At 31.8% G+C, this 72089-nt stretch overlaps 1 protein-coding gene and 1 pseudogene across 6 annotated transcripts; both read right to left on the reverse strand.

The window, feature by feature from the left end:
* Positions 1-13050: 13050 nt before the first annotated feature.
* On the reverse strand, positions 13051-47169 carry LOC132714978 (5-aminolevulinate synthase, erythroid-specific, mitochondrial-like). Of its 6 annotated transcripts, XM_060697933.1 has the most exons (12): positions 47103-47169; positions 37215-37300; positions 24649-24809; positions 24088-24189; positions 23337-23558; positions 22236-22455; positions 21512-21696; positions 20679-20858; positions 19963-20127; positions 18617-18756; positions 17158-17286; positions 13051-16713 (listed from the first exon to the last, which is right to left on the reverse strand). In XM_060697933.1, exons 3-12 carry the CDS (start codon positions 24800-24802, stop codon positions 16372-16374), a joined length of 1839 nt encoding a protein of 612 aa, XP_060553916.1. In that variant the 5' UTR covers positions 24803-24809; positions 37215-37300; positions 47103-47169; the 3' UTR covers positions 13051-16371. The 6 variants fall into 6 exon arrangements, with proteins under 6 accessions (XP_060553916.1, XP_060553914.1, XP_060553912.1 ...); XM_060697931.1 differs by lacking the exons at positions 37215-37300; positions 47103-47169 and adding an exon at positions 36398-36472; XM_060697929.1 differs by lacking the exons at positions 37215-37300; positions 47103-47169 and adding an exon at positions 25608-25733 and having other exon boundaries at positions 23337-23555.
* Positions 47170-63179: 16010 nt separating this feature from the next.
* The window catches only part of LOC132714990 (ras-related protein Rab-7a-like), an 11286-nt pseudogene continuing 2376 nt past the window's right edge, over positions 63180-72089 (reverse strand).

A 72089-nucleotide genomic window follows, 5' to 3' on the forward strand; every position in this document is an offset into this window, starting at 1 on the left:
CTTGAATGTCATGATTTTTCACAGGCCCGTGATAGATTTTATTCTTTGAGTTCACTCAAAGAACTCTTTGGTACAATTCCATCAAAAAAACATAATTGATTATTTGAAAGAGATCAACTTGTATTCTAGGATCTAATTGGTTCATTTTTATTGTCATTTACAAAGTTACATAACATTTTAAGCCTTTTATATTATAGCATTCGGCACGATATGGCCCGTTATGTGTTGACGTGCCGTAAAAATCCAAACAAGCAAGCAAACAGATTAATAGATTTCATACGGACCGGGTAATGCAAAACCCTTTTCGTATGCGTTTTATTTATGTTATGCGAAATATTAACTGGCATTGCGTTAATCCAAGACCCGCCTGAATTATTGTAAAGTACGACTCTCGCGTGGTCAAACTTATGTGAACTTATATGTTTGTGTGATTGTAAAGATTGAAAACATATTGCAGCAATAAACTTTGTTTCCTTTAATTTATAAGAAAACTTAATGTTTTTATTTATTAGAATATTAGATATTTTGCAGCATTTTTATAATATAATGTAGAACGTCATTATACTCATAACATATAGGAAAACATCATTGATTATTTGAAAGAGATAAACTTGTACTTTAGGATCTAATTGACTCATTTTTATTGTCATTTACAAAGCATTACATAACATTTTAAGCCTATTATAGCATTCGGCACTTTATGGCCAGTTTTGTGTTGACGTGCCGTAAAAATCCAAACAAACATACAAGGTTCACGGAAGGGCACCTGAGGTCTTCATCTACCTGTAAAGCTGGAACGTCGCCATACGACATATAGTGTGTCTGTGTTACGTAAAGCCCAATCAAACAAACATTCATTTTCACAAATTACGTAATTTAAGTTCTTAATGTTTTTTCTGAAGACATAATATAACTGTTTTTATTTTTCTGATTTGTGTAAATACATGTGTAATTGTTTGCTTATTTTTGCCTCTTTGTGATTCTTTTCTTCTTAACTTTACTTGGCACTTTTGCCGTTAACGAAGAAAATATGTACATATACATAGTATTAGAACAACATGAATCATCTCTCTTGTTTTCTTATGCTCATTATCACCAGGTCAACCATAATAATTTCCTTGCTTTGTTGTTGTTGGGGTTTTTTGTTGTTGTTGTGTTGGTGTTTATTTTTGTTTTGTTTTTTCTTAGTGATGTATGTTTGTTTAACAAAACCACAAACACGGGTATATAAATATAAGTAATGAAAAAATCGACGCTGGTGATAAATTTACTTAATTTCTATTTTCAATATGTAATAGAATTAGATAAATGCCATGCCAGAAAAGTAAGTAATTCATAATGTTTTGTTGATTGAAATAGTTTCTTTGGATATGTTTTCATCTGTTTGCCAGAAATTGGCACTAAAGTCATAATCTTTTGTTATAAAACAAATTGCATAGAAGTTTAAATCGATTTCTTTGAATAATCAGAACATTTGATATCAGTAGCTTGTTTATTTTCTTCAATCTTTTATATCCGTTTGAGAATGTGATTATTTAAATAAGACATTCTTGCAATTATCAAATTTATTTTACTCAGATGTATTAGAATGAAATGTATTATTAATTCATAAATACTTTGCATAACTTTGTTTCAGAGATATAAATTGCAATTTCAAATCTATCATATTCTTACAAAGTGATCGTTAATATGAATTTATATTTTAATTAACATGAATAAAGTCATATTAGCCCAGCTTTATGAGCATTTATTTGTGATTGTTTGCCTAATATGATATTATCTTGGAATATCTTGTAAATCAGATTAAAGCATTATTTTCAGACTGGAACAAAAATTAAATTGTGAGAGTTCCATTAATGTTGTTTCAATTTATCGAAAAAAATGAAAATGGTTTCTTTGTATGCTCATTATATTTCTTGATTTCAAAGTTGCTTATAGAGATGGTTATTTCCTCTTTTTAGAAAATAGAAATTTGAAACCTGATGTTAATATATCAATGTTATGAAGGATTTATAAATGTATTTAAATCAATATGTTTAAAGCTAGTGCTAAGACTTTCATCACAAAATCGTCGTTTTAAAAATAGACTCCAAGGCTGTTTGGTCGAAAATAATTATCTTACGTTCCGTTGACTTTACTTAAATGTTATGATAAAGTACTGAAAAACAAATATATGTAAAATATTGAAGTTTATCATGAAAGATGTTTATTTTAACATAAAATAATATTTACTAAGCAATGAGTGTTATAACATTCATAGCCATACTAAATCGCATATTGTTAAAGTTTTTTTACTTCCGTAACATAAAATACTCAATAACTTATCTTAATTTCATTTCATCACTAATTGGTTGAAAATGTTTCTATTTCTAGTCTACAACTAATAATTCAATTGACAGAGTTTTTCATTCTCACATATCGTTAATTAGTCACTGAGAATTAGCTCTCAAAAATCCCTATACTGACTCTTGAATCACATTCTTCAATCTCATTCTTCAATCTTCAATCTAGAATGCCCTTAGAAAGTACTGTACCAGTACTTGTGTATTTATATGAAATACCTTATCTCTCCATATTTGGAGGTTACCCTAGTGTTAATTGACATATATTTATGACAAGTGTTGTCCAAGTAACTGTACCAATAACAAACAGACTGATTCCTGGTATATTTATGATGGTTATCGATGATTGAGTTTCCTAAACACAACAATTGCAGGCCTCTTGTCCATAATTTATGCAAGTAACCGTTGACAGGCTTACCATACTTAAATCTCCCAGACTGATACATAATCTAGCCCTAACAGATTTAAAGTTATAAATAATGACAACAAATGAGGTCTCAATTCTCATACAAAGTCAATCATTAAATCAAACCTTAACCAAGTGTATTGCTAAAACTACAACAATATTATACAAACACATAGAAAGCAAATACGTGGTTAACAAAGAATTGTATGTATTTTGTAAAAATATCTTAACATTTCTGTAATACGGTGAACATTAATATTATATCACTTAGATTTACATTATTCGAGTCTGGTATTTATTTCAAATGAGAGGCTTTATAAATGCTAATTTAAACAGAGTCTAGAGTCATGAATCTAATAAGCTTTTGTTGTGTACATCAATGACAAAAATTAGGACTAAAATAGGTTTTTCGTAATTCCTTATATTTTGGACACACTAGGAGAAAATGATACTCGTTTTCTGTAACATTCATATTACATTTGGAACATATTCGTTCGTTTCTTGGGATATTTAGGTGTCTCCCCTTTTCAATCATTAAATCATGAGATGATGGACGAAATCTTGTTCTTGTTATTTATAAATTTGTTATGTTATATTCAATCTAGGTATGGTTCTTATGATAATTTATTCTTGTACCAGCTATAAGACTGTAATCTGTTTGATGTTCTTATTTTACAAAAGTAACGGTGGTTATATTATGTACATAAATATGTGTTATTTAGATTTCAGCTGTCGTTTTTATTTGTTTATTTTTGACTTACAAATGTAATCACCTTTAAAAATGGTCAGTGTCAATAAATATTGTTTAGTTAGTATCACGAATTTAAGTAATATATGGTGACAGGAAACAAAATAATTTGGTCAAGGAAAAATGCTTACCATCATGTTTTACATATTGTTAGGTTAATTTCGAAAATAAATGAAAGTGGGAAACATGAAAGAATAACGAACAAGGCAAAATGAAAATTTTGCGGGTTCGGTTTGAATTACCTTTATCCATATCTCTTATATTATTGTTGATTTCTATGTGCAAATATGTATGATTTTACGTCAATTTTGATAACTTCTCTTCATGCAATGACAACAAAATTAGTAAATGAAAGTTGAAGACTTGGGTTGATTAATTATTCCATAGAGGCAATGAAAAGATGCAATATACACGCATTTCACTTTCTTTAACATTGACTTATGCTGTTTCCCATCATTTACACTAAAGCAGTCATTCTCTGAGATAATATAAAATACAGAGACTTTTTACAGTCTACAAAAAGCATTTGACATTCAGTGTTATGTAAGAATCAATATTCCTTAATTTCAATAAAAGCTATTGTCAGTCTTTTCAGTCAAAAATAACAAAGAGCGGTGGCAATATGATTGTATAAAATAAGACATATTGTAGTGGGATAATAAACTTCATAAGCTTAAGGGAAATATTAGAAAGTGTAGAGGTATATAAAGAAAGAAGAAACTGTCATTGTCACCATAGTGAGGTGGACCTTTAAATGTTTAATTTGATTGTAGTTCTAATTTTCTGACAGTATATGTTCTTGTATAGGCTACAATTAGCCCTTTATGATTTTGTTATGGTCTATGCTAGTTCGGCAACCTCTAGTAAAAGTAATGGCTTTTGGCGTGTTAATTCGTATTATAATTAATGGACCCGATAATGACCACACTTATATGTATTGAGGAGAACTGAACAATTCCATGTACCAATGAGATATAAATTTATGATTTATTACCGGCCTTCGCAAATATTTAATACGGGTCTAATCAATCATGTGAAACGTTTAATTTGTCAAATGGTTAAATCAAAGTATTTTGGAATTAAAGATATCGTAAATTTGAAATACCATTTCCTATATTGACTATGAGAAATGTTTCGATAAAATAGACCGATCTTTCCTATGACGGACACTACTTCAAGTTTGGGATTTACACGATGCACCAGATATCGAGCTAATTCATACATTTTTTTGCGTAGAATCCTGGGGGTAAAGAAGTCTACGAATCTTGCAGCCCTTTATGGAGAATTAGGCCGAGTTCCGATACAAATCTTTCGTAAAGTTAATATATACACCGATATTGGAAAAAGATACTTAAACAGAATGAATCCTCAAAGGCTCAATTGTAAAACAATCATACCTTCCCCTCAAATCCAATACGGACTACTCCGGTCGCAATTACGGTGGAAAAAATTGGGCCTCTTATGTTAAAGATATTCTATCAAGTAACGGATTTGGGTATGTCTGGGATAACCAATTTGATATTGAAATTCCGATTAACTCTATGAAACAAAGATTATTGGACGCATTTATGCAAAAATGGTATGCCGAAATTAATAATTCTTCAAGATTACAAACTTATTGTTTATTTAAACACAGTTTTGTTAGGGAATTATATTTAGACTCCGTACATGAAAATAAATATAGAATAGCACTTACTAGGTTTAGAACCTCTTCACACAATCTTTTTATTGAGATAATACCCAACGTGAAGACCGAATATGTAAATCATGTAATATGAGAAAAATTGAAAATGAATACCACTTTCTGCTTGTGTGTCCACACTATAGATAGCCTAGAATGAAAAAATTTAAATCTATATATTGTTATTGGCCAAACATGTATGAATTTGATTATCTTTTATCCTCTAGATCAAAGAAAACATTGTTGGCATTGTCTAAATTTTTGTATTGTGCAAATCAGAAACGTATTTCTTGATCACACATAATCATATAACAATATGGACGACACATAGAAACTTAGGTTGTATGAAAATCTAGAATTGTTTATTTTTCTGGTATATTTTTAAACTCTCCGGAAAAATTTTCTGTTTCTCATTGTATGTATATGTTTATTTGTATTTGTATTTCTGTGGCTATAAACAGTGTACTATGTTTTATGCTGAATAAAGTTCGTATTCGTATTCGTATATAATAGTAAGCTTTTCATCTGTTAGTGATTTGAACAATCATTAATCAAAATTTCGTTACATTATGTGGAATGCAATAAAATCAACTTACAAAGTACAACAGTTTGAGGAGACGGTTGAATTTAAATTGCAACAAACACAGAGCAGGTTTCTTTGATATTCTTGAAAAACCACAACTAATTAAATCGTAACATTAAGTAAGTACTTCATGTCTAGATATTACCTGTCCATTATTGTTCTTTTAGTTAATCTACAAATAAGAAATGTATTCTCACAGAATAATTCTCTCGACTGATTGGTTCTATAGCGTAACGTAACTAAGGTCTAATGCAACAATTAAATTAGGGCTATATTATAATGACACGAAGCCGTGCCATATGTGACACGCCGGCAAAATCTGCAGAGAACTTAAGAGATTCAAACAGAGTGCTGTCAATTTTGTTGTCTGTGCGTAATTAAAGCGGTAAGACAAGAGTAGAATTAGACAGGAACTTCATTTATGTTAATTTATATGGCGTAAAAGCTAAATAGGAAGTGACACACGCAAACATACCTTATACATAAAGGTAATTAAAGTTAATCTAAATATAGAGATATCGATGATCTATTTAGATGTTAGATTGTTACATTTTAACTTCTAATTGAACGATAAAATAATTTCACTTTTCCTACTTTTTAAAACTTAGTATCGAAATAAGATTCATTTAAAGGCTAAAATTAAAAAAAAAGGTGTACAATGTCTGTATACCGATTAATCGATTTTGTCCGTTTTTTATTACTGTCACTAGTCAAAAAAGGTAACATCACGGCAAGCTCAGTTTGTATAAACCTGATTATGACGGCAGTGGTAAATGCAATCCACCGTCCACGCCCCCTGGCACTGGCTTAAGCAGATTTCGACATCTAAAAAGGTTGTTTAAATTAAACTTACACTATTATACCCTTATTTATTGATTTTCGATCACGAGTAACGATAAAGAGTAATGCATAACATAAGAAAACAACTTATATTGCCAGAAACACAATCTGCCGAAAGGCATAAAGCACACGTGTAAAGGTAACTTAATGATTTGCAATTATATTGCGGATTACATTTTACCGTAACAAAAAACGACTTTGCATTAGTGGAACAGCAAATAACATACACTTTATTCTCTCAGGTCAGAAGTTCAGTATGAGGAAAATAAAATAAATATAAACAAATTAAAGTTTGACAAAGTTGTATTTATTAAGTTATGCATCGGAGGAGACCGTAACAATTTCATAATGTTCGTTTGAAACTATTACAACTACCTATATAAATATAGGTAGTTACTGTATGAAAATACATGTAAAACGTAATGTTAGATAAGTGTATATTTACCTTAAGTTATTAAATGGCATCTAGGTTACAAAATGTGCACTTTCTGTCGTTGAATAGTGTCACTATGCGGTAATAGTTCAAAATTCTAATGTGGATTAAAATGAATTATAAACGTTGCCTTTATTAAAAGATTCCATTGCTGTTTGTACTGATCTGTTAGCGTGAGTTTTACTAGCGCACGTGTATTTAAAGGTACGTTTGTAATATATTGATTTAACCATTTAACCAGGTATGAACGGCCAGAAAACCAAGTATTCCCGTTATACATGACGTCCATTTAAAATTTTTGATTTGTCGATTCACGATATATGTATAAAGTTTAAACGATGATTTTTTATAGTAAGCGTGTCCAAAGTCCTATTATCCTGCTTTTAACTATAACTGAGATAGTGTACCTTCCCGATTCACCGTATAATATGTAAATAGGTTCTAATAATTTGCGCAAAAATCGTTATAAGTTGATTCTATCATAGCTAAAACTTTCAGAGCCATATGTTAGAATCGGTAAGACAGTGTGGTCGAATAATTTTATGCTCAGAGAAAAGTAAACACATTGCTTTTTTGCCTGCTCAACAGCGTAAAAATGACCCGGAACTTGGAACTTTAACGCCTAAATAATGATATGTATTAGAAAAATCAAGAATGGTATCTCCAAGTTTGAATTCGTAGTTACGAATAGACCGACAACCAAACACAATAACTTTGTTTTGTTCAAGTTCACTGTAAGATCCCATTGTCTACAATAAGAATTAAAAGCATTAGGACATATTTTGAATGACCTTTAGAACCTTACCATTACTTTAAACAGTAATTTATTCACAAAATTATACATGGTAGTGCATTACAGATAGTACTCGCATTAAGTATATCATACCTATGAAAAAAACTAGCACAATAAATTTCTTATACTTATGTTGATTCATCTCCTAAGCTGTTGGAAGGAGAACGGCTGTATCTCGATATGTAATGTAATGTTTAAGGATATATAGATGTGATAATAATTATTATTAGGTTTTGATGTTACAATGCTGGGAATTTGGACTTAGGAAATTACTAGGGTTAACATTAATATTGGGCCGCTACGACGAGGCTACGTCTTGTATACGTTTAAAAACAGCTGCTTGATCAACAGTATTAAAGTTTTCAGTTACATATAGAAGATTTTGAAGCGTCGTTAAGCAAGGTAAGTTGCTTGTTTGATAGTGTCAAAGATATGACAGTAGAGAGGATAATGGCTAGTTGTCTCTATTTTGTCGCATGTGCAGTTTGGTGAATTAGTAGTACACTTTATAAAAAGGTCATGATTTAGTCAGCTACATCCTAAACGCAATAGAGTACCTTCACATTGATGTTAGAATTCAACAATTTGAGCCAAAGACTAATCCTAGTTACTTTGTCAAATGCCGGAGAAAAAACCTATATATGAACATTGTTTTTCTTCTTATGTTTTAAGATGTTGATTATTGAATGAAGGGTAAAAATATGATCCTGACAAGAAAATCCTTTTCGAAAACTGGCATGATATGCATTAAGAATTTATAATCTAAATATTTAGTTAATCTATGGTTAAGTATTGAGTTACAGTTTATAAAATACACATTATATTTAAATATTTTATCTTATGAAATTCTTGAAAGATTTGTAATGTTATTGTCAAAATATAGAGTAATGAACAAAATGCCCAAGTAGTAGAAATAAACATGCAACATTTTGCCGCAATTCTCATTTTAGCATATTGATAGAATAATTCATAGATATCTCCATTTGGCACCGCATGTAACATTTTAACAGAAAGCTAATTTTATCTATTACGATGTCAATGAGCTGATGCTATTTCTGCAATATTACAAGTTAAACTGATTTTCATTTGGCTATTTTACCATAGGCCTATTTCTGTTATCTTTAATTGCACGCAATTAGATAAAGTCTGCCAAAAATAGCATTGACCATTAATATAAGATCACGTGGACTGAATACAACAAATGTCTTGTATTGTTAGGTAATATCTGTTAAATTAACAGTGTACCACCGTAATTATTCTAATAAACAATCCTACAACTTGCGTTTAAATTTTCATCTTCTAGTAAACTTACAGACGAGTTCATACGACTGTAACAATGTGAATTTTGGTATTACCAGGGACAGTGCGTTATATAACGGATACAGACATCTATTTCATATACATTTTGTAAATGCATGGTCTTTCGAAATTTCTTCATAATTATTCTTTGACTTAGTTTGTTGAACTATTATTTCAACATTGAATGTGAGTAACTTTACAGTCAATATTTTTTTCAACTCCTTTAGTACAGTAAATAGCAAGAAGCAGTCGCAGACTGTTAAATCCAAGGACGAACAGAAGTTAGATACAAATATGACCATTTGTACACGCTGGTATTTAAATACACATCAAAGGGCACTAACCCAAAAAGTACAAAGCTGGTCTACCAGAGCTATTTATAAAGATAGAGAAAATCAATATATAAAATTGCATATGAAGCATAAACAAGGGGACATTGGTCCGAAATCGCTTACCTGAGGACATACTTTTATTTGTGTAAAAGCAGCGACAGTTAGTGTTTATTGCAAGAATTGAACGATGTTGGTCACTAGACGATATTTCATGCAAAATGTATTTTTAATTAAACTATATACATGGGCCTTTATTTCATTGCTGTACATCAAAAAGGAAAAGAAGGTCATTAAGTCAATATTTACGTCATTTGATATCAAATTTCAGTTCGACACCTGAAATTGTGCACATGGTCAAAATATGATAGCTGTATTTAAAAACCCAAAGGAGGTCAGGTCAGTTCATAATAATCCATGTAAGCTAATACCAAGGTTCAATTTAACATCTAAAACAGCGCACATGGCCCATATTTTATGGCTGTACATCAAAGGACACAAAAATATGCCATTTGTCAACTCAGATGCTACAGAAGTTTAATTTACATAATCTGTTCACATGGTCCAAATATCATAGTTGTACATCAAAGCCAAGAAAGTAGGTTTTATCATCAAAATCTAGGTAAGCTGATAATCAAAGTTCAATTTTACATCTGTAAATGTGTACATAGTCAACATATCAGGACTGTACAATAAAGGACAAGAAAGTAGATCACTAGTCAAAATCTATGTCAGCTGATATTAAAATTCAATTAAACAACTCAAACTGTTTCCATGGTTCAAATTTCATGGATGTACAGCATATGACAAGAAAGTAGGTAACAACATCAAAATCTAGGTAAGCTGATATCAAAGTTCAATTTTACATCTAAAACTGTGCGCACGGTTCAACTTTCATAGCTATACATCAAAAGAAAGAATGTCATTTGTCAAAAACTAGGTCAGCTGATATAAAACATTCAATTTTACATTTTAAACAGTTCACATTGTTTAAATTTCATGGCTGTACATGAAAGGACTAGAAAGTAGGTCACATCATCAAAATCTAGGTAAGTTATCTAAGTTCAATTTCACATCTAAAACTGTGTACATGGTCCAAATTTCATAGCTGTACATCTAGGGACAAAAAAGTGGGTCACTTGTCAAAATCTACGTCAGCTGATATTAAGATTAATTTTACATTTCAATTTGTCTGGTCCTAATTTCATGGTTGTACGTCAAAGGCCAAGAAAGTAGGTCACTGTGTCCCCTAGGGCATGGCAAAATGTTAACACTATGGGCAAACTTTGGTAGCTGACCTATAGATGATATTATAACACCAAATATCAAAGCTCTAAGCCTTGTACCTTCAGAAAAGAATTTTTTAAGTTAATACTATATGTACATAATGAAAATCAAATACCTCAGGACGGGGCCAATTTTGACCCCAGGGCTGTATATGGACAATTTTGGTAGACGTCCACAACTCAATGAATTCTATTTAACTATGAAGTTTCAGGTTGGTACCTGGTCCTGTGTTATCAAAAATCAAGATCAGGATCAAATTAGAAAAAACCTCAATAATTCTCCATTATCTATCCTCATAGATGTTATTATTTAGCATTAACTTAATAAAATTGGACTTAAAGTAGCATAATTATGAAATTTTATAATAACAAGATATGTTTGTAAAACATGTATGCCCCCTGTCGGCAGCCAATAAGTCATGTGATCAGGTTATTATGCATATCTTCTGACCCAGTGAACAAACAATTAATAAGGGTTATCTAGTATCTACTGGTCATGACTAGTCACAAGGTAATAATTATTGTGACCCTCCCTATAGGTTGTGTGCAGCAATTTAAGTTATTACAAATCTTACCAAATAATATATGCATAAATTTTATGAATCATGTAGGCCTCATTAATGACAGCCAAGTTGTTATATTACACAAGACCTTCAAATGTGTATACCAAAAGCATTTTTAGTTTAATATAAAAATATCAGCCAAGGCAACTTGAGTTGTTGAGTTATTGGTCTGAAACCGTCATTAAGTACAAGGTCAATATGACATTGACCCCTTGACCCCAAAATCAATAGGGGTCATCTACAGGTCATGACCAATCATCATACAAAGTTTGAAGTTCCTAGGCCTAAGCATTCTTTAGTTATTGATCGGAAACCGTTTTTACCTACAAGGTCAATGTGACCTTGACCTTTGACCCATTGACCCCAAAATCAATAGGGGTCATCTGCTGACAATGACCAATCATCATACCAAGTATGAAGTTTCTAGGCCTAAGCGTTCTTTAGTTATTGATTGGAAACCGTTTTTACCTACAAGGTCAATGTGACCTTGACCTTTGACCCCTTGACCCAAAAATCAATAGGAGTCATCTGCTGGTCATGACCAATCATCATACCAAGTTTGAAGTTTCTAGGCCTAAGAGTTCTTTAGTTCTTGATCGGAAACCGTTTTTACCTACAAGGTCAATGTGACCTTGAACTTTGACCCCTTGATCCCAAAATCAATAGGGGTCATCTGCTGGTCACGACCAATCATCATACAAAGTTTGAAGTTCCTAGGCCTAAGCGTTTTTAGTTAATTGATCGGAAACCGTTTTTACCTACAAGGTCAATGTGACCTTGACCTTTGACCCTTGACCCCAAAATCAATAGGGGTCATCTGCTGGTCATGACCAATCACCATACCAAGTTTGAAGTTCCTAGGCCTAAGGGTTTTTAAGTTATTGATCGCAAACCGTTTTTCCCTACAAGGTCAATGTGACCTTGACCTTTGACCCCTTGACCCCAAAATCAATAGGGGTCATCTACTGATCATGACCAATCACCATACCAAGTTTGAAGTTCCTAGACCTAAGGGTTCTTTAGTTATTGATCGGAAACCGTTTTTGCTTACAAGGTCAATGTGACCTTGACCTTTGACCCCAAAATCAATAGGGGTCATCTACTGATCTTGACCAATCACCATACCAAGTTTGAAGTTCCTAGGCCTAAGGGTTCTTTAGTTATCACTCGGAAACCATTTGGTCTACGGACCAACGGACCGACAAGTGCAAAGCAAAATACCCCCTCTTCTTCGAAGTGGGGGCATAATAAATTGTTATTTTAAAAGATATGAGCACTTTACAGTTCACCCAAATATTGATCTTGATCCTAACATTGAATCCTATTTTGACCAGATTTTTTTGTTTTGTTTCCATATTTGTCGGATTTTATCCTAAAATATGATTGTTTCTTTGCTAATCAGCAATACCTTATATTATGGTTATGTACCATTTCATTTTAGCAAATACGAATAAAATCACGATCATTTCATCCTTTTCTTAGTAAACACGGGGCCTGAATTATACGAATAAAATCACGATCATACCATCCTTTTATCAAGAAACACGGGGCCTGAATTACATTTCGAGTTGTTCAAGTTGAGAGGCTCTTACCATATCCCAGAGGGGATTAACACACAAATGAAGTCATAAGGCACATGAGTAGTCAGTGAAGTAAAGATGAAATATGTTCCAGGCCCACAAACTAGTATTTCTACCAGAAACCTGAAATATTTATTAACAACTTATCAAACATAATCAACACTGAATAGGTTTAACATTTTATTTTATTTTTGTACATAGATGTAACCGTACAAAACAAGGATGTTGACAAATAATTTCCAAAAACTTTAAAGAAATCATCTACAGGAGTGATAGTGTAAACATTTTGTGTTTAGATAAAACCACAGTTACAAATGACTACCACCAAAATTACGAGAAGTCTCAATGTTTATCAATTATTATTTGGTAATATTTAAATTAAATTTATATTATATTTAAAATTGAAAATTTTCAATTTTTTATAATAAAATCTTTTGATTTCGTGTCTGTAGCTCTGCACAGAAATCGTTTTCTCCCAACTTCTCACAACCTTATTTCAACTGTCTCCTATTAGCTCTGAACTCACATTCCCCACATCAATTCCCCTACCATCTCATTTTCTCTGCATCAATTCCCCCCTCCCCTTCACCTTCTTTCTCATACTCTCTCACTTGATGTTTCCTGATGTATTATGTTTTTACTTTATAACAACATTAACATTTCATACTCTCAACCCATTATACCCTTCTTTCACCCTACATGTTAATCATGAATGGACAGCCTTATCACATATATTCAAACATGAATATTAAACATAACATATTGTTTATTGCAAAAATAAAAATTAAACCATAATTTCCATACAAGCATGCCTCTAAGCTGAAGATAAAGCAAAAGAAGAGGACAAGTCTATATCTAATTTACAAAAAGGAACAGGTGAATAGAAGACTAAATCAAATAGAACTTTAAATAAATAATACAGAAATCATAGAAAACAAGTCAACCATGGTAAAATCTGACATGCATGTCTACATGTTAATACAATAAAACTACATTATCCAAAGTTCAAACCTAAACCACTCAGTTACTAGTATCAGTTTTGATTGTTGAGATATTCATTTTTTTTATATTTCTTGTAGTTTAGATCTTTTCAATTTTTACAAATTTGTGCAGTTATATATCTTCTTTTATTGCTAAAGTGAGTCAATAATTTTCCATGACCTTGTACTTGTATGAACCTCCTAACTCAAAAGAGTCTATAAAAAAATATTAAAAAATATCTGGTACAGAAGTATAAGAACAACTAACTTCAATATAATAAAAGCTTAAAATGCTTAAATAATAATGATACACATGAAACACACCCTGTAAAAACATATCAATTACGAAAATCAACTCACATTAACTTATACTCATATTTTCTATTTTCATGTATACTTTATTTAAATGGTCAACATATCTGATCTTATCAACAGTTTTATTGCCAACATAATTCAAACTTTCATTCTGACATATCAACTTATATACACCACTCACTATATAGCTTCATACATAACTTCTTATTTCTAAAGATTGCCTTTTCAACCCATATTGCAAACCACCGTAAAACAATATACTTTTAAATATATCACATACAAACTTCCTGTCTCACATCCACTCCTTTCAATTGCAGGAACAAAATTCAATTTTTACAGTCATAACTACTATCAGGATATTTTGACAAAAGGTGAACAAAACTGAGAGAAATTCTTGGAAACATATAATGCAATGTAATTTGAAATAACTTGTCAAATATACTTTTTACATTGTTAAAGATGCTTTTATTGTTGTTTTTTAAGCAATTATGACATTAGTAAAAAATATATTTCTTATGCACTTAATATTCAATCTCTTTGAAGGAGAAAAATCTTGAAAAGGGAGACCACTCAAAAGTAAAAAATACAAATAAAAATTGTTGTTAGTCACAGTCTTAGTTTTATTTTTTGTTTAAAGAGACAATGAAAAGTGCAACATCTTTCATTCACATTATCACATAATTAAGATGAATTCAACTAGAAACAATTGTCCAAAATAGTTTCATTCTAAAACAGATGCTATCCATTACTGACCTCTTCACTTGTACAAAAGGAATTTTTTAAAGTGAAAAAAATAAATAGTTTTCACAAATACACTTACAATCAAAGATGTATGCAACATACCCTTTCATACTGTCTCATACAATTCTATATTTAATAAAAGAAGATTTCTACCCAATAATTATAAAATATTCTTAAAAATAATCAACAAATAAACTTAATATTTCTATTTAACAAGTAACACATTATAACAAACAGAAGTGCTCATTTGAAAGGCACATATAGGGCAATTTCTATTGTTAAAATTAAAACCATTTAAAATCAACCCACAAATCCAATTCTTAAGGAATTTAATTAAGAAATATCACTTCAAAATTACGTTTATTCTCAAAGTGGGAAATATAAATGCTAAATCTTCCTTGCAGTCAAAATAAAAACCCAGAGAAAAATAATGAAAATTAACACTCAAATCATTACTTGATTGCATTTGCAAATAAAATCATCTGCATTTAAAATTTGACCTAGTCTGCAACGGGGATGTGCACAATGAAATAGAGACTGTGCAAGCTTACATTAAATGTTGATAGCTGATATATTACATTTTATTTCCAATTTAAGTTGATTTCTATTACTGAAATAAATGTACTGTAAATGATTTAAAGAGCCAATAAAATGTCTGTCTCCTGATCACAATGGATGGTTTCCTACCATGTGCATTTTTTATTACAGCGCTGCTGTAATAATAATTAATTGGATAAAAATTAATCAATAAATGTGATATATATAAAAAAATAAATAAAAAATAAAAGATTTCCAACACCTGTATAAATGAAAGCAAAGGCAGTGAAATAATTTAAACCTAATTTCAACATTTATCAGAGTTATCCTGAATTTTTTAGTGTTGAATAAAAAGACAAACATACATGAATATTGTAACATCTTTATGTTCATTCTCTAATATATTCTTATATAGGATGTTTTGCTTTTAAATAATAAATGTGTATTTTGTTCATAATAACATTTTAAAATAACCTATAAAATGTCAACACAATAATTTAAGTGAAGATGGTAAGTATGAAAAATGTCACATTATCGATATTTAAAAAATAGTCATCTATTGTCAAACCATGCCTTAATAAAAACATTGCATTATACTTAGAAACAATAATTTCATAACTTGAAGTTTCTTTCAAATATATAAAATAATGCATCATATTATCTTGTGTTAAAAGATCAAAAGAGAAAAAGAAAAATAGCTTTCCGTTTAAATACAGCCTATATTTAATGAATATTTTTGTGCAACCTATCAACTTCCTCAATTTATATAAAATATGTATAATAATGGAAATTAAGCAAAGCTATATCAATACTTAAATATATGTATAAATTGCTATTAAAAATATATCATTTTGTCATATTTATTGTATCATGTCATGACATTGTGCCAGTTTTTGTTACATGTCTAAGATGTTTTCAAGCAGCAACGAGTGTCGACTGTAGCGAGGAGTAAGTGCAGTTTGACCGACCACAGATCGGTTCACGGCTGAAGAAACGCTCAAACTCCAGTGGCTTGTGGCAGAACTCACACGACTTGGGGCATACATTCTTGTGAAGCTCCAGATTATTTTTCTTCCAGACGTGGACAAGTTTCTCTACAAGGTCGTCCATCATTTCAATGGTATGATGTGGTGTTGGTGCTATACGGAGGCGTTCCTCACCCAGTGCTACAGTAGGGTAGTTTATAGCTTGTATATAGATACTGTGCTCCTGTATTAAATCATTACTCAATTTAGTCGCCAAGGCAGCATCTCCAACCTGCAAACACATTCAAATAAATATACAGGTAAGTTTCTGAAAATTTTAATTCATTTTCCAAATATGTTTTTTTCTTCATTGAGAATAGTATAATTCTCTTATGGATTCAAGTGTTGTACTCAAATACCTCATAACTGTGAACTGAAATAATGAAAACTACAGTAAATTCACAAAATTTGTATATCAAAAGTTTCAAATACTTTCATAACAGTGTCACTATCTGTATGATAATCATAAATTATAAAATAACACATATCACTTAACTAGCAGAAAAAGGCAGGTGGTTTCACAGCTGGTGGATTTCATTCCAATTTCAAAAGGTAAACTTCCCAGCTTTTACTAAGGTAGGAGAACTCAGAAATTCAGACACAGGCAAATACCCTGGTAGAACTTCTCACCTCTACATTAGTTTAGACTTTTTAGAGAAAAAATATAGGGACTTACATGAATAGGAATGATATGACTGGGGCAGTGTAACGCTGGTATCCCCTCCTGTACCAACCTATCTCTCAAATATCTCACAGATTCTTGATGACGGAACCGCAGTTGTCTCCCTTCATCACTTCTTAACACCTGAAATAACAGACACTTGATTTTCACAAATGTACTTTAAAGTGACATTATGCTCATATTTTCATATTTAAGTTGAGCTGAACTGACTAAATATTTCGAAAGATTGACTGTTTAAATGGTGCTTGACCAACAGTTTATATTGGAAAATGTTCAGGATAAAATTTAAATCTGCCTGAAATATAAAAGACTGCCCCCACTCTTTTTACAAAATGAACATTGCAGGTAAATTCTTATAGATATTTACAAAAATTCCGTTTGAATCCATGTGTTGATTATTGTTAATGTGAAATAAGTTTTTATATTAAAGGGAATTATGGCAAAATGAAAACTTATTTTGACATTCACTTGTGCATTCATTTATACCCTTTGCTGGGCATAATGTCATAATTTCAGATAAATTTTGACAAAAAGTAATGAAAGATACTTATATAATTATAATATGATAACATTTTAATGTTTAAAATGTTTGCAGTAAGTAAAACTTTACACTGAAATATTATGGTCTGTAAACTTTTGAAACAGGTTCCATATTTTAATACAATTCGCCTATTTCTTACAACAAGTAATAAAACATACTAATATTTTAACTAATATTTGAACACAAGTTCTTTTTCTTACTTATTATTGAATATTTGTTCTAACTGCAAATGTTTGTATATTAAAACTGTTATTTCATTTTCATCCAATTTTAAATTCTTTAATGTAATTTGTGATAATTCGGCCAACATTGCTTCAAAACAAAAAAATTTAAATTACAAATTTTCAGCTCTTGTAAACCCCATTTATCTTTATTAAAACTTGGTTAAACTTAAAAATATCTAATTATAACACATCCCACTAGTGTTAATGATCTGATCACACTCACTAAGGAATTAAATCTGGTATAATAAAACTGATAACTAAGTTATAAACTTTGATAAACAACATTTTCATCATTACAAATATGGCAATACATCATAACAATTCAATTTGTAGAACACAATTTACACACAATCAGCAAAAAATATTTAATCATGTAATCAACGAACACGGCTAAAAGAAATTTAATTTAGAAAAGAAAAAAATTTGGGTGCTTTATTTACATGAAAATAGATGATCAAAGAGCAGTTATATTGTGAGAAATGAAGTTTGGAATACAACTTCACCAATGTTAATATTTTATTTATGCTAAGGGTATGAATGATCCTCAATTTTTATTTTCTTTCTAGAATTTGATTTTTTTTTTTCTCAGAAAAAAAAATCTTGATAATCACAAAATGTAGTTTATGTCAGCAGACATAATTTAGCATGGGAACCAGCTTGTATTACAATGGAAACTTGATATTCATACCTTAATAGAAGCCAGGGAACCAGCTAAAGTTGTAGGTGGTAAAGATGTTGTAAATATAAATCCAGCAGCATAGCTTCTGATCATGTCTACAGTGCTGGCTGATCCAGCTATGTAACCACCTATATTACCAAATGCCTTCCCTGTAAAATACAATGTTAACATTATAGTATTTCAAAAGTTATACTACTTACTTACTGGGAGAAGGGACTGAACATTCAAAGGCATTTTACAATGATTACAAATCACATCATATATTACTGCAGAATCACTATTATTCGTGCGGCATAATTTTTGTGGGTTTTTGTGTTTGTTTTTTTTTGTGGAAAGGCCAATCCACGAATTTAAGGACCAAGGAAATAACGTCTCGTCAGCTGTAAGATTATTTTGCATCACATTATTTACCTTTACCTTTTGAAAAAAATAAACAGTCCACAAAATTAAGAACCAATGAAAATGTTCTTTGTAACAAAACAACAAAATTTCATGCCCACAAATTTAGTGAATTCACAGTATTAATGGTTATAAACATCTTGATTTGAAAAATCAGAAAAATGTACAATATAAACAATGGACAAATAATCAGACAGCCATGCATTCATATACACAACACAATTTTATCAATTACTACTTTATGCAGGGACTATAAAAGGGCTCTTTTAAATTACATAAGTCCATTATACTTCTTAACTTTTTAATAAATAAAGGGCCATAATTCTGTTAAATTTGGTCGCAGCGAAAATTCCTTCCTTTACTACCATCTACAAATTAAGGTTGTTCATCCCTGGAAGTTTAAGCAAAATCTGCCATCCGGTTTAAGAGGAGTTGCGTTCACAAAATTTCTACATAGTATATAGTGAAAAAATCAACAAAGGGCCATAATTCTGTTAAATTTGGTCGCAGCGAAATATTCCTTCCTTTACTACCATCTACACATTAAGGTTGTTCATCCCTGGAAGTTTAAGCAAAATCTGCCATCCGGTTTAAGAAGAGTTGCGTTCACAAAATTTCTACATAGTATATAGTGAAAAAATCAACAAAGGGCCATAATTCTGTTAAATATTGTCGCAGCGAAAATTCCTTCCTTTACTACCATCTACACATTAAGGTTGTTCATCCCTGGAAGTATAAGTAAAATCTGCCATCCGGTTTAAGAGGAGTTGCGTTCACAAGATTTTGGGACGTACGGACAGACATACGGACGGTCGGACAAGTGCAACGCTATATGCTCCCACTATGTGGGGGCATAAATAAACTTGTTAAACCTACAACAACAAAGCTGTTAAATTATTATCTTTACCCAAGCAAGTAATTATTTCAGCACAAAAACAAGAAGGAAATATTTAAACCTAGAGTTCCTGTGATGATATCAATCTGGTCCATACAACCGTCACGTTCTCCAACCCCAGCACCATTCCTACCATATAAACCTACAGCATGCACCTCATCAACAAATGTAAGAGCACCGTATTTGTGTGACACTTCACATAGCTCCTTCAGTGGACACACAGCACCTGATGTCAGAAATAAATTAACAAACTTTCAGATGTACATATAGATAAATGTATTCGAAACAAATTTTCTGATTACTAACGAACATGCTTATCATATTTGCTTAACCCTTTCTACACTTGAGTATTTTTCTTTCAAATTAAAATGTTTCATTCATGCACTCTTGGGTTAAATGGTTGACATTGTGCTTTATAAATAGTAGAAGTTTGATATTAATAACATTTCCACTAACAATGCACATGAATATTCAATGAACAACTTTAAAATAGCACAACTCCAGTGATATTTTGATGATTTTTATATGAATATTAAGATTTTAAGATGAGATCAAATGTTTTCATGAACTTTGGAACATACAATCTTCAATTTTATTCAAAAGATTCTGCAGTTAAAGTTTATGAAAACATTGGCCATCATTTCTCCAAAATTTCACAAAAATACTTTTATTACATTCAGTATTTTTATCATTAAAATATGAATGATGCAGTGAAACTATGTAATTAAGTGTAATTGTCTGTTGTTATCTAAATTCATAATAACATATGTAACATACCATCCATGGAATGCACAGTTTCAAATGCAACAATTTTGGGTATAGCCGGGTCAACCTGTTTCAACAGATGTTCAAGGTGATCTGGATCATTGTGTTGAAATATATGTTTTGGTGCCCCACTGGTGCGTATACCGTGTATCATAGAGGCATGGTTCCCAGCATCAGAGAATATGTGCACACCTGAAATATCAAACACTTATAATTAAATATCAAAACTTTGTGAACTTAATGACATACATATAAATAATGTTCAGGCAATTTGTTATCAATTAAGACTAACAGAACCTTCAATAGAAATATGCTGTAAAAATGTTCACATTAAATACATGGAAGTGTCAATAGTGAAAAAATAAAGGGGATAAAATCACAAAGAATCTTTTTTCTTGGAATTTCTAAAAATGTATAGAAATAATGGTTGATGGAGAGATGGACAAACAACAAAAAGATGAATTTATATATGAACAAAAAAATGGTGTAATAATAAACAGTATTTTACATTTTTGGTAATTACTAACATCCATTCTAATCTATATGTACTTAAAGGTAGATTAATCTAATAATTCAAAAGTTTAGAGTAGACAACAGAATAACTGCCCTTTGATTGCATAATTAAACTTAGCATGAACAAATTTACAAATAAGGTGTCTTTTTGCTTGTCTTAAATTACATATTAACTTCAAAGGAACGTTTAACATCTATTAAATACCTTTACAACATGTTGATGTAAAATATATCATGTTTCTCTTTCTTCAGATCTTTATTTATCATTTGTTTCTAAAAGGGAAATGCTGTATGAACATATGTAATTTGAGAGATGACAGAACAACATTTACCAGGTAAAGCTTTTCCAAGTGTATACAATGTTGAATCATTCGCCACAAAACATGAAGTAAAGATGAGAGCAGAATCTTTCTGATGTAGGGAGGCTAATTCTTTCTCTAGATCCTCATGAAGTGGAGAATTCCCGGATATATTCCGTGTCCCTCCAGCTCCTGCACCATGCTCTAGTAATGCATTCCTGTAACAATAGTATAACATTTCATTAAAATAATGATATGATATTAGAATATATAAAGAGCAAAATTTAATGACATCATTATCTTCCATATCTCACACATGAATTTGTTTATTCATTAATTATTATTAAATTTTCTGATATTGTATTAACTAATCATTATAAAAGCAAAAAACTTACAGTAATTTATTTTACTATTTGATACCCAAAGAAGTGTTAATCTCATCATGTTTCAATTTTTGATTTGTCATACAAGTTAATAGTATTATGATTAAGTCACCAACCCCTTGTTATATACTCCGCCATTATTGTCCACAGCAAATAAAGTGTTAAACGAAAGGAAGTGAATTACTTGACAGCAAAAGGAAGTATATTTACTTGACAGCATTCAGAGATAACAGAACGGAAGTATATTTACTCGACAGCATTTTGAATTAGTTGAAAGGAAGTACATTTACTTGACAGCATTTAGAATTAATTGAAAGGAACTATATTTACTTGACAGCATTATATTAGATTTAAATGAAAGGAAGTATATTTACTTGACAGCATCTGTTACTTTAGGATGCCAGCTCATTCCGAGATAATCATTACTACACCAGACACTGATCTTCTTCTTTGTGTTGGTGTGTTCCTCAGCTAGTGGGAACATTGGACCTTTACGTAACACTTTCTTAAATACACGATATGAATGATCACGCTTCTTCTTCTCTATCTGGCCATCAAAAAACTTCTCGTAGTTAAACAGGTTTGTATTTGGAGCTGTAAATGGACAGAAAGTAATATATATAATACATTGTGGTTAAATCAACTCTGATATAAAGTATATCAATATAATATGTTTCTGTTTCATTATAATAAAACTTCTATATAACTATGCATGTTAACAGTTGTTTTTCTATACAGGGGAAATACAAAGATAAAGTGTAAATTAAGCATTAAGTTGATTATCTAAACTTTCTTTCTCAAATATAGCTATGTGTAATGACCTTCCCTCATGGGTATTTCCTAAAACTGTACAGTTATACTGGAAAAGACCCAAGGTCACCCCCTTGAATTATTTCACATTAAAGCAGGTATTGAGTAAAACCACCAACATTCCATAAACAGACAGCATAGTTTCCTCACATGAAAGAATCCAATGTCCCTGGTGGATATGCAGCCATAGTAATGAGAGGCAGTTATCAAGGCAGTAATAAATGTAGTAATGGTGGGATGGGGGCAGTTCGTTCAAAGTCAAAGAAATCAACCCATATATTTATCATATAAAGGGGACAATGGGGGTATTAATTTTGTGAAGATGGAGAAAATTTCACCGATAATAAGAAACTGACAAAAACCTTCCCCCCCCCCCCCTAGAAAAAAAATGTCAGGTGACATTTAAGGATATAGTAGTTTTACAAAGTGCTTGTATTTATATTTGATTGGTTAGCTTTATATAAGCAATGTTTAGGTTTATTCAAGCCAATCCTGGCCTGTAACAGGACATATCATGCTATACAGGAAATGCATTGTAAGGAAAACAAATTCTGACCACAATGATAATGAGTGACTAAATTTATGTAAATAACAACAATTATTATGATTAATTAGAACAATAATGGTATGTTAGTGATATCAGTAAGGTGTGCAGAAATACACACAAGTAGGACCTCCACCTCTGTCTGAGGGACTCTTCTTCTTCAGTGGGATTTCTTCTCTCTCTGGAGTCAAGCCTGTCATCTCAACTTCAACATTAGCCAAGTTTTCTAGCACTGGAGAGACCTTTATGAACTCTGTCAATTTCTCCTTTGTCTTCAGAGAAATCTGGTTACCGTCTACTGTATTATCATCAATGTCACTCTCAGGTCTTCTGGTCTTACCTACTGAAATAACATATCTCAATTACCAGAAAATACTCTAAAATGATAATACTGTATGTGCAATATGAAATTTTTATGGTCAAAATTGTTCCAGGACAGATAAAACTCTTACATTCAGTGACATTAAAATATAACAGAGGTATATCACAGCCTTAAAGTTGTAATACATTTGAAATGTCTCCAATTAAAATCCGCAACAGATGTATTTAATGTGCTTATAACTATAACTAATAGCACAGTCCAGCATTTTATCGACTAAAATTGTTCTTTTCTTTTGAGTTTTCAATGAAAAATTTACATTTTAATACAAGATATATTGAATCAGAAGTATTTTGGGTTTGTCTTGTGGGATAAAAGTTGCAAACTTAAAGTATTGTACATAAAACCAAATCAATATATAACACAATGCACATCACTTTACTTACTGCTATAATTAATATTTGCAGATGTTACAAAATTAATATAATAAAGTTAAACTAACAATTTTCTAATGAATATGAACAAAAGTTTCTGATATGAAATTAAAACATACCTTGGACATGTATAACATCATCTTGAACCTCTTGACTCACTGGGGCAACTGTCTTTAACTCATTTGCCAGATATGGACACTTGCTTTTCTCAGGCTTATTCTCTATAATAGTAAAGGCAATAAAAATTATAGAATATATCTTTATCTCTATACAATAAAGTAACTATAAAACAGAAAAGCTCTATTTGAACAGTCCCTAAAATGTTTTGTTGTTGACAGGAGGCTATTTAGCAGACAGACTGGGTATATGGGACAAGACATTTTGGGCTATATCTGGGATAAGAACCCAGGTTCACAACCAGGGCTATATGCAGTAGACTTATTCTGTATTTGTAGGACATGTATAATAATTTATAAATTATAGACATAAGGGTCTATTCCAGGAGATTGTCGACAGTTGGAGAAGTTTGATTTTAAAGGCAGGAAATCAATATATTAACTTGACATTTATACCACACATAAATCTTATTATAAAAATTAATATTACTACAACACATGTTTACAATTATAATGAACAATTTTCCACTGTGTGTGTGTTTTATTCTACATGATTAAACTCACCTTGAGACTGGGTGACATTTTCTAGCTGTACAGAACTCATCATTCTTGTCATAATAGGACAACTTCCAACATGGTTCGTGAGCAGACTACGAGCATTCTGGGTAATCTGATTCACAGATACACGCGTAAGAAATGGGCAGCGTAGAGCCTTCATAGCTGATCTGAAAATAATAAATAATTTTATATAAAATAACAGCGAATCTTTCATCATTTAAATATCAGGAACATTTTTACTACAAAAAAATGAAACTACCATAAGATTGATATGTTTTTACTAAAAAAACATGCATTGAAAACTTGCTTGCCCCGGTTTCATGTAAGTTTAAAAGTTTAATAGCTATAATACCAAATCATTTCAACCAATTTTTTTTAGAATAAACTAAAGTACTTATATCTAGTATCACATAAACATAACAGATTACAAATATTTTGTTACATAGAATTAGAAAACACTTCTTTTCGTTACACTCATTCAATCACAAGTTAAAATTTCACTTTCCTAATAATCATTCATCTCCAAAAAATATTCAAACTAATTTTATATATTTTCATATTCATCTGTTTTACAAAAACAGCAATCACTTTCATTTATTAATTTTTCATTTACGTTCACAACTTCATATTACAAAGATAAATAGATTACCTACAGTCTATATTGGCTTGTGTCTACAGTGACTTTTTATAAAGTTGTGCAAAATTTGAAGAATGCTTTTTTCTTATATACTAAGTTGTATGGAAATGACATGTGGCTTTATATGAAATTGTTTTCCCTTCATGACATTTTGTTTTAATACCTGCATTAATACTGGCATGCATTGTGTAATTTTTTTTTCATAAGTTAAAAATAATTCAATTTTGCTTTTAAAAAAATGTGAACATGTTACATTTTACATCATGTTTTTTTATTATGTTTTTGTTCTTCAATATTTATAAATTTTGTATTTAAGATATTTCAGTACCTTATACTGTTTAACTTCCTCAACATTTTTGTGTGTCACTTTGACTTGTAAAAGACTAAAACTATTAACTAAATGATAATGTCAATAACAGGGTTTTATATAGTGTTTTCTTTTTTTACCAGAGTGACTATTTCATTCCAGGAAACTTGTTTTACTTTCATGATGTACACAATGAAGTCATTACAAAAAAACCAGGATTTGCAATTTGTAACTGTTTTCCTATGACCTTTTATACAAGGGTTGTTCAAAAAGTAATAGGACTGGGAGTCTTGCGTATTCAAGTTGCATTCAATTTAGAATATTTTCATATGTACAGCAATCGTAAAATGTTTTCTACAAATCAATTATAAGTTTTTTTTAATCTATTGTGCTAAACGCGCTTTTCCTTTGCTATTGAATAACCATGGTAACACGCACCCGGCGCAGCACATAATTATAGTTATTGGAGCCAAGTTCTACTTCTAATTTATAAATAAATAACTGTTTGTTTTCCCCTGTATTCCATCAATACGTTGAAATATAATAATGTGACATTATGTCCAAATTTGACGTCATTCGGACATAAAATGGCCTATTTATTATGTTTTGAACAGCAGCGGTCATAGCGATAGATGTAGAAATATGACATTTGTTAACAAACAGAAAATGTGTGCCATCGTTAAATTTTGCCAAGAGATTGACTATAATCATTCAGATGATTAAATAAACAAAGGACAATTATCCTGCCATCAGGACACTTGTTTTCAGCTGGCACAAGTAATTCAAAAACTGCAAATACAAGATCACTAACGAGAAAGGGCGAGGATGAAAGTTGAAAATTGACGGGACGTTAGTGACGTCAATTGCAAAAGCGCTACAAAAGAATCCACGGTAAACGGTACGCGAACTGTTTATCGTTGTTTGTATCTGCTTCGGGTCTACTTATTCAGTTTTAACCAAAGGATTATAAATAAGACATTTGTTATAAACACTATTTTATTGTATTTAACTAGATATACGTGTAATCAATAAATTAATGTAATAGTTAACGGTAATAATTAGTAGTGTTTCCCGAAAACTTGTTTTAATAAACGATAGACTGTGCTAAGTAGAAAATGATACTTTTCTATTGAGAAATATCTTTATTGTTCTGTATATAATCATATTGTTTTAAAACATACAATGACATGAGTAAATTAATAAAATAAATTGCTTTTGCTTTAACATTTTCAGTTCTATTGAGTTCCACGGTTACTTGAAAACACCAGAAAACCCGGAGAATGGCCGGCTATCGGGAATTTACTTTATTTATTTTTTTTTGAAACAGTGGAACGAGAATGTGATCGCTTTTTTTCTTGCTTCATCTCCACAAATGAGGCAAAGTAAAAGTTACATGACTCATACACCTAGAGACTAGGGAGACTACTTTCAGAAAGAATGACGCTTATTACAATTTCGATTTATTCTACGACGTCATGAACGTCAATTATTGTACTGTTAGCGTGCGCCGCGTTTCGTACCCCTTGTCATTTGAAAATTTCACAGAAAATTCATTTGTTTACATTTTGTTTTGATTTCTTCACTTTATATAGAGAACATGTTCCGATATTTGTCTCATGTAAAATTGTGTACGTAAATTTGACAAGAGGGCCATGATGGCCCTGAGGTCGCTCACCTGTATATAGGCCCCCAACCCCCACCCCCCAACGTTGCAGGGCCAATTTAACCCAAGGGCTTTTATTTGCACAAACTCGGTAGACACCCATAAGAAGATGTTTAATGCTAAACATCTAAGCTCTAGCTCATTGGGCTTTTTGAAAGAAGATTTTTTTAAAGTTTTTACTACACACATATAGTTAAAAACAATGACACCCCTGGGGCCGGACCAGTTTTGACCCCAGGGCTTTTATTTGAACAAACTTTGTAGACACTTACTAGAAGATGTTTCATGCTTAATATCTAAACTCTAGCTATTTGGGTTTTTTCAAAGAAGATTTTTAAGTTTTTGCTATACACATATAAAGAAAATCAATGACCCCCGGGGCGGGGCCAATTTTGACCCCAGGTCTTTTATTTGAACAAACTTTGTAAACACTCACTAAAAGATGTTTCATGCTTAATATCTTAACTCTAGCTATTTGGGTTTTTTCAAAGAAGATTTTTTAAGTTTTTGCTATACACATATAAGGAAAATCAATGACCCCCGGGGCGGTGCCAATTTTGACCCCAGGGCTTTTATTTGAACAAACTTGGTAGACACCTATTAGAACATGTTTGATGCTAAATATCTTAGCCATAGCTCTTGAGTTCTTTAAAAGAAGATTTTTTAAGTTTTTACTATATGCATATAGGGAAAATCAATGATCCCCCGGGGCGGGGCCAATTTTGACCCCAGGGCTTTTATTTGAACAAACTTGGTAGACATTTATTAGAACATGTTTCATGCTAAATATCTTAGCTTTAACTCTTTTGGTTCTTTAAAAGAAGATTTTTTAAGTTTTTACTATATGTATATAGGGAAAATCAATAACCCCCCGGGGCGGGGCAAATTTTGACCCCAAGGCTTTTATTTGAACAAACTTGGTAGACACCCATTAGAACATGTTTCATGCTAAATATCTTAGCTGTAGCTCTTTTGGTTCTTTAAAAGAAGATTTTTTAAGTTTTTACTATATGTATATAGGGAAAATCAATGACCCCCCGGGGCGGGGCCAATTTTGACCCCTGGGCTTTTATTTGAACAAACTTGGTAGACACTCACTAGAAGATGTTTCATGCCAAATATCTAAGCTCTAGCTCTTACGGTTTTTTAAAAGAAGATATTTAAAGTTTTTTCTTTCGGTTGCCATGGCAACCAGAGTTCTGCATGGAATTAAATTCTTTGAACAATTTTTAAAGGTGACCACCAAAGGAACATTCCTGTGAAGTTTGGATGAAATTGGCTTAGTGGTTTATGAGGAGATGTCATTTAAAGTAAAAGTTTACGGACGGACGGACGGACGGACGGACGACGGACGGACGCCGGACGAAAAGCGATCACAAAAGCTCACCCTGTCACTTTGTGACAGGTGAGCTAAAAATGTGAACAGTAGAGCTGCAGTCCTATTACTTTTTGAACAACCCTCGTAATACTAAATGATTTCAGCAAAAAAAGTCTGTTTTTGTTTTGTACTGACTACCAGTACAGTACTGTTCATTAAGAAAAATATCATTTTTATAATTAGCACATTTTCTCGAGGGATTGACAGACCTGATGTCCAAACAAAATCTCTGAACAATTATTTCAAAACTACAATATCATATAACCATAGTCAATAATGTCTAACCCCTTCTGTACAGGTCATCTATGAATGGCTAATAATAGATATATATAATTGTTTCCCAATAATCATGGTCATTCATTCATAGATCACAAGATATGTTGTTATACAGTGGTTCAGTAAAGTACAATAATACAACTACCATAAACTCTCTTTTTAATACCACTGTTCCAGAAAAAAAGATGGAACTAAAATTTTGATAAATATAGCATGTGCATTGAATCTTTAATAAAACAACATGCCATTTTAATTCAAACAAAATTGATTAAAAGTTTTACTTAATCTTCCATTTTTGGAACTATCTTTTATCAATATTTGAAACTACATGTATTCATTATCAATATTGTGGATATTGAGATGGAAGTTTTCATGTTGGTCAGTATATTATAATTATTATATACACACAAATTTAAAGTACATCTTACTGGCATTATCTTAAACCTATCAAAGCTAATATAACTAGAACTATCACTAAATGTGATTAATACCCCCACAAGTCTGCTTCGGAAATGAGGATGTTACTAGTAACAGAATACCTTGTAAAAGAATTGAAACATAGAGTTGTGGTTGTGGGCAATTAAAGATAATTGTGGTTCATGTATGTTGCATTTCCTTTCAATGTGATTGACCATTGATGAAGTTTAATTGAATTACTCTGTAATAAGTCAAGAAAGACAAAGAAAAAGAACAAAGGGCAATAACTCTATAAATACTGAAGATAGAGTTATAGTTCTTGTGAACAGCACTTCCCCTTATTGTGCTTGACCATTGTATGAAGTTGTTTTGAATTCCAACCAGTACGTTTTAAGTTATGCTCCGGACAAGGAAAAGTATCAAAGGGCAGTAACTCTGTATTTTGTCAAAATGGAGTTATGGCTCTTGTGCACTGCACTTCATTTTAATGTCCTTGACAACTGTATGAAGTTGTACTGAATTCCAAACAGTAGTTTTCAAGTTATGCTCTGGACAAGGAAAAGTGACAAAGGGCAATAACTCTGTAATTAGTCAAGCTGGAGTTATGGTTCTTGTGCACTGCACTTCCCCCTTATTGTGCTTGACCATTGTATGAAGTTGTTTTGAATTCCAACCAGTAGTTTTCAAGTCATGCTCTGGACAAGGAAAAGTAACAAAGGGCAGTAACTCTGTAATTAGTCAAGATGGAGTTATGATTCTTATGCACTGCACTTCCTCTCAATGTGCTTGACCATTGTATAAGTTAATTATAATAAATTCCAACAATAAGTCTTCAAGTTATGGTCCGGACAAAAAGAAAAGCAATGGAAAAGTAACAAAGGGCAATAACTCTGTAATTAGTCAAGATGGAGTTATGGTTCTTGTGCACTGCACTTCCCCTTATTGTGCTTGACCATTGTATGAAGTTGTTTTGAATTCCAACCAGTAGTTTTAAAGTCATGCTCTGGACAAGGAAAAGAAACAAAGGGCAGTAACTCTGTAATAAGTCAAAATGGAGTTATGGTTCTTGTGCACTGCACTTCCTCTCAATGTGCTAGACCATTGTATGAAGTTATAATGAATTCCAACAAGTAGTCTTCAAGTTATGGTCCGGACAAAAGAAAGCAATGGAAAAGTAATAAAGGGCAATAACTCTGTAATTACTTTAGATAGAGTTATGGTTCTTATGCACTGCACTTCCTCTCAATGTGCTTGACAATTGTATGTAGTTATATTGAATTCCAACCATTAGTCTTCAAGTAATGGCCTGGACAAAAAAAAGAAGGCAATGGAAAAGCAACAAAGGGCAATAACTCTGTAATTACTTTAGATAGAGTTATGGTTCTTGTGCACTGCACTTCCCCTTATTGTGTTTGACAATTGTATGAAGTTGTTTTGAATTCCAACCAGTAGTTTTCAAGTTATGCCACGGACAAGGAAAAGTAACAAAGGGCAATAACTCTGTAATTAGTTAAGATAGAGTTATGTTTCTTATGCACTGCACTTCCTCTCAATGTGCTTGACCATTGTATGTAGTTATATTGAATTCCAACCATTAGTCTTCAAGTTATGCTCCGGACAAAAAAAAAGCAATGGAAAAGCAACAAAGGGCAATAACTCTGTAATTACTTTAGATAGAGTTATGGTTCTTGTGCACTGCACTTCCCCTTATTGTGTTTGACAATTGTATGAAGTTGTTTTGAATTCCAACCAGTAGTTTTCAAGTTATGCCCCGGACAAGGAAAAGTAACAAAGGGCAATAACTCTGTAATTAGTTAAGATAGAGTTATGGTTCTTGTGCACTGCACTTCCTCTCAATGTGCTTGACCATTGTATGTAGTTATATTGAATTCCAACCATTAGTTTTCAAGTTATGCTCTGGACAAGGAAAATGCAACGGACGTCTGGACCGACCGACCGACCGCCCAACCGACCGACCGACCGACCGACCACTGGGTGACTCCTATATACCCCCCCAAACTTTGTTTTTGGGGGTATAATTACTATATCATGTGCATTAACTAAATGAGCCGTGCCATGACAAAACCAACATAGTGTGTTTGCGACAAGCATGGATCCAGACCAGCCTGCGCATCTGCGCAGTCTGATCAGGATCCATGCTGTTTGCTTACAAACCCTATAACAAGTAGAGAAACTGGTAGCAAACAGCATGAATCCTGATCAGACTGCGCGGATGAGAAGGCTGGCCTGGATCCATGCTGGTCCCAAACACACTATGTTGGTTTTGTCATGACGCGGCTCATTATTAATCTTTGTGTAATTGACAGGATAAGAAAATCAAACTATACAAACTTTTGCCATGTCTAGTTATTTATTAGAGTATTTACTTTTTGAGAAATTCTAAGTTATAATATTGTACTTTAGTCAGAAAATTCCAATAAAGTACACACTCCTTGAGAATTTTTGTACTTCTATTTGTTACTATATATATTTGTTACTATATATAATGTATAACCATTTTTTAATATAGAAAAACAATGAACTAACCATTTCTTCATGGAAAAAATATTACAAATGGAAAGCCAAGGCTTACTCAAAATATGACTTGTGTTTTTCAGAGAAATAAATGCAAAAGTCATAATCCTTCAAAGTTAAATTTAAACCAAAATAAAAAATTGAAATAAATATTTGAAAATTACAAACACATGAACCTTGCCGAATATCTCACAGTGCAGATTATGTTTTAATACACTTGTTACTATATATAGTAACAAAATTGCCTATGATTTCAACTGATTATGAGTGTCACGTGACCTATTATGAGTTTGCGGCCCGGGGCCGAGAACTAGTTATCAGCCCGCAGAACATGTGCACGTGCACAAACTGAAACAATGACGTCACATTTAACGTCATCAAACAGTTAACTGTAAAAGTGAAAGTAGGTTGTCAGCACGAATCGCTTTATTTTTATTATGAGACCTTAAGCGTATTTAGTACAAACACATTTTTGTTACTATTGAATTTGAAGAAATAATACGACAAATTCATTCCGAAAAAAAATGAAAATAAAACTTGCTTCTTGGTTCTACTGCTTTGAACACACAAACAGAAAACATCTCTGTACAGAACAGTAGAAGAGTAGACAAGAATTTCAACGAAAGAACTTCAAAGTCTATTTGTTTTGATTATATTTTTGTTATTCATTTATTTTTTTTGAAATGCTATTATTAGATCTACCAAGTGTATTAAAGACATTAATACACGTCAGCGTAGGGCCGGAAGGTGATAATCGGCCCTGAATGAATAATGCTAAAGCCCTCGGGTCCATTATTCATTTTGCGGGCCGATTATCACCTTCCGGCCCTCTCCTGCCGTGTATTAACCTCTTAATAAACTTACTGCAGGTGTGGCAGCTGATCTAGGTCTACATGCACGCAGGTCACATGGGCATATTACAGGCAAATTAGGGTTTAAAAACTAATTAAGATATACAGGCCACAACAATTTTACCCAAAAATTAATTAATGACATAGCTGGACTAAATTTAATTATTTACTTATCTAGTATTGACACCACTACTGCACTTCTACACGGATAATCATGCATAAATTTATTTAAGTTAAATTCAAGGCTTAGCAAACATTGTACTGTGCATAGTGTAATGCATTACTTAATACTGGTATATATATTGTTTGATTTTATTAACCTGTCACTTGCATACTGACATTATATGGTCAATGCACACATATATTAATCGTCGGCAGATTTTCAGCAAGGTTCAGTGCGCTGTACGCAGTAAGAATTTTGTGATCAAATTTATTTATTTCAATTATTGAAGTAATTATACTGACCATTATAGCACAAGTGCTGTAAATAGACCGCAAGGTCAATGTTTTTTCTTATTTATATTTTCAACATTTAAGAAGTTCTTTTTATGTTTTAAATTGTTTGGCTTTTATTTTAGTAAATTCTTTAATGCTATTTCAAGTTACATTGTTTGATAATTAATTCAGTCTGATTAAAAAAAATATCAGATTCCATTAAATAAAATAAATACAAAATAAAACAGTGTTGTTCACTTCCGTGTCTACATATTTGTAAACACTCAGTGGTTTTTCATTAAATTGTACTTCAAAAAATACAAGAGAAAAAACAATTACAACAGCATGCCTTTAACATCAGGCTTCTATTATCAGGTAGTCACTTATCCGACTGTGCTATTGCGGATGACAACTTCTACATTAATCTAATGTGACTTCAAAACTGTTTAATAATTTAAACATTATCATATTCCATATTAATTCTAGTAAATTACATGTACATGGGGGGGGGGGGGGGGGGGGCGTCAGTGGCCAAGCCGTTAAGGTTGTTGACGTCAAACCGTTTGCACCTCACTGCTGTGGGTTTGAATCCTGACAGGGACTTTGGATTCTTTCATGTGAGGAAGCTATACAGTGAGCTAGCTTACGGAACGTCGGTGGTTCTACACAGGTGCCCATTTGATCCTGAAATAATGCAAAGAAGGGCACCTGAGGTCTTCCTCCACCAGTAAAGCTTGAACGTCGCCAAATGGCCTACACTGTGTCAGTGTGACGTAAAACCCAAACAAACAAACATGTACATGGACAGAACAGAAGATGGATCACATATTCAATTTAATTTTTTGCAATGTATTTATTTTATAATTGACAGGTCAATAGAATTTAGACTATATATATAATACAAATCAGTCATTTTATTGATTTCTATTAAGTTATACAACTGGAGAAAAAATCAATATTTGATTTATATAAGTTCTCAACTTTTTAACTTACAGTTATTTTAGAAGTCAAAGGACGAAAAAAATGTTGTTTTTTTTTACCAAATAATCAGTATAATAATACACAAATGATTTCTGTTAAATCAACTATATGCTATATTAAATAAAATATATAGACTTCCATGATGTACACACAAGTTATGTTAATAAGCAACACAAATTTGAATCCTCTTCAGACAAACATTATATTAAAGCCTAAGTCTACAATCAGGAAACATAGATTATTTTGTGGCCTTAATGTTCTCATTTGATCACGACTAGAGTTTAAAAACGAGTACAGTCCATCAGCCAATCACAGCATTACACACATTATTATATTTTCTAACTAACCGGTTTGTATGTTTACATACACTTATCTTTAATAATATTCTTTCTAATATTTCCTTATAACCCCTATCCTGCTGGGATTGAAAAATATTATCCTGTTTCAACTGAAAATGACTTGCTTTTGTCACCAGTATAGAGCCAGGCCAGTGTGCACATCCTTGCAGTCTGACTAGCTTCTATACTGGTGGTTACTCAATTTTTGTATTTTGATATTGAAACAGACTGTTTGAAATTTAAAGCTGGACAAAGTCAACAAATTCAACAGGTTTATAGTTTAAATAAAACATCATTACAATTATAAAAAAATATTCATTTAATTTCCTTTATTTTAAAAAAATAATTTCACTTGTTTTTTGGGTAAAATCATTTAAAAATTTACGTCTTTTAGGGTTTTTGATTATCTTTTCCCCTTTAAGTCTGAACTCAAATATACCCCAAATTTTTTGTCCCCAATAAACAATTAATTAGATGACTTTAAAAAAAAGTTGGGTTGCCCTTTTAAACTTAGCGATATAAGATCAAAAATTTTCCCAAATTGTTTATTAAAATTATTTCCGGGGGGATCACTTTTTAAATTTTGATTTTAAAAACAAGCCCAAATTTCCTTCATTGTTTTAAATAATTAATAACATAGTTTGAAGGGAAGCACCCGGAAAAATTTTTTTCCGTGTCCAGATTATTTTTTATTTCGTCCCACCCTGACCGGGGACGATTTTAGGGGGCCCTTTAACTGGAAAAAACAGGATCTTACATTTTAATTTTTTTTTTTGTTTTTTTGGGTCAATTTATTTGTTTAGTTTTAAACATTTCAAAAAATATTCCCGTTTATAAAAAAAATTTTGCCTGTTGGGGGGTTATAATACATTACAACCAATTTCCCAAAAAAAAAATTTTGAGATATAATTTATTTAATCTGCCCCCCCAGAAAATTTACTGAAACCCCTATCCTTATAACAAAAAACCCTAAAACAATTTTTGATTTACAGGATTTCATTTTTTTTTTTTTCATTTTACCTTTTTTGGGACTTTTTTTTTAAAGGGGAAAGTCATTTTTTAATTAATGTATGTTTCTGATTTTAAAATTTTTAAAATCATTTCTATCTTTAAAGGGAATTTAATTCAAAAACTGCTTTAAAAATATAATTTAAATTTTTTCCTGGGAAAAGGGCACATGGGTTTTGGGTTTGGGTTTGGGTTTGTTTTTCCCCCCAGGTTTCAGCGTTAAACACCCCTTTTTAAAACCATCCCCGGAATTTTTCCTGGGCAAGCAAATTTTAAGTAGTTACCAATACTTGCCTTCACTAACAAAAATGGAAATTATAAATTCCCGTACATCCCTTTTAGCGAGGACAGTGTTGAATGAGTACGAATTAAAAGGGTTTCCCCCAAATCATCAAATGGGAAAAGGACCTTGCAATTTTTCCCGGGTAAATAAAGGTTTTAGGCCTGGAATTTAAAGTTCCCAAAGCTTTAAACCCAAAAGACTAAATTTGACAGTTTTCTCTTTTTAAATTTGCAAAAAATTTTTTACACCATGGATGAATGTTAATTAAAAAAAAATCCTTTTCATCCTTCAGTAACAAAAAAACTCCTGAAAGGGCTTTTCAATATATAAAAAATTGGGACAATTTTAAAAATTTATGCATTCCCCGTGCATGAAAATGTTCATATCTAATTACATATTGATTATGTCTCCTCATATATCTAAAATAATTTACTTAATATTCAGGTTACTTAAATAAAACATTATTTACTAATTAATATCTTAACTAACTAATTTCAAATTTTACACAAATTATATAATAAAGAAAATAATACCTGTTGAATTATGTAAAAAATTCACAAATGACAAGTTTCCTTACACAATATCCAATCTTATATGTAAATATATGGCTACAAATATTTAATCAAATATTAAATAATGTTCTTACTTTATATTTAACATGACCAATGATTCAACCAGCTATGAACCTAGATTATAACTTCACAAATCTTATCATGACAATTTACTATGTGACTGATAAGACAATGATGCTCATAAAACACTGTAAATTTACTTTATTAAAAGTTGATATATTACTAATACATGTACATCTATCAAACATCTTCAAAAAATGTCAATAATTTTGACAAATCGTCAGCCCTTGGGGTAGGGGGAGGGGGTTAAATTACACAGCTCTTGTTAAAATACATGGTTTTACCCTTGTCAAAAATGGTCCAAATATTTCTACAAATATACATATATATGTAATTGTTGTTATATCATTAAACCTTATCAAACTAAACATTTCAAATTGACTTCTCTATCTTTCAATCTGGATAAGACCATTTACCATTTTAAGGAATAAATTTTAAAATATAATTATACTGACAGAACAGTCAACAGTACAGACCATGTTCAGATGGTAAAGATGTGACAGCTGATCTAGTTAGCACTGGTCATATCTGGTACATACAGTATCCAGCCGGCTAAATATTAATTATACAGCCAAACTGATTCCAGTCTTTAACATACACTCTTTCTAAATTTACTTCAAAATCCATGATATTGGGTATCTATATACATCATAAATGTACATGTATTAAAAGTCTAGCTTTTAAAAAACAATAGTGCAATAAATTTTATCTCCTTACATAAATTTCCCTATATATCTGATCTACTTTATTAATTGGCTGTATGTTTTTAATGAATGTTAGCTGATTTCATTTGACTTCCATGCATTTTTGTATTAAAAAAAATCCACTTACCTTTCCTCTTGTTTTGTGCTATAATTTTCCTAGGTAATTGCTAGTGTAGGTGTTGTTGTTGATTCTAGCTGACTGATTGTTGTTGACTGAAATCAATAAGAGGAGATTAATGAAGCAATGATTCTAGATAAGACAAAGTCAACATAATAGCCTACCTAGACAACATTATACATGTATCATCTTATCAACTGTATGCTTCAATATATATACATCAGGGCCTTTTACCACTTTTATAACAAGGCCCCCCCCCCATTAGCTAGCTTCCCCCCCCCCTATAAATGCAGTTTTCCCTAAAATTCAATCAAAATTTTCACTTCCCTATTTGCAAAAATATTGTTGCATTTCTTTAAATATACATGTATATGACAAGGGTCACTTTCCCTATCTGTAAAAAACCCATTCAATAATAATGGTTAACTATTGTGATGTAAATACCAAATTAAATGTAAATGAAACTTTATACAAACAGATAAAAATTATATACTATATTTTTGCGAGTTTTAGTCAAACAGACACAGTTTATATAATATACTAAATGACATAAAAGTAAGTTTAGACTGTCATTTAAATTATTTAATATCTGAATTTTCCCTGTGATTTACCTCAACAGAAGATAGACAGATAAAATGTTGCATAAGAAGAGTGTAAAAATCAGTACATGAAATACATTAGCTAAAATAGCTTATAACTTACTGACATTTTTTTGGTATGTAAAATTTTGATGAGTTAGATTGAATAAAACTTATACTGAATCATGTCATACATGATATGTATCAAATACCTACACTGAAGTAGAGTATAACTTAACAAAATACTCAATGTATAGAATATATCATTGCTAATACATTAGTCTGTTCAGTGAGTAGACACACTGCACATTTCTATCATTGAATTATAAAGTGGGAAGATATGCAGCCTTGTCGCAAAAACACTAATTCAAATAACATTTTTATTTTCATTACAGATTATCACATCATTATTAAATTTTGCTAACAATATAACAGGAAGGTGATAAAGGACAGATTCTTTGCTGTCATTAGGAAAGCGACTTTATTATAGAAGCTCCACCGAGGTCAAAAATCTTAAAAACATAAAATTTGAAATTCTTACATACATTAGAAAAGTCTGCAATTTAGGGAAATAAAGAAATATGCTCAGTAATTAAATTGACATTTTTTTTGTGTAATTCTTAGAAAGCGTTGCAATGCTATTCATTTTTAGATTATTTTGCACAATGAAATTTAAATGATGATTCTGGAAAAACAGACAGAAGGAATGATCTGAAAAAATTTGCATAAAAATTATTCTTCTAGCCATACATCAAATGGTACACAAATACTGGAAAAATATCTTCAGTCCTGTCATGTCACAAAACCTCAGTGGAGTCTATTTAAATTAATGTTGGTGATCTAGTCAGATGCCCACTTAATGAAAATATTTATGTTGTTTCTTTTTATTTTCTTCAATCTAAAAGTGTATCCCATGTCTGAGACAATCAAAATTGAGATTTCCAGGATATATACAGATTAATACCAAAATATCACTTTATAAAATCAGTTAATTTATAGCAAGCCTGTGAGGTCCCCCATTAAACAGGTGTTGCAATGAAGGATCAATGTTTACAAAATACAGCGTTGCAACAGTTTAAAATAACAGTCAGATTAACATGCAAATAATAAAAACTACTTTGATGGTTTTTTTCGTCAAGAAAGGCTTACTTTCTATTAATCATCTTATTTCATATGAATGCATGAGCCTGTCATGAAATTTTATCTTTTGATGATATTTTAATCTCAAAAACACTCAAACCACAATATGTGAGATATTGGCTTTAAAGTACAACAACATCCTGGTCAATGCTGTTTTTCACATTTTTAAATTGTTTAATAGACCTTGTAAAAGTCACATTTTACACAATTACTTAAGTATGTCTGTAATTTATACATTATTTGTTAATTGATATTAAATTTTACTATTCAGAGGCTTATTGTTTGTAAACTTGTATTCTCATTCATTACTTGTTTTTTTGTAAGTCATTGTTGACATGTATCTTTTTAGTAAAAGTGAGGGAAAGATTAAAAGTGAAAACAATAAGTCAACTAATACTGTGTCTTAACCATCACCTGTTTGAATTGGTCAAGATCGGGCAGGGTGACAATATTCCTGGGAAGCTGGTTCCAAATGTGGTACAGTGGGGGCAAAATAATTAATTATGGTAGTCTGATGTAACTTGCATTTTCCTAAGAGAGAGGTGGTGCATATGTCTACTCATAAGCCTAGATGGAGTTTTAATTCAGGTAGGAAGGCTAAAGGCTACTAGGTTGTGATAGATTTTGAAAAATATAGTAAGTATACTGTATAATCAGCGATGCTCGATTTTGTACGCCAGTCAAAATCTACCTGCATGACTGTAACTGGAAAATAGTTGTGTTTCACTCAGATATCACAGCCTTTTTCCTTCTGTTGCAAGTGTGGTTTAAAATCATGCAGTTTTTCCCCAAAAAATTGAATTTACATAAAAAAAATTCTTCTCCTTAAAAGCAAAAAGCAAAAATAATGTTCAATTTTCGCAGGGCTGCTTCCCCAACCTGTGAAAAAAAGCGAATTAAATTGTTTTTTATTGCTCCAAATTATTAAGTTTTTATGATTGGTATATTAATAAGTATGTGTGTTGTGATTGATTAATATTAAGGCTGGGGCGAGAAGCCGAGTACTCGGATAATCACAAATCAAAATGAAAAATCAAAATATTCGTCAACCCAGAGATTGTGGATCGCGATCTTATTTGTTTATTATACATTCGCTGTTTCTCACACTTTAAAAGTAAAAAAAAATCAATTTAAGTATGAATTATACGCTGTGTTTACCTAAATACAAATCGCCAATTAAAGACATGAAGTAAACAAACATGTACCATGATGTTGAGCTAGGAAGTAATTACATATATATTCGAAAAAGGAATCACTTTATTTTTATTAAGCACTATGTTTTTACATGAAAATAAATCAATATTTTTAGTCGCTATGTATAGATTTATAATAACGACGGTTACGTGACATGTATCGAAGACGGTTTATTTTTAATAACCCAAAATTAGCGAAATTTTGAAATACTTATCATTTCATGTGACTAGACAAGTTCTTGTACAACCGTAATAAGTCAGTTTGCCGTGGCATGTTTTACAAACTGCTTTTTTTCTCATGTTAAATTGAAATACCTAAGTATTTCCAAACATTTAAAGAAAATTTGCTGGTGGAATTTTATATTGGCGCTTCTCGTTTCAACCTATAACCTAGTTTATATTTGCATATTATGTTTAATCAAATTAATCTTTATTATTATTTAAAGAAAAATAAACATGTTTTAAGAATTGATGTTCATGTTTTTATGGGTGTCTTGATAACAAAAGATTCGTGCTTCAATTTGTGAATCGCAAGTGCTGAATCGTGGGTCAGATCGGATCGTCACTTATCCAACGATCCATACCCTTAACAAATATACATTTTATTTAAATGTAAGGGCATTTTGAGCTCCACACCCCTAGTGTCTGTGAGTGACTAAATTGACTAATAGCGATCTCAAAGAGCTGCCCCAAAGGCCCTGCTCGTAAAGCAAACATTATGGTAATGTGAGTACCGGTTAAGTGATGGATTGAAACTTGAACTTCAGTTTTGAATTTATTCTACTATATATTAAACAGACCTGGGGTAATCACTAATCGTAATCATCGATTTTTTAATTGATTACATGATTACACTGTAATCATCATGTAATTGATTACCTTGCTCAAAATTGATTACATTAATTGCAATTAATCAATTACAGCTTAAATTCAGTCTGTAATTATGATTACAATTTGATTGATGTTGATTACTTTCAGATTTTACATGAAACTATTTAAATTAAAATAATTCATTTCACATGTTACAGTTTAACTAAGGTAGTAAAATATCAAGTGAGACATCTTAAGACATCACTCACAATGAAGAAATAAGTTTTAATCCATACAGTTAACCAAATTCTAACTGAAAGATAGACATCATTGTTTGGCTGGTATTCTAATTAAATTTGTCAAATCATTTGATTTATGATGTCTTTGAATGTCCTAAAGAAACATCTGGAAATGTGACAGCACAGTGCAAATTGTGCCCTAAGAAGATAAATGGAAACACTAAGGCACATTCAAATTTCATTACCCACATAAAGGTATGTTAAATTTTGTTTCACATATTTTGGATAAACCATGCTTTAAAAAGTTTCAAACGATGTAGATAACTTCTTTACTAAAAATTTGTATATTGTAGAGTTTATGTCAGATGCATATTACCATATTTTAATTATATGCAACAGTTATTTTGTAAGGTGATAGACAATGTGTCTATATTATACTGTAATAGATACTGTTGTACCATTGAAGTGTTTGTAAAGAAACTGATAATTTCTTTGTAAAGTCTATTGTCTCTTTGAATTCCCATATAAAAATTTATTGTTTTCACACCTGTTTTACACCTGTATACAGCATACTGTACAATTGACCACTTATAAAAATTTCTGTTGCAGAGACACTTTTAAAAATTTCTGTTGCAGAGAGTTCATTATGAAACCTACACCAAGAAGACTGAGGACCATTCCTGCATCATTGGCCCCAGTAGAGCGTTTGTTTAGTGTTGCGGGTAAAATTTCCGTCCTGATAGATGCAGTCTGACTGACAGACGGTTTCATGAACTTATGATGCTAAAGTGCAATGCTAAAATATGATAAAGTGATGTGACAGTAACTAAAAGTGTGTTAAAATGATGACAGTTGATGAGCTGGAAATCCTTTGTGTATATAATGTATATAATGTAAATATTAAATAGCATTAAGAAACTTTTGTTTATAGTTATACATGAAATGTAATCAATTATCAATCAATTACTTTCTCAAAGTAATTGTAATTTAATTGATTACAGAGGCAAGTCTGTGTAATCAATTGTAATCAATTACAATAAAATCTGAAAGTAATTGTAATTAAATCAATTACTGATCAATGTAATCATCTCCAGGTCTGATATTAAACTAAATTTTCTTAAAATTATCACTGGCCCGAACTAACTTTCACTGGCTATGGGCCACCGGGCCGTGCTAAATTTGATGACTGTATTGAGTAATGATAAATAAGTTTTCCTGTTCTTCAGAGGCGATTTTGGTTCCCTGTCCTATAATATTTAAAGCATGCCGGGAATCAGTATCAGCAGGTAACCTGCACTATTATTTATCGAAGCACGCCGGGAATTACTTTTTCAGATTTTATGTCTCATTTTGGTTCCTGTTCAAGTTGACATTCGGGTCCCCTTGCCAATTACCGTTTATCCAAATGCAAAGTTTTGCGAAATTACATTTTTCGCAAAAATAAATTTTCGAGAAATTACATTTTCACCATATTACATTTTCGCGAATTGGGACTCTTACTGCCCCACGATCGTTTGACGAATTAATCATAAAGTACATATAATTTCAACTGATTCAAGTGTATTTACAATATTTTGATAAATTACAAATAAAATAATTAACTTTATACAAATTATATCGATTATATAAAGAAAAAATAGATGTCAAACAAATGGTATAATTTATTTGACCCAAATTTGATTATTTAATAAGGGTGATCAGGGCTCATCCTGGGGGGAAATTTTAGGGAGAAGTGACTTCCTCGCGAAAAATAGGGAGAAGGGAAACAACCCAATGTGTATGCATTAACATGCATGGCTATACATCCTTTAACTATAATATAAACACAATTAATCTATTTATCAGCTATTTATTAGCTTTCTCTAAATATTTGTTTATATATTTTCATGTAGATTTATTGATAATAATGTGCAAGAAAAAATATGATCAATAAATTAATTCTGGGACATAAGAGTTATCTCATGTCCCAGATTAATTTTATATTTTTACTTTCTTCACTTTTAATAGAAGATAAAGTTACATTGGATATTGATTAAGGTAGACCATGGCTAATGGGCACTATAAGGAATTAACCTATAGCTCTTCAGCGCTTCTTATGTAAAATTCTTCCAAGTATAATTTCCAATAACCGTAAATTATATCATACCCAGACTATGGTATAATTTTCAGTTTTGAAGATCGAAGGAGTAAGTGTTTCTGGGCGGAGCTATAGGTTAAAACAGATACACCATTGGTGCGTTGACGATTTCTGGGTTTGCGTAAATTATACCATAATCATGTGACCTTTCTTATGCAACCTCACTCGACTTCGTCTCGTGAGGTTAAGGCATAAGAAAGGTCACGTGATTATGGTATAATTTACGCAAACCCAGAAATCGTCAACGCAGCAATGGTATATCTATTACCTGTAAAATTGACAACATAGGACAGTTATAGACCTTAAAGGTCACCTGTATGCAAAATTTGAATGAAATTTACCGTGTGGTTTATGAGTTATGGATATATTTCTGAACTAAAACTTTGCTATTAGAAGGGCTTTTTTCAGAAATGAGGAAACTTTAAATAATCTACAATATCTTCATTACGAGAAATGTTTTCCTATTGCTCTTTGTTCAAAAACAAACAATAACATTCAGGTAACAAATAACACGAGCAAAATGTGTTTCTAAACAAAATGTTTTTCATTTGTTAAAAACAGTTACCCTACCCCATCCACTTTAAACACTTATTTGACCATTTCCCTATATAAAAGCCTTATTCAATATATCCCTAAAATTTACCAAAATGAGGGACTGTAATCAAAGTTTGCCTGAATTTTCTTAAAAGTATATTGGTTGATCATGCGAAATATAAAATACTTTTACTGTGTAGTTTTTATTTTGTTAAACTTTGAAAATATCTGGTATCATATTTGCTATTAAATTTGACATTTTTTAGCGAATAAATACCTACAATAATTATATAATTTAAATCAAACACTTTTTTCTTCCATAAGGGATCTGAGAGATACATAAATAATGTGAAAAAGAAAAAAGAAAAGAAAGAAAAAAAAGTTGCCCCTTCTGGGGTTTGAACCCACGCCCCTCAATTTCAATGTAGTTGACAAGTGATTTTAGCCTATTTGAATACTCTTCAAAGTGGAGGTAATGCATTACCCATGGTCTACCTTAATAAAATCTGTCTATCCTAGCTGTTCTGATTACATAAATTTCTTTTATGATCTTGTGTGTGTGTGTTTTTGGTTTTATTTATACTGGGCGCCGGTTTCCCATATGTCCCAGACTAGTCGGCCTCTATTACGATTGCTGGTAACGTAGAGCCTGCAACGGAGGACTTATTCGCCTGCAACGTCGTCGATGTCGTAGAGCCGCGACGGAGGTCTTCTCAAGCTGTCGATCGTCGTAGGCCTTCCCTAGGACCAGATTCTCTCGCTTGTTGAACAAATGACAATAGGAGGAAAGGCACCTCTTCCGGGAGCAGCAGCTCTCTTTAGGGCCACACCCTTCGTCGTTGGTTAGGTCACACCAGCTAAGTGACCTAACTAGGTCACCCATCTGGTGTGACCTATGCCTTCCAAGCGACTGCACGCCACGAAGGGAAGTCGAAGGGAAGTCGGAAGTGTTATGATCTTGTATGTTGTAATGTTACATTTATGTGCATATAATTATGCTTATGAAACAATTTTCAAACATCGAAGAATATGTAAAATATGTACTGCAAACATATGTGCACAATATATTTGATCACTAAAATCATATACATTCATTTCTTATTGAAAAATTTGACTGAGAAATTATAGAAAATAAATTTCTAATTACCTCCCTTTATTTTCATGAAATGTTAAACTCGGTAATATCTTTATAAATAATGCTTTTTGAAATTTTCAATATTGATAAATCTGAAACTGAGCGTCATATTTATGACATTAAAACAAATATATATATTGAAACAATAAGAACACTTCTTTCCTGACAAATTTTGTTGTTATAGATCTATACATGTACACATGATATACGACCGATATGTAGCATGCCAATCATGATTCGTTGTCGTGCCCACGTGCGTAAGCTGTGTCAAATTTGGCATTTCTACAAAGCTAACAATGCCAAACACTCACACTGTCTAATAACATACCAAGCCTAAGATTTTTGCGAATTGGCTTTCTTAAATTTTCGCGTAGGTGTATCAGAATCAGTAACTTTCTTTTATTGCTAGGTTTGGGCATTTCGTCCTGTAGCCATGACGTGAGCGACATAACAATTTTTAATCGATGTTAACAGACTGAAATCATTCAAAACTATGATGAAAAAATCTGGTCGCTGATCATTAATGAAATTGATTATTTTTAATTGACTAACAGTTATGTGATAACCGTGAAAAACCCATTGCACATCGCCTTTACTCAGGTTAAACACCGGGTGTATATCAATTAGGGAAGATTTGCACGTGTTTAGATGATCGGGAAAAAACAATCTATAATTATCGCCAAATCCCGTATTAAACTCGCAAAACTGTCACACAATTATACCCGTTTCGGGCCGATGCTCTCATTATTTACTGTTTAGAGTAGGCGGTCTATCGCTTTGCATACAGATAGAAGGGTAGTATAAAGCGACGCTCTGATTGGATAATGATAATTAGCAGTCGTCATATGGGCGGATACAATCTCTGCTCTTTACATTGCCAAGTAATTACTCTTTTGGAATTAAGATTTTATCGGCGATGTTGACTTCTCTTTGATCAATTGGGAGAGCGAAATGGAAATATACACGGCAAAGTTATTGCCTGAATCGCCCTTTCTATACCTATCAGTGAAATTTTCAGTGCCATATCTAGTTGGACACCACCATTTTCAATATAGCTCAATAATAATAGGCAAGCGGTGGCCTAGTGGTTAAGGCGTCTGCCTCTCAACTCCAAGATCATGGGTTGGAGCCCTACTCGAGTCACGACCATGTTTCTTCATATTACACCAGTACTGGTTAGTTCCAGGAAGCTAACTCAAAAGTGATGAATATAACAGGGCTTTTTTTTCCTTCCATAGCAGGGGCCGTTATGGGCTGCTTCCCCAAGAAAAATTCTTTAAAATCAGACTGTTTTCCCAAAAAATTGAATTTACAATTTACAGTTTTTCCCCTTTAGCATATATACAGTGTAATTTTTTCCCCAAAATCAAGGGTAGAGCTGCTTTCCCAACCTGTGTAAAAAGCCCTGTTTAAGCAGGGTTGTCATTAAGAGGCGGCAGGATGCCAAAATGCCTGTCTCAAATGCATTATGGGCCGCCTCAAAATTAAGAAAACACTCTTTGTTATGCATGATAAAGACAGAAATGACCGCCTCAAGTTCAAAACAAACCTTCTGCACAAAATGTTAATGACAACCCTGTTAAGTTGCAAGAACATGTTTTGCATTACGCAATTGAGCTAAATATGATTAAACCAACGATAATAGGCAGGGTGTTATGTAACAGATTAATCGCAACTTTTCTGCTAAACAATAATCGTCGAGATGTTCCGAGGGAAAACAGAAGGGGTGCATAAATTACCAAATGACACTTTTAATACAGAAAATGTCAAATAAAAAATGGACGATTATTTTAACTGACTTGTCTCCATTCATAGGCTTTGCGGAATGGTTAAATAATAGTTATTTATGTACAGTGCACAACTCCCAAAATTCTGGAAGCATTTGCAAATGGGGTTAACCCATAACTTTACTGTCGCACAACTTCAAAAATAAAGCAAATTAAAAAATGTTTAAAGATATCTAGAAACCTAGCACAGTTTCGAGATGCATAAAGTACGAATAGATGTCGGTTAAATATACAGTTATAAACAAAAAAGCTTGAGTAAAATTTGTATAAAGACCAAACTAAAAAAATTAAAGACAAACGTTGTTATAAAGACCGAAAAACATTAACTTTAAGTTCATTATTACCTGTCTGTTAGAACGACTGTTGTTATCTAACTCGTCCCGGTGTTTATGTAAAAAATTGCGTTCGTAAAAGTCGGTATGCCTAAAATACGAAAGTGAGATTTTTGACGAAAGTGAGCGAAAGTGACTTTTAAAATTTGAATTGTACCGTTTTAATAGAATTTTACAGTGAATTTTCTGTTTGTAGACGTATAATATTAGCCACTTATAATATTTCTTTTCAAAAATAATCACTATGATGATTTAATCGCCATTTATTTGCATAATTTCTATACTGTACACAAGTTCTGAGATCTTTCTTTCCCTCACATTGAAAAATACGAAAGTGACTTGTAAAATATGAAATAAAGCGTTGAATTGAAAGTTATACTAATATTGCATTTTTCAGGCGTATATTATCAGAAATTAATATTATTTATTTTCAAAAGTAATTATTATGATGATTTTTACCCCATTTTATTCATTTCTATATAATAATAATAATAATAATAATAATAATAATAATAATAATAATAATAAACTCTTTATTTAACGAAGGTAACTTATTAAGACAATACATCAAAGCATTAGATACAACACATATAATGCAAAATCTTATTTTCAACAAGGCCTTCAATAAAACATAAACATAACAACGCACATATTCAAGCAATTGTAAAGATTACAACATTCAGTAAATCTTAATCAACAAAGAAGACAGACATAATATTATATTATAGTATAGGTAAATTTTCTATAATTCTAGATAATAATAAATGTTTGAAATGTGATTTAAATAATTTAAGACTTGAAAGATTTCTTATTTTTAAAGGAATAGTGTTCCATAACTCCATACTAGAATAATAAAAAGTACATTTCAAATAATTTGTTTTAGGTCGTTTATGCATAATATCTTTTTTATGTGTTGATCTTAGTAAGTAAGTTTTATTTTGAGATAGCGGAATTAGATTAGAAATATATGCTGGCGTTAATTCATTCATCGCTTTATATACCATAATTCCAGAAAAGTATTTACATCTAGATGGAAAAGATAACCATTTCATATTTTGAAACATATCAAGAGAATTTGTTTTTACGGGTTTATTTAAAATAATTCTAGCGGTTCTCTTTTGTAATTTTGTTATTCTATTTAGATCTGATTTGTTACATTGGGACCAAATAATACATCCATAATCAAAAGTAGGGGCAATGTAAGCGTTATAAAATAATTGTTTCATTTCAGGTGTAAGAAATATTTGAATTCTTTTCAGCAGAGATATTTTAGAAGCAAGCTTAGAACATGTTTTGTCAATATGTGTTTTCCAAGATAGACAGTTATCGATATGCAATCCAAGTAGCTTTTGACAATGAACATTATTTATACTCGAATTCTCAATATGCAGAGAAAGATTGCCTATGTTATTTATTTTACATTTTTGATCCAATTATCATGCACGTGGTCTTTTCTGGATTTATGGCCATATTATTGAGAGTGCACCATTCCTGTATTTTTAGTAAGTCTAGTTGCAACTCAGACTGTATATTACTCAAACTTTGGTCAGCTATGTGTAATGTTGAATCGTCTGCATACATATCAATGTCTGAATTCGTAGTGACTGATATATCATTTACATATAAAAGAAACAGTATAGGACCTAAGATTGAGCCCTGTGGCACGCCTGATATAACCGGTAAGCTTTCAGATTTATCGTTGTTGACTTTTACAATTTGCTCTCTGTTAGAGAGATATGACTGGAAAAATTGTACAGAGTTTTCAGAAAAATGATAAAGTTTTAATTTATGAATCAGTATATTATGGTCAACTAAATCAAAGGCTTTTTTAAAATCTAAAAATACAGCACCTATTATATTTCCATCATCAATATTCGTAAGCCAAGCATCTATAAGGCGGATCAAAGCCGTTTGGCAAGAATGATGTCTCCGGAAACCTGACTGGTGTTCATTAATGATATTGGTATAATGAAGATAATTATTTAGCTGATTTTCAACATGCCTTTCAAGTATTTTTGAAATGGTTGGGAGAATAGATATTGGCCTATAATTATTGGGGTTTGACTTATCTCCCCCTTTGTGTAAAGGTATAACACATGCTAGTTTCAGTTTATCTGGGAATATACCTAGTGAAATACTCTGATTAATAATTGAAGTTATTGCTCTCGTTATAGAGTCTTTACATAATTTTAACATATTAGGACCAATTCCATCAATGCCAGAAGATTTATTTTATCAAGGTTGTCAATATATTTGCTTACTTCAAATGTGGTTATGAAATCAATGTCAAATTGCTTATGTCTAAGTTTATGATCTAGAAAATCTTTTAAATACGAAAAATTGTTAACATTAAAATAAGATTTCTTAATTAGATTTGAAATTTCTGTAAAATGTTTATTTAAGGCATTTGCAACATTCACATTTCCTTCAAAAAGAACATCATTAATGTTTAATGTGATTGGTAAAGACGGTTGCTGCTTATTCTCATTTGATATGTCTTTTAAATTTTGCCATAAATATTTACAATCTCTCGAATCTTCAACTGCCTTGTTATAGAACATCTTCTTACTCTTTTTAATAATAGCCTGGCATTTATTTCTCCATAACTTATAATTAATCCAGTCTTTACAACCTTTATAGTGATCTCTTTTATTGCGGGCCTCTTTAATTTCGTCAGAGTACCAATCTGGTTGTTTAGTCCTTTTAATACGCTTTACTTTTACAGGCTTTACTATATACAAGTTCAGCAATCTTCCTTTCGCTCACATAGAATATTAAGAAAGTGACTTCTAAAATATCAAATATAATGTTTAATTAAAATAAAGTGTTGAATATCAATTATTAATTTCTGATAATATACGTTCACAAACTGCAATTTAAGTACATTTTCAATCAAACTCTATATTTGAAATTTTACAAGTCACTTTCGTATTTGTCAATGTAAGCGAAAGGAAGATCGCTGATATTGTATATAGAAATTATGCAAAAAAATGGGGTATAAAACTATAAATCATCATAATGTAATGATTAATTTAGAAAATAAATAATATTAATTTCTTATAATACACGTCTACAAACTGCAAATTTAGTACATTTTCAATTTAACCTCTATATATTGAATACTTTACAAGTCACTTTCGTATTTTTCTATGCAAGCAAAAGGAAGATCGATGAACTTGTATATAATTAACGACTAGTACTGCTAGTTCTAGAGACGAAACATCCGAAACTAGACATAAAGATGACATAAACTCGCATATCAAGAGACGATATAGACCAAACAATAGAAAAACCTATGGTGTTCAAAACGGAACATATCCAAGTAATACTGAAAATGTTGATCTAAATGACAAAGATTATCCACGTGGCTCAAATATCTCAGTGCGAGTAAGTAATAACCGGTTTGGACAAGCGAGAAATGACTTCCACAATGACACATTTGATGAAAAAGCCAGTTTGATTGTCACGTTAGAAAGCGAACGAAAAGTTATTACATAGGAGGCTTTAAAAATTTCAATTTACTGTGAACTTAATTCATCAGTTCATATTCCATAAAGGTCTGAGAGCGGAACAATTAAAATATTCCCGTGTAAAAGAACTCCAATGACGTCATTATTCGCGCTAACATCTTCGCAGATGATAATGTACATAGAATTGTTGAGCACGGATTTTGGCCTCGAGGAGTAATCTGCAAGCCATGGCTATCACGTTAACGCGCTTAACAATAAACGGAGAACTTGGAATCAAGGTAATGCTTCTGATGTTAATTGCGAGATCCACAAGGTAATCGATTCTACAACCTTCAGATAGTAATTGGAACACTTATTCTCATGACTCTGACAAAATATATACAATCACTTACGTGGTGATGCTATCTGAATGCATAATTCGGATAATTAAATTGCCGAGAACACATATAGACCTTTCTTTATGGAACTAAAACATAGGGCTCTTGGAATATTACGGGTCTTATGTCAAGCTGCTCGTATCTCTGCGATTTTCTGCAAAAATATCAAATAGACATAATAGGAATTTCAGAGCATTGGCTTTCAAGTCGAAATGTACATTTTATTAATAGTATTAACAGTAATTATAAATCATATGTTGTCTGTGATAAATCCGCTAGTGCGATTAACAGTTCTGTAACACGAGGCGGTGTTGCTTTAATGTGGAATGTTAAATATAATAGCCTTGTTTCACAACTATGTATTGATGATGATAGAATAATAGGTATACAGGTGCAAGTAGCGCCTTCACAATTATGTTATATTTTACAGGTTTACCTGCCCTCGAGGAATCATTCTATATCTATGTTTAAGGATTATATTGATAAGGTATTTGATTGTTGGTCAATGTATAATGAGTTAGGAATAACCCTCGTTATGGGGGACTTTAATGCCAATTACTTCAAGCACGATTCAAGATATAAGTTTATGTCACAATTCCTTATAAATACCAATTTGTGGCCGGTTAATGTAGGGGACATGTGCACTGGAGCCACAAAATCATTTGTATCATATGATGATTGCTACGAAACGCTAATAGACTATATATTACTTCCAATCGAAAAGTTGCAGTATGTTCGTTATTGTGAAATAGTTGACGACCATTGCTTGAATTTCTCAAGACACCGACCAATAGTTTGTACACTAGCTCTTCCATACTTTAATGTCCCTGTGACAATTAACACAAGCAATGACATTGATTTTCCAATTTCATGGAAAAAAGTTCAAGATTCTCATGTAAATGAATATCAGTTTTTCTTAGAGAACAGCACACTGAAAACTTGGAATTATAATAACCTTACAGGCCACGTAGACATTGACAATATGTATACAGACATGGTAGAAACTATGGTTTCCGGGGCCAACACTGCTTTCCAAGGGCAAAATTTAAACACTTTCTGAAACCTTACTGGAATAGTGAGCTAACCAATTTACACAAATGTGTGAAAGAAGCGCGAATGCATTGGTGCAAGGATGGTAGGCCTAGGGATAGTATTTCCGATAGTCGTAAACGATATAAAGACGCTAAACGTCAATTTAGAAAAATACACAGATCTCAAGTCCGGAACCACCTACAAAAACTTGATGACGACATAGATAACGTAGCAGAAATGGACAGAGATCAATTCTGGAATTTAGTTAATAACAAGCGCAAGAGTTCTAATACATCTCCAGGTAGTGAAATGGTTTTTCAATGATGTTACTTACAGAGACGAGCAGAATATCTGTCAATGGCGTTTATACTTCGAAAACTTGTATTCACCATCAAATAATATTAGTTATGATGACAATTGGAAAAATGAGGTTACGCATACATTGAATAATGCTATACAGTCAAAATATTTAAATCGCAATGTACATGTCACAGAAAATGAGATAAAATGTGCTATTCAAATCATGTAAACGCGGAAAAGCCAGCGGAATAGACAAAGTATTCTACGAGCACTTTATTCTATGGTGGAGCCGTTGTTATTCATGCACTGTCAATTTTTATTCACCTTAATGCTAAGAGAAAGTCATATTCCGCTAGAATGAAGAAAGGTATTATTGTGACAATTCATAAAGGTAATAATAAACGCAAAGATGACCCGAATAATTTTAGGGCTATTACGCTGATGCCTACCGTTCTTAAATTGTATGAGTCAGTGTTGTTAGGACGCTCGTCAAAAACAATCCTGCAAACTATCAATAGCCAACAAGGTGGTTTTCAAGATGGATTAGGCTGTATGATGACATCTTTTCTACTCAAAGAAACTTTACTGTATTGTAAAGAATTACATAGTCAAGTATATGTTTGTTACTTGGACGCTCGACAAGCATTTGACAGAGTCTGGCATGACGGCCTTTTGTACAAGCTTAATGATTGTAACATAGATGACAATATTTTTTATCATTTGTTGATATGTATAAAGACATGACTAGTGTTGTAAAATATAAAGGGTCTACGTCAGAGCCACTGAAAATGTTACAAGGCACAAGACAGGGGAGTAAAAGCTCACCGCTGCTATATATTTTTATTCATAAATGACTTGATAATGGAAGTAGAACGAAGTGGTCTCGGAATCTGTGTTTACAACTTTACGATAAGTTCGCCAACGGTGGCAGATGACATGGTGCTAGTTTCTTTCTCTCGTAAAGGTTTACAACAAATGCTAGATATATGTTATAAATACGCGTCAAAATGGCGATTCGAATACAATGCTTCTAAATGCTGTGTTTTGAAAATACTTTGCCCCCGACAATTATATGAACGAAACAAACTTTCTTACTAGGGAATTCACCTATTCCATATGGTAACCAATACAAACATCTCGGGATCCTTTGTGATAATAATCTATGCATGAATCCTTCCATAGACGAAGCAGTAAGTAAATTAAGGACAACATTTTATGGTATTCTTAATTGTGGTCTTCACCCAGATGGTTTAATACCTCCGACGCTCACGACCATTTATCAAACGGTTGTTTTACCAAAAGCTTTATATGGCTGCGAGCTATGGAATTCTGTGCAGTCATCGGCAATGTTACGCTTGGAGAGAGCGCACAGAGAATGTATTAAGTGTATACAAAAAATACCCCGCAATACATCGACAGTTATCTCCCTTGGTGCATTAGGTATGTTTCCCATTGAAGCTGAAATTGCTAAACGCAAACTGATATTCTTTGGTCAAATTTGCAGACTCCCAGAGAAATATATTGCAAAACAGTTCTTTGTACACAGACTTATAAACTATTTGAACGGGGATAAACAAGTGATCGGATATATTCCTGATATGTATAAGCTATCTGGATTTATGAAAAACAGATACATTGGGGAAAACGTTAGACTTATTTTTGAAGTTATTGAACTATTAAAAGAAAGAAATAAACCAGGTTTGTTATTTTTTGCTGATTTTGAAAAGGCATTTGATAGTCTTAGCCACAATTTTATTATATCTGCATTGAGAAAATTTAATTTTGGTAATGATTTAATTCAGTGGGTGAAACTCTTTTACACGAATATTACTAGTATAATAATCAATAACGGCCATTTTTCAGAAACTTTTAATATAGAGAGAGGTGTGAGACAAGGATGTCCATTATCATCGTCCTTATTTATTATATGTCTTGAAATATTGTCAAATTACATAGAAAATGATCGCGATATCAAGGGAATATATATTGAAGGAAAAGAAATTAAACAAACTTTTTTTGCTGATGATGCATCTTTTTATAAATGATGGTACACAAAGGTCTTTTGAACGGCTTGTCTATGTCTTAAAGAATTTTAGTCTTATATCAGGTCTTAATCTGAATACTAGAAAATCAACAATATTAAGAATTGGATCACTTCGTAATACAAATACAATTTATTGTAAAAAATACAATTTTAAATGGTCATCAGAATCAGCAAAAACATTAGGAGTTACTTTTTCAACAGATAACACAAATATATTAAAAAATAATCTTGAACCAAAACTTGAGGATTTCTACAACTGTTTGAAACAATGGCAACATAGAAAATTAACTTTGATGGGTAAAGTAACTGTTATCAAGACATTTGCACTACCAAAAATAATATATCCTTTTGCGGTGTTAGAAAACCCGCCAGAATCAAAAATCAAGGAAATTGAAAATGCAATATTTCATTTCATTTGGGAAGGAAAACCAGACAAAATTAAACGAAATATTATAAAGCAAAATTTTGAGAATGGGGGACTTAAACTTACAGACATATCATATTTTTTAAAATCGTTAAAAGCAAGTTGGATCAAAAGATACTTAGATAAAGAAAATCATAGCTTATGGAAATTATTTGTTAAGAATAAATTATTAAAGTATGGAAATGAACTTATTTTTGAATGTAACATTTCAAAACAAGATGCTGATAATCTATTTCCACACAAAAGTTTTATAAATAATATGCTAAATGCATGGATTGAAATAAAAAGTACAGGCTTAACAAAAAATATCTCTTATAAAGACATTATTTGGAATAACTCGGATATAAAAATAGATGGTAAACTTGTATTTTATGAAAACTGGTTTATTAAAGGAATTAAATTCGTACAACACTTATATGATTACAGAACAGGAAAGTTTTATAATTTCGAAGAATTTAAATATTTGTATGACATCAATAATACAGATTTCTTAAAGTATTATATGCTTATTGGAAATATATCTGACACTCTTATCAACAAGTTAAAACATGCTGAAATTAACACTGTTTCCTCGCAACCTTTTATACAAAATGTTATACAATCCAAATCTGTGAATAAACTTTTATATGATTTGCAAATGAAAAACGGAAAATGTCAAGGGAAAAAAAGTAATGAAACTAAATGGGAAGAAAATATACAAAAGCATATTGACTGGAAAAAGATATATCAACTGCCTTATAAGAGCACATTAGATGTCACATTAAGAAATTTCCAGTATAAATTCCTCCATAGAATTATACCGACTAATACTTTTCTCTTCAAATGCAAACTGTCTGACACAAATTTGTGCGATTTTTGTCATAATAGCATTGAAAATATTGACCACCTCTTCTGGGAATGTACGAAAATACAAAATATTTTGTCAATGCTACACACGTGGCTAAACTCAATTGGAATTATGTTTAATCTTTCGAAAGAAATATTATTCTTTGGAGAACTTAAAATTAATCTGCATAGTAACATAATTAATTTCATTCTCATTCTAATGAAATATTACATTTTTAAGACAAAATATCAAAAATATACACCAAGTTTTGAAATATTTAGAAAAATGTTATACAGTAGAATACAAATAGAAGAACAAATTGCTTTATCTAAAGATAAATTGGAAGCGCATAAGACAAAATGGAATATCCTCTGTAATATAAGAATTGTGGAATAAATCAATTGTAAAACAATGCAAAAACCATATCTATAAAGAAAACTAATAAGATTTGTATAAATCACTACATAAAAAGGGACAAAAACATTTTTTGTGCATGAGAGAGCATGTGTGAGTGCCTGTGTATGTATGTGTATATGCGTGTATGAGTGTGTGCATATGTGTGAGTATGTTTTGTGTATTTGAGTATGTATCGGTGTGAGATTGTTTTGTGTGTATGTTTTACATTACTGTTAGAATTGAATAATTAACATAATGGAATATATTATGTTGAATACATGTAACAACAGTATGTTAACTGGAATGTTTTTGTAATTCATATATGAAAGAACATAATAAATGAAAAAAAAATGTATAAGCTATTAAGTAAATTTAATTTGCTCCATGTACTAGACGTGTATTCTGTATGTGGTACATTCCCAGAGAAACAAGCTTGGAAAAACGCTGTTAAACGGAAAGTTCATGAGTGGTATGTCAATGAAAGAAACGAAACTTTGCAAGGGCTCATGTCAGACCAGCATATAAGCACTGTGTTTCAGGGTGAGAATATTTGCCTGTTTTGGTCTTTATGTAAAGGGAATCGCTCAATGAAAGATGCATGTTACAATGCTGTTTATATTCTAGGAAGATTATACTCCTATACTGATATAGAGTGTTGTAACAAATGTAATGAATTGACTAATAAACTTACTCTCCATAAGATATTTTATTGTGCTGTTAACCATACAACTAGATGTGATATGTGGTTATATATTTTGAATTGTATCGGAATAAATGCCTATCTAGACTATATTCTACAAGATGAGAGAAACCAACTGTGCGATATTTTGTCGGGTTTTAGAGATTATAACTCTGCGTTTGATTATAATGCCCGGCTATGTTCATGTCTAACATATTTGTTAAGGCTTTGTAAGTGACTACATATATTTCAAGTAAAGCTTTAAGGGAAATACATCGTGATATTACATTACAATAGACTGTGTTAAAACAAAAATAAAACTGTAATTTAATGTCTCATCCGCTGTTCAGATCTTGTGTTTCGTTTCGATAAGCATTGAACTCTGCGGATTCCACAGTATATGTTACAATTTATTTAAGACAATGTTGTAATATAAGACAATATAAGAAACATGCTTATATGATGTATTAGAAAATATGACAGCAAATATAACTCCTGTTATATAAGTTTAATTTTCCTTAATTTTTGATCCTGTACTACTTTTTCGACATGTGCAGTCTTAAGGAAATTGTCTCTCTTTACTTGTTATTAATGCTATGTTTCATAATATGTTTTGTGTTTTATTATTTCATGTAAATATTTGTATTTTTTTTGTATGTATATATGTTATGCTCTTCAAATATTGGAGGAAATAAAAGAATATATATATAATTATTAATTTCTGATAATATACGTTCACAAACTGCAATTTAAGTACATTTTCAATCAAACTCTATATTTGAAATTTTACAAGTCACTTTCGTATTTGTCAATGTAAGCGAAAGGAAGATCGCTGATATTGTATATAGAAATTATGCAAAAAAATGGGGTATAAAACTATAAATCATCATAATGTAATGATTAATTTAGAAAATAAATAATATTAATTTCTTATAATACACGTCTACAAACTGCAAATTTAGTACATTTTCAATTTAACCTCTATATATTGAATACTTTACAAGTCACTTTCGTATTTTTCTATGCAAGCAAAAGGAAGATCGATGAACTTGTATATTAAAATTAAGCCAATAAATGGCGATTTAATTATGATTATTTATTATAATATATATAATTTGTTTCTAATAATATACGTCTACAAACAGCAATTTTACTGTAAAATTCTATTAAAACGGTACAATTCAAATTTTAAAAGTCACTTTCGCTCACTTTCGCTCACTTTCGTCAAAAATCTCACTTTCGTATTTTAGGCAAACCCCGTAAAAAGTAAGTAATTTTAAGTTAAGATCATAGAAAACTAAATTCTTTCATATTTCAATTCTTTAATGATTTTGGGAGGTGTAACATTAATTATATTCACAAACACGCCAAAATAAATATAAAAAAGGAGAAAACCCACAAAAATATCATATTGCCCAATATATCTAACTGGTCAGCTGTTTTCACTGTAAATGTTGCACAGAAGGCGCTGAATTTGTTTGGGTCTCAGAATGTCAGAAAGGTACTGTACAGTAAATGTTGTGAGATTTTTATATACTGTAGTACAAGTAATGCTGTTTCCAGTGTTAAAACTGAAGTAAATTGGCTATAAGGCTTATTGCAACACTGATTTTCAATGTAATGTTTATATATTTGGCTTAAACAATTTAAAAACAAAAACAAAAAATAAATTAATAAACATGAATTTTCTTAAATAACTGGGATTTAAACCCCAGATCTCTCGCTTCCTAAACAAGCGTGCAACACCTGGACCACAGGGAAGTTATAAGACTAGCCTGAAGTAAACCTCATTAATTATTCTAATTTCGAGATATTTTGTTCACGGTACACCTGTAATTTAACACTTATGTAAATAATCATGGAGCTTAATATAAGCATGTATATCTGTGAAATAATTTAGCAAAAATCGTCTCAAATGTATATAATATATATTATTTCCCTACTCTTTGTGTAATACGCGCTGAAGTGTGGCTAAAAATAGCGCTTTGTTTACGTGGATTAAATTATCGGGTGCCGTTACTTATGATAGCAATTGATTACCGATCGTCGACTGCCTAAGGGGGCAGGGGACCTAAAAATGAAAAATTTTGTATTTCAGTGTGACCAGAAACACAATTCCAAATATTTCAAAATCTGTTTCACAGGCAGATAACCAGTTGTACAGCATTATTCAATGATATATGACATACATTGAAGAAAAAAATAGTTTGCATGCATTGCTCCTTCAAACAAGAGCTGTCGGAAGGACAGCACGCTCGACTATTCTAAGTGCTTGATAGTAAAAGAGCCTTGATAATGTTAAATTTTTTAAGTTCACAAAAGGGCTAATTTTTTTTTATAAATTCATGTTATAGGCCTTAGAGAGAGTCTAATTATACAGTATTGGCTTGACTATTCGGAAGGTAATGTCACAAGGGTGTTTTATTGAATATAATAATACTAATTACCTATGAAAAATAAATTTGACAGACAAGGTACAAAGGCTTGTTATTAAGATGTTTTATCAAGAAATCACTGCTTTATTATTATGAATGCATAAAATTGTCCCAAAAAAGGCACAAACTGACAAACCCTTCAGTAGTTATTGAGATAACAGCTTACAAACAAAACTTTACCATGAATTTCTAAGTTGAAAAAGGGGAGAAAAATCAGCCTAAATGCAAGATAGAATTATGGATCTTTGTCAGTGACCTACAATTATAACCCTAAATGCATATGTGAAGTTTTAAATAAATATCTTTAATAGTTATTGAGATATGTAAAACTTGCATGTAAACATTAACCAAGAGACTAAGTAGAAAAGGGGATATGAATCAGCCTTAATGCAAGATAGAGTTATGGAACTTGGTCAGTGACATACAATTATGACCCTCCAATTATGACCCTAAGTGCATGTGTAAAGTTTCAAGTAAATATCTTTGAATACCTTTAACCTTTAACCAAAATTACTAAGTTTCAAAGGGGCAAATAATTCTGCAAATATTGCAGACAGAGTTATGCAATTTTTGCACACTGATGTACATTGTTACAACAAAAAAGTATTTTAAATTTCAATTGAATATCTCAAGCAATAATTGAGATATTTGACTTTACAAAAAAACTTTAACTAAAAAGTTCCAAAGGAGCATAATTCTGTCAATATTGTAGGCGAGTTATCCCACTTGTCAATCTGATGTACCTTGTTACTTTAAATAAGTATTGTAAGTTTAAATTGAATATCTCAAGCAATAATTGAAATATTTGACTTTACAAAAAACTTTAACCAAAATTTTTAAGTTAAAAAGGGGCATAATTCTGTAAATATTGTAGGCAGAGTTATCCCACTTGTCAATCTGATGTACCTTGTTACAATAAATAAGTATTGTAAGTTTAAATTGAATATCTCAAGCAATAATTGAGATATTTGACTTTACAAAAAACTTTAACCAAAATTTCTAAGTTAAAAAGGGGCATAATTCTGTCAATATTGTAGGCAGAGTTATCCAACTTGTCTATCTGATGTACCTTGTTACTATAAATAAGTATTGTAAGTGTCAATTGAATATCTCAAGCAATAATTGAGATATTTGACTTTACAAAAAACTTTAACCAAAATTTCTAAGTTAAAAAGGGGCATAATTCTGTCAATATTGTAGGCAGAGTTATCAAACTTGTCAATCTGATGAACCTTGTTACTATAAATAAGTATTGTAAGTTTTAATTGAATATCTCAAGCAATAATTGAGATATTTGACTTTACAAAAAACTTTAACCAAAATTTCTAAGTTAAAAAGGGGCATAATTCTGTCAATATTGTAGGCAGAGTTATCAAACTTGTCAATCTGATGTACCTTGTTACTATAAATAAGTATTGTAAGTTTCAATTGAATATCTCAAGCAATAATTTAGATATTTGACTTTACAAAAAACTTTAACCAACACCGACGCGAACGCCGACGCCGACACCGGGGCGACTACAATAGCTCTCATATTCTTCGAATAGTCGAGCTAAAAATGACTGACAGCAATTTATATTTACCCCCGCCCAGCCAAAATCACACCTAAAATATACCAATATGGGCAATCTTCATGAAGGTGCAGCATACTCCAGAATCCGCCCGATTCCTTTAAAAATATCAGTAACACGCAGTGCAAGCTATGGCATTTTCAGAAATGACAAATAAAGTGTCTGTCATACGTTTAGATTTTTCACAAAATTTATCTGAAATTTCTTACTTGTTTGGCGCCAACTGTCAAAGCTTGATTTTTAACTTTTTCACCTCCATTCGGAGAGTCAGAAATACATACAAAGCTACCAAAATGCTTAGTTTCGGGTAAAAACCCAAAAATATATCTCATTTCCTACACACAAACAAGAAAGAATTACAATGACAGAGAAATATCAGAAGTTATCAGTACCTTCAAAACACCATATCTGAGTTATTAAAAAATTTGACCGGGGCCAGCATTCGAATATGTCCCCTGCCCCCTAAATTCGTCCCTGGCCTACAGTCAACATTTTTACTTTATTTTTTCAGAAAGTCTAAATAATAACTGTTCATTTAGGCGATCGCAATAATCCGAAGATTTCCGGAAAAAGCCGAGTAATTTTCATTGATTAAAATGATATTCCGCGTAACAAAATTATTTGAATATGTTACTGGTAATTTGCGGCAATGTTAAAGAATTACACAATATTAGAAATCTTCGACCAATCGGGAACTTTTTTTTCTTCCCTGAGAAGGTTTGAAAATTAATGCGCCTGTCTTTTGACAACCTTTACACAGTGATCTCCCCTTAATTTTTCGGCGTTAACATAGTGCACTTATAAAGGGAAGTAACCGCTTCGAGGAGTTCGTGAAGAAACTACTTGCGGATTTTGCAAATAAGCATATCAGGGTCTGAAATTTCGCTATTTGTCCAGTAGTTTTAAAAAATATAGCTATGATATTCGTTATCTATTTTGAAAAAAGTCATATCACTGAAGGCATTGAATTGGGTGGTACATAGTGACTTAGTTTAAACAACAAATTCATTCGCCTAAAAAAGTACTCATATGTAATATACTTATGAATGTGTTATCTTATATGTACAAATACAGTATTAGGAATACTGTATGTGTATTTAAATTCGCGGAAGCAAATTTTCGCGGAAAGGTCCACTTTGGGGGTATATACAAATATTCGCGCTATTTTGAATTCGCGGAGGTGACTGCCGAAAATCATAAATTCGCGCACACCCAGTAGGTTAAAAAAATAAGAGAAATTACTCTTAATAGCTTAGGCAATGGTTTTCGCAAGCAGCCTTCTTTAATTTTACATACTATTTATTACTGTAATCGTTGTGGGACTTCACAGTTATTTTCAACACCTGGTGTCAAACAATACGCTTTTGTACAGAGCAAAGACATTCAATTTGTCCTGCGGACAGATTATGGCAAACAAAAGAATGTCCGTTAACGTGCGTGATTTTTCACAGTTTTAAACAGCTCTGAATGAGACAATAATCTTTTCACCGATTTTGTTAAAAAGTTGACTGAGTAATAGTGTTTTGTTTTCCATGTTTTCATCAGTTGAAATCGTTTATGTTTGTGTTGTTTGTATAGTTTGTTTAGAAAAACAAAATATAATCTGATCAGATGTCAAGACGTTTATAACTCAAACTATGAAATAAATAGCGTGGTGCAATGGTATTGTTCAATCCGATAATCATATCAGTCAAACAATAATACTGTAGCAAACTGATTTATATACGGAGCTGAATGTTACATTTACAGTTTATACGAAAGTAAAATCACTCTTTGAAAGCGCCACGGATACCAGACTTATGGCAGCCGTGAACACCCTGATATACATTGTTCTATAGATGCGCGAAAATTTGACTATTAAGAAATTATTGGTGTAGAAATATTCGCGCTGAACAAGAATTCGCGGGTCGAATGTCACCGCGAAGATCGCGAAAATTTGAAGCCCGCGAATATTTCTACACATACAGTAATTTCATATGAGGTTCATCGCAGACTGGACACGAAGAGAAGAAACCGACACTTAACGGCGACCAATCCCTTGAGGATGAAAATATATCAACATTAATTGAATGAAAAGTCCTTCACTATGTTCCAAATAGAAGAAATATAAACATCTACGTAAAGTATAACTTTTTTTAATTGACAGGTAATAAATGGTACGGATTGAGTAGGTAGCTTGAAAACTCTCTCCTTTTTCCATAAACAAAGTTACAGTGTTCTTATGAGAACCTTATGCGACTTGAATATAACTTACCCGTAGATAAAAAAATAGAAAAGGGGAGAACCCTCGGTGGCAATGGAAAAGAACAAAATACATTTAAATTGCAGACTCGGTTCGACTGCTTTCCGTACATGAGGGGTAATGGGAAAGTGCAACATCCTTCACGCCCCCTAACATAGTCTTAAGAAGTATTCAGTTCTTAATGTATCAATACTTTTTACAATGAGCTAGAGCGGATGACCCCTAAATCCAAACATGTTCCTTATTCTGTATAAAATATCACCGTTCATTGCCATTGATATTGGCATATATCATTATACTAGCTGACGCTGTTTTCTTTCACTTCCTTCCCGCGACATTTTGTTGCCGAGGTTTTTAGTTACATCAAGTTCCTTGTTAGGAGCATCAAATTATGTCAAATCAATCAAATAATATTTCAAACATGTTCAGTACAAATATATGGGGATATTGATAAGAAATTACAATGACCTATCGTATCTTATCTGCTCGAATGCTCAAACAATGTAATTTTTATGTACATTTTGTGTTTCAAATAAAAGTCAAAGTATTTATTAGATTAAACATATATACATGTTTTTCGCCACACATAATTGGCGGGTAGTAAGTAATAAATGTATAATATTGAAAAGTATGAAAATATATAATTCATGTTTCTAATTTCATGTTTTAAGAAAAGATGGGCATATTTAAGTACACATAAACGCATACAATACAAGTCATGGCATATTTATCATTCATATCTAATAATATACATCATAAATATGAAAAATAGTTTAAAGAAATGCATATTTTATTAAACAACAACACCCTCATTTTTCTTCTTTAAGCCAGTTAGACAAATTTTGCAAGTTTTACTTTAACAGATCTGTTGGGTGTTGACATAAGCTTATTGAATTTATTCATATTAGGCCATGTGTAATAATAATTATTTAAAAGAGTTAAACGTAATTCTCTATAAAAAGGACATATTAACAAAAATGATACTCTGATTCAACTTGATTCAAATTACATCTTCTACATAATCTCTCGCTTATAATAATAGTCCTATATCGACCTTCTTCAATCTCTAAGTTGTGTGATGAACACTAAATCTCGCTAGTACTTTCATATGTGCCTCGACATTACATTATTAAAATAACTAGCTTGAATAAAGTTTAACAATAATCTAATTCAGAAGATGAGTCTAATTCAGATAACCATTGTTGTAAATCTTTGAATAAATAATTTAACATTCACTTCAGATATTCTATCACAATTCCGCAGGTAAGAAAAAACCAAGGTTATGTAATAACTTTTTTACATTACATGACCAACTATTTAACAACGTATTATTTCGTCCATGCAACATCATTAATTTATACATAGTTGAGTCAGGCATATTTTTAATTTTATACCAAACTTAATTATTCTAATTTTACGTACCATATACACAGGAAATACACAAAATTCTCCATAATCTGCAGTACTGCATGCTTGTTGTTTAACACCAAGTATTTGTTATAGAAACTTTAAGTATACACGTTCTATGTCCTGAGATTTATGGAAACCCCATATTTCATATCCGTAACATAAAATTGGTAATACCATTGAATGAAAGAGCTTATATTTATCTTTAATATCTAAATAACATTATCAAAAAAGGAGTTCAAAGAATAAAGAGACTTCAAAGCTTAAATTGGGCAGATAATGATTTTTGAGCTTGATAAAAACTTCCATTAGATGATAGTGTCACTCCTAAATTAGTCAATGTTTTAACTTGTTTTAAAATTTTATTATCATACTTAATTGATATATTTGAAGGTCTATTACCTTTTCTAAAAATCATTACACCTGTTTTATCTGAGTTAACCTCAATACCCTTTTTCCTACAATAATTATACAATTTATTTAGTAGAATTTGTAAACCTTGTTCAGAGTAAGAAAATAAATCAGTTTCATCTGCAAACAACAACAAATAAATTTGTAATTCATCAATGGTAAAAACATCTATACTATTGTCAGCTAAGTGATCTTGCATATCATTAATAAACATAATAAACAAAAAAGGAGATAATAGCTCTCCTTGCTTCAAGCCCATGTAACTATAAAAAAAGTCAGTTAGTGAACCATTATTACGTACACAAAATTTCACACCCTCATACATGTACATGCTTCTTAGTAATGGATACAGTACGAGTTTTTCTTCAAAAGTGTCTTCTTACAGATGTATGAAGACAATTGTATAGGATATCGACCGAGTACGAGTCTTTCTGTTTACGAAACACCTAGTTGACACCGAGAGCGTAGCGATGTACGAGGCCGATATCCAACTTACACACCGTAAAACTATATTGGCTTGAGCAATAGCTGATCTGAAGCATTTGATGTAATGCACAAATATTATTTTTAACACAATGCATATACAGGTAAGCTTTTATCAACGTTCTGCTTAAATACAGTATATATTTTGCATTTAACTTTGCTTTTACCTTTTAAATAATAAAAATAATAAAAAAGCTAAATGTGCAATTTGTCAATAATAAAGTGAACTGTAATGGAAGGTATGTTAAAGAATGAATACGGTAGTTATGTTGATAGTATCCGGCAATGCAGATTCTAGGACATTTGCCCCCGGACAGTTGCCCCCGCCGGACGATTGTCCCTTTTTCTGCTGTTGTCACTTGTCACTTGTCATCTCGTGTATAGATTTTTTGTATGCCAATGGAACTATTATAGTTTATATATAGATGCTTTTTTGAATTTCACAAATTTGCGCCAAAAGTTTTTTGTGTTTTTAAGCACAATGAAATTTCGACAATTGGCGATGAATTTTGGTACATGTAGCAAACAATTCAACAATAAAATATTATAACATTTTTAAAACAAGGAGGGGGGCAAATGTCCGTCCCTTTCAAAGATATCAGGCGGCAAATGACCGCCACTGCAAAAAGGTGGCAAACTTATAAGGGGGAAACGGTCCGAAGGGCAATGTCCGGATACCCAGCATACCACGAAAGACTTACATACTTAAAGGTATTAGCTAAACGATTTTATGAATTAAAAAGTATTAATACACAGGGTTAGCTCAGACTATTATTGTCATTGTATTATAATTAACAGACAGATAGGCACAAATTTGACCTCTTTGGCCATATAATTCATGTAAGATTGTGTCTAAATATTGACTTTTTATTCTTAAAAAGTAGATATTTTAGAGATTATTTTAAAATAGTTTTATAGTCTCTTATAACTCCTTATGTAGGAGTGGCTTTGTGTTGTGAAAAAAAAAATATGTCAAGATGTACAAAGATGAGACTTTAATAAAATATTTGAGTTGAGTTCAGTCCCTTCCAAAGATATGTGGCGGCAAATGACCGCCACTGCAAAAAGGTGGCAAACTTACGAGGGGGCAACGGTCCGGAGGGCAATGTCCGGATACCCAGCAGACCACGAAAGACTTACATATGTATATTGTTGGCAAGTGTGAGATACATGAACAAAAACTATATTTTATATAGCAGATTATAAAGTGTTCTAGAATAAAATATAATAGTTCATCATAAAATTCTTATACTAAATCACTTATAACTTTAACATTTTAAAATCGTTATAAGTATGCTGTGATTACTGCTGCATAGTTGCATAGATATCAACTTGAAGCGTCCATTTTGTTATATTTGTGAACTTAATGAAAGAAGAACCACTTAGATTACTATTTCTTTGAAAAATGAGGCGATTAAATAAATGTTAATTGTGTGCTAACTTTAATATTGTTTATTTTGATCTTAAAATAACTTAATTATCAAGTTGAATGATTTGACCTTTACAAAACATCTTTTCATTGGTCTAAATTTATTTATGCATCATATTGGCATAACAATTTTTCAGTGGTCGTTTATATCATTGGCGTTAAAATATTTTCTTTCTTTTCTCCTTGACTCTGTATAAGTTGACCATTAGGATCACATGTTGTTTAAAATTGAAATTTTTGAGGTAACAGGCAACAGGGTCAAAATTCTAAATAACAAACTGGCTCTGCTATGTAAGGATAGGTATGTTTTGTTTATTCGGACATTCAAGACCTTTCTTAAGTGTGGTATTCCTCGTCGGGAATATTTTGCTATTAAGGATTGGGATTTGCACTTGAATTTGGAGGGTACTAGGCGCTTAAGAGATTTCTTATTAATACCATTTCATTTAAAAAAAAGATTGGGTAGTGCTTTACATTATGTTGAAAACCTGTTTATGTAAATTAAAGAATAAATTGCAACAAGAGATTTTTGTCAGTATTTTAAAAGTCTATTGTCTTGGGTTTTCATAGATAATAGCTTTATAATGTTAATGTTCTTGTCTTTGCCTGGGACATATTATTTTCCAGGAAAGGCTTCTTCTTACAAAATGGCTATGGCCACTTTGAAGATAATTCTACTAAGGAGATAATAAAGTTAGTCTCTTAGTGAAATGTATTTTGTTGTATTTTGTATTACATATGCTTTGTTTTCTTTGTATGGCCTTGGGTTTGGCTTTATGGAGAATATTATATTTGAATGATTATAAGTGTATTCGCAAGTTGAATAACAGAGCATTATGATTTGATGACTTATGAAAGTCACACATTGATAATTTAATTATATGTGCTTTGTGAATTTGATATGTGATTCAAGTGATCCATGGTACACGTATACCTAAATACATTCTTTAAACCTGAACTTTGCTTTTGTATTTTATTATATGTATTAGGCTTTTGTCTTTTATGAATGAAAACTTATAATTTGCTATCCATATTTTTAGTCAAAGATTTGATATAGGGATGGTGGAATAATTGCTTAGTGCATTCACCGATTTTGTAAGACAGGAACATTATGACAATCATTTACAATTTATTTCAATTTTTAATTTTTGATTGCATTTCATGTTTTCTTTGTCTGCGCATTGTCAGGTCTATTTTTCACGTGTATTTCATGACCGGGTCTGTCTGACTAGAACAGACCTGTGCATGTGCAAAAGATAGACCTCATAACGGATTTTCCTTTGTTTAAACAGGTCTATCCGAAAAATATACACCTGTCACAAACAATAGTGGAGGTGTGTCAGCTAGGATAAACAACAAATTGTCCGAGGCGAAGCTGAGGATAAATTGTTGTTTGTCCTAGGGAACTGTCTTCTTTTCGTCTGTAAGAAGACACTTTTGAAGAAAATACGAGTAACTGTATCTGACTTATACGACGCTTAAGTGTAAAGAACAGATAGATTAATAAACACATTTAATTATAAATAGATTAAATTGAAATTAAATGTATATTTACATTGAAAATATAAAACTATAGAAATATTTGCATTGCCTTAAAGTTTTGGGTAGTGAAAGGTGTAGGTAAATTGCATACGCACGGAATTTTCGTGCACTTATTAAATCGGACAGAATTCACTTTCATTCTTGATAAACAATGTTAAAATGGCTGCCCTTATCAGAGAGATCATTTATGTCATTCAACATTGAAACCGTCTCTGAACATGTTTATTGTAAATGTTATATGGATAACGTTTTGGACCCCAAATTTTGGTAAGTTTCCTTACTCACATGTTTAGCTTAACGCAATGTCCAGCTGTATATAGCCGATGATTTTTGTGGATTTGGGGCTTGGACAGTAAATGTTATGTTAATGTTATTTTTTATAGAATGTCAGACGATATGCAAATAGATAGAGTTTAAGCATCATCCAAGTTTCGTCAATGTAACTTTGTTTCTGGAAATGGCCATCCAATTTATTTGATGTATTTCTTGATGCCCATGAGTTGCGATATCAAGTTCGCTACAACTTTCCGTCGGTTTCTATGGTGTTCTGTTTGAGACAGTTAACATATTGCCTTTAACAATTTAAGATTGAACAAATCTCTTGTTTACGCTAGACTATTCGAAAAGTAGGGAAAGCTATTGTAAATTTTGTGAATTTTGACGGAACTTTGGCCCCTTTGAACTTAGAAAATTCTACATTATTCAGGCTCTTGTTTATTATCAAGCACTGAGAATAGTCGAGCACACTGGCTCTTGTTAATAGATAAGTAGCGAGATTTAACATTCTCTCTCGAAGAACTTTCACCATAGACACTTGTATTGTAAATAAGTTACAGTTCTCGGAGGAAGCATGCGAAAATTAAGGTTAATCATCGCAAAGATTTCTACATTTTGATTCGCACGAGAATTAAAGTATGAAAAAGTATAAGCATGAGACAAATTCAATATTGACTGGCGCGAAAAGTTTCTTGCGAGAATGTAAAATCTTCCAACTTTATCTATAAAAATACAGAAAGGCGGGGCAAGAATTTAAAAAAAAAATGCCAATAGGAGTCCTTTAATTGGGCCAAACTGGCCAGACGTAAGAAGACACTTTTTGAATAGTTCTGCTGGGGTATAGTCGTATAAGAATTTAATACAAATATGCAGTCAACAGTAGTTCTACTATAGTTAATACTATGACGTCATTCATTTGTTCTGACCGTACTGTGTTTTTAGCTCACCTGAGCATATGCTCAGGGTGAGCTATTAGGATCACTCTTCGTCCGTCGTCTGTCGTCCGTCGTCCGTCGTTCGTCGTCCGTTGTCCGTTCACACTTTTCAAACGACATCTCCTCTGAAACCATAAGGCAGATCATAATGAAACTTCACAGGGATGTTCCTTGTGTGAAGCCTTAACAAAGTTGTTCAAAGAATTCCATTCCATGCAGAACTCTGGTTGCCATGGCAACCAAAAGAAAAAACTTTAAACATCTTTTTCTAGAAAATCCAAAGAGCTAGAGCTTAGATATTTGGCATGAAACATCTTCTAGTGAGTGTCTACCAAGATTGTTCAAATAAAAGCGCTGGGGTCAAAATTGGCCCCGCCCCAGGGGGTCATTAATTTTCCCTATATGCATATAGTAAAAACTTAAAAAAATCTTCTTTTAAAGAACCCAAAGAGCTAGATCTAAGATATTAAGCATAAAACATCTTCTAATGAGTGTCTACCAAGATTGTTCAAATAAAAGCCCTGGGGTCAAAATTGGCCCCGCCCCAGGGGGTCATTGATTTTCCTTATATGCATATAGTAAAAACTTTAAAAAATCTTCTTTTAAAAAACCCAAAGAGCTAGAGCTTAGATATTTGGCATGAAACATGTTCTAATGGATGTCTACCATGTTTGTTCAAATAAAAGCCCTGGGGTCAAAATTGGCCCCGCCCAAGGAGGTCATTGATTTTCCCTATATGCATATAGTAAAAACTTTAAAAAATCTTCTTTTAAAGAACCCAAAGAGCTAGACCTAAGATATTAAGCATGAAACATCTTCTAATGAGTGTCTACCAAGATTGTTCAAATAAAAGCCCTGGGGTCAAAATTGGCCCCGCCCCAGGGGGTCATTGATTTTTCCTATATGCATATAGTAAAAACTTAAAAAAATCTTCTTTTAAAGAACCCAAAGAGCTAGACCTAAGATATTAAGCATGAAACATCTTCTAATAAGTGTCTACCAAGATTGTTCAAATAAAAGCCCTGGGGTCAAAATTGGCCCCGCCCCAGGGGGTCATTGATTTTCCCTATATGCATATAGTAAAAACTTAAAAAAATCTTCTTCTAAAAAACTCAAAGAGCTAGCGCTTAGATATTTGGCGTAAAACATGTTCTAATGGATGTCTACCAAGTTTGTTCAAATAAAAGCCCTGGGGTCAAAATTGGCCCAGCCCTAGGGGGTCATTGATTTTCCCTATATGCATATAGTAAAAACTTTAAAAAATCTTCTCTTAAAGAACCCAAAGAGCTAGAGCTAAGATATTAAGCATGAAACATCTTCTTATCAGTGTCTACCAAGTTTGTTCAAATAAAAGCCCTGGGGTCAAAATTGGCCCCGCCCTAGGGGGTCATTGATTTTCCCTATATGCATATAGTAAAAACTTAAAAAAATTCTTTTAAAGAACCCAAAGAGCTAGAGCTAAGATATTTAGCATGAAACATGTTCTAATGGGTGTCTACCAAATTTGTTCAAATAAAAGCCCTGGGGTCAAAATTGGCCCCATCCCAGGGGTCATAGATTTTCCCTATATACATAGAGTAAAAAGTTAAAAAGCTTCTATTAAAGAACCCAAAGAGCTAGAGCTAAGATATTTAGCATGAAACATGTTCTAATGGATGTATACCAAGTTTGTTCAAATAAAAGCCCTTGGGTCAAAATTGGCCCCGCCCTAGGGGGTCATTGATTTTCCCTATATTGCATATAGTAATTAAATACTTAAAAATCTTCTTTTAAAGAACCCAAAGAGCTAGAGCTAAGATATTTAGCATGAAACATGTTCTAATGGGTGTCTACCAAGTTTGTTCAAATAAAAGCCCTTGGGTTAAAATTGGCCCTGCCAGGGGGAGGGGGGGGGGGCAAAAGTCATTGTTATTCATTATTTGTGTATAGTAAAAACTTAACATCATGAAATATCTTCTACTGGGTGTCTTCCAAGTTTGTTCAAATAAAAGCCCTTTGGTTTAAACTGGCCCGGCCCTGGGGGCCTATGTTCAGGTGAGCGACCCCAGGGCCATCATGGCCCTCTTGTTAATACAGTACAGGTAGGTGTCCAATATTAACGTGTAAGTCCAATATTAATTGTGTAACACATTAATATTATCAGCGTGCCGTGTAGTGAAAGAAGCTTCAATGACCACAGGATTTTGTGGAAAATTATCGAAATTACAGAAAAAATTACATAAAAGATTAAATAAAATGTAAGTTAACACGAGTAATGCAACGTTTTTCCTTTGCACATTACGTATTTTTCAGAATTTTACTAAGAGAACAATAATTGTTATCTGTCGATGATTTCTTTGCTCATTTCACGGAGTAAATGCCATTTATTGTCAGTGAGGTGGCGTACAGATTAAAAACCTTTAATTGTCACAATTTTATGGTTGATTAATTATGCTTGTTTAACTTAGAATTCAACATATTTACAAAGATATTGAATATGAATTTACATCAATACTTTTTCATAGTAACTTTTATCAAAAAAAGGAGGGAAATGTTCCACCTTAACAGAATTATCTGCGTTGTCAAAACTAGATGGAGCGGAAATGTCCAGGACGATAATTCGACAAGACGAAAGTCCAACAACGCGCCTTTTGGCGAGTTTCGCTAGCGACAAGAAGGCTAGACAACAAGAGCTGTCCGTAAGACAGCGCGCTCGACTTTTTTATTGCTTGCCAATAAAA

Source organism: Ruditapes philippinarum, unplaced genomic scaffold (genome assembly GCF_026571515.1).
Source record: "Ruditapes philippinarum isolate M1 unplaced genomic scaffold, ASM2657151v2 ctg355_1_1_1_1, whole genome shotgun sequence".
Classification (NCBI taxonomy): domain Eukaryota; kingdom Metazoa; phylum Mollusca; class Bivalvia; order Venerida; family Veneridae; genus Ruditapes; species Ruditapes philippinarum.

Coding starts and splice junctions, on each gene's coding strand:
- LOC132714978 (XM_060697928.1), bottom strand. CDS start 25,633: ATGTTGAGGAAGTTAAACAGTATAAG. Junction 21,697..22,235: donor AAAGTAACAGATGCTGTCAA/GTAAATATACTT, acceptor CTATTGTTACAG/GAATGCATTACTAGAGCATG. Junction 17,287..18,616: donor GTTCCCTGGCTTCTATTAAG/GTATGAATATCA, acceptor CTGTTATTTCAG/GTGTTAAGAAGTGATGAAGG.